The 72,089-nt window shown below is 48.7% G+C and overlaps 1 protein-coding gene across 3 annotated transcripts; it reads left to right on the forward strand.

The window, feature by feature from the left end:
- The first annotated feature begins 27,721 nt into the window (after window positions 1-27,721).
- On the forward strand, window positions 27,722-60,477 carry SLC6A13 (solute carrier family 6 member 13). 3 transcript variants are annotated; one of them, XM_083180986.1, is made up of 15 exons: window positions 27,722-27,971; window positions 37,410-37,628; window positions 44,838-44,972; window positions 46,702-46,842; window positions 47,933-48,017; window positions 48,206-48,338; window positions 49,198-49,332; window positions 52,494-52,597; window positions 53,547-53,671; window positions 54,222-54,334; window positions 54,496-54,633; window positions 57,403-57,505; window positions 58,317-58,417; window positions 58,533-58,703; window positions 59,861-60,476. In XM_083180986.1, exons 2-15 carry the CDS (start codon window positions 37,415-37,417, stop codon window positions 59,966-59,968), a joined length of 1,806 nt encoding a protein of 601 aa, XP_083037112.1. In that variant the 5' UTR covers window positions 27,722-27,971; window positions 37,410-37,414; the 3' UTR covers window positions 59,969-60,476. The 3 variants fall into 3 exon arrangements, with proteins under 3 accessions (XP_083037112.1, XP_083037113.1, XP_083037110.1); XM_083180987.1 differs by lacking the exon at window positions 27,722-27,971 and adding an exon at window positions 28,535-28,782 and having other exon boundaries at window positions 59,861-60,477; XM_083180984.1 differs by lacking the exon at window positions 27,722-27,971 and adding an exon at window positions 28,535-28,762 and having other exon boundaries at window positions 59,861-60,439.
- The last annotated feature ends 11,612 nt before the right edge of the window (window positions 60,478-72,089 follow it).

Consider the following 72,089-nt stretch of genomic DNA (forward strand, 5'->3'; position numbering starts at 1 on the left):
CTCTTCAACGCCTCATACTGCAGTAATGAGATGGACAACATCACCACATCAGATCCACATTTCTCACATTGACACAGGAGGTTCAAGTCTCCCTTCATTGGTGGCTTCAAACAGATCACCTAACCCAGGGTCACTCATTCTGGTTCACAGAATGAACTATCCTCACTACCGACGCCAGCCTTTGAGGCTGGTGGGGTGGTAGTAGAATCCCGGTCCTTGCAAGGCGTGTTGGCCATCCTGGAATCTCGACTGTCCGTCAATGTACTGGAGCTTTGTGCAGTTTACAATGCCATCATCCGCTCAAAGAACCTCCTTCAAGGAAAGGCCGTCCAAATCAGATCGGACAATGCCACAGCAGTGGTGTACATAAACCGTCAGGGGGTACAAGCAGCTCGGCAGCCCTGCTGGAAGTGTCCAAGATCTTGACCTGGGCAGAGCAGCACCTTCTGGCACTGTCGGCAGTCTTCATCCCAGGTGTACGAAATTGGGAGGCAGACTTCCTAAGTCACCAGGATATTCATCCGGGAGAGTGGTCACTTCACCCCGAAGTCTTTTCCCTTCTGGTGGACCGTTGGGGCCTTCCGGACGCCAATCTATGTGTCAATGTTCGGGTCGAGGTCCAGGGATCCCCATAGTTCTCAGGAAATTCAAACAAGAAGCCGGGTACCTCATTCTGATAGCCCCGGCCTGGCCGTGTCGGCATTGGTATATGGATCTGCAACCGGTGTCATTCCAGCCACCATACCAATTGCCTCTCCGGCTGAATTTGCTCAGTCAGGGGCTTTGCACCTCGACCTTCAGTGCCTGTCTTTGACGGCATGGCACTTGAGACTTCCTTACTAAAAAACAAGGGTTTTTCTGCAGAGGTTGTCAGGACTATGATTCAGGCATGCAAACCCGCGTCTGCCAGAATTTACCACTTTGTCTGGCACACTTATTTTTCATGGTGTGCATCCCATAAGTACGATCCAAAGGTCTTTAGGGTTGCCAGAATCCCGGGAATCCTTTAAAGGGGACTAAACATTGGTCTAAGACTAGCCTCTCTTAAAGTACATATTACGGCTTTGTCAATTTGGTTTCAAAGAAAAATAGCATTCCTTCCGGATGTACGTACATTCTTCCAGGGTGTTATACGGATTCATCCGCCATATGTCCCTCCTACAACACCATGGGACTTGTCCCTGGTATTGCAGGCTCTGGTTAAGTCTCCTTTCGAACCTCTACAGTCAGTGGATTACAAGTGGCTCACTGCTAAAACGGTGTTTCTCTTGGCAATTGCAACCACCAGGCGGATGTCGGATTTATTGTCTTGTAGAACGCCGTTCCTTATATTTCACCCAGATAGGGTGGTGTTACGGACCAGGCCATCTCACCTTCCAAAGGTAGTCTCCAAATTCCACATTAATCAGGAGATAGTGGTCCCAGCATTCAACTCAGATGATCTCCCTGCGGATGACTGCCTACTGGATGTATCTGGATTGGGTAGCGTCTGCCGAACAACGGTGCAAGGCTCCAACTTGGCTGTCTGTCCATACGTTCATAAAGTTCTATGCATTCGACACGTTCTCCTCACATGATGCTTCCTTTGGTTGTCGGGTACTTCTGACAAATCCCCTCCCTTAAACAAGGCTTTGAGACATCCCTGTGGGAGCCATGTAACCCGAAGAAGAAAACAAAAGTTATGGTAGACCTACCTTAGGTTAACTCTGCTTCTTCGAGGTCCATGGTAACCACAGGGTGCCCACCCTAAATTTAGACCTGCGGTATTCCTGTGTGGTATACCACACTGTGACCTTCCACGACCTTAGTCATGTCTTTGTGCTATAGAAGTTTGTATGAGTACTTGGGCATGTGTTCTATCTGTCCTTTTCCTTCTCCGCTTCCTGCTAATGGCTGGTTAACAAAGCTGAAGAGCTGAGCATGGAGGCGGGGTTATGGGGGAGAGGGACCGGGCATCCTGGGAAACTTTTAAGCTTCGCTGTTTGGACCTCAGATGATGTTGATCAGAAATTGATGCATAAATTAGCTGATAACAAATGGGAAATTCGGAATCAATAAAATATCCATAAGGACAGCACAGTCGATCAATGTAATCTGCTACGTGTAGATTTTGCTGTCCGTGGCACAAATTGGTCACCTTTCGCTCTGGTCTAATAAGCTTCTGGATCCTACACTTCGATCAGGGGTGCAGGAACTCATTTGGTACAGCCTATCTGCAGAGAGCTCAACCGCAGAGAGAACCTAGATCCAAATCTGGTGATTGGGCATGTGTTGGCTGTATTTCCCAGATATTTAATAAAATCAGGCGTAAAAGAAAAATAATACAATTCTCCATTTTTGTGTGACCCTGCAGCAAGGGAACGGAAGCCAAGGCCTTGTTATATACAGCCACGGCAGGTCCGAAGGCCAGGAAGTTCGTGCCATAGACCTGCCGGACGTCCCGGGCCCTTGTTGTGAAAACAGAAGCTTATGTCGTCTCTAATCACGTCAAGCCATTTAATAATTGGTTTCCTGTGCTGAAGCCAAACTGCTTTGCCCGGAACCTGCAGGGAATGATTGCCTCAGTTCACATTAACCAGAGATTCACAGTGATCAACAGCAAATTTACATAGTTAAGACTTTAGATACATCGTTCGTTTTTCATGCAGGACACTGGGTTCAAGGGAATCGGTCATCGGCGTCTTTCAGTGTACACACAAAGATGTTTTGACCAATATCGTTCAGAAGGGCCACAATGAATGAAATTGGTCAAAAAAAATTGGACAGTGTGTATGCACCATAAAGGTTGCATGCCTCCATCACAAAGATCACATTCTAATGTCACAGGACACCTTAGGCCAGGGCTGGGCAGTTGCGGCCCTCCAGATGTTGATGAACTACACATCCCAGGATGCTTTGCATTAGTTTTGCTATGTGGCCATGCTGAAACTGATGCAAGGCATGCTGGGATGTGTAGTTCATCAACATCTGGAGGGCCGCAATTGCCCAGCCCTGCCTTAGGCAATGATCCATGCTGTCAGGTAGAGATTTATTATAAGTAACGCCTGTAGCGTGTGTTTCCCCTATATGCAGTAGTTTCCTGTACAGGGAAATCCAGTGACCGGCACGCAGGACCAGGCGTCTCTGTCAAAGATTCACCTTTTATGAGTCAGTAAAGGGAGAGGAAGTGATCGGACTACTCCGGCAGGCAGGACATTCTGACAAAGGCAACGGGGAGATTTGCTTCAAACTGGGCTCTGGGGCTGACTCCTTGTCTTATCGGCAGATGAAAGGTAAGGAAGTGCAGCGCTAGATGTGAATCAGGCCCCTATAATCGGTAAAGTGGGATTTTTATACTTCCCAGATAAATCCTTACCTCTGATCCCATGAGGGCATTGGGGGGGGGGGGGGGGGTGTAGATGGCACTTGCGAGGCATGGGCACTTAAGGGTTAATTCTTATAGTGCAGGCTCCTCTCTATACCCCGCCTGGGATGCGGTCATTTGGTCGACAGTCATTAGGTCGACACCATTAGGTCGACATGGGAAAATGTTGACATGGGTCTTGGTCGACATGTGAAAGGTTGACATGGTTCTAGGTCGAAAGGTCATTAGTTCGACGGGTCACTAGTTCGACAATGTCTAAGTCGACAGTCAAAAGGTCGACATGGGGTTTTTCACTGTTTTTTGAGCCGACATGTGCCGACAGGTGGTATTTACTGTCCTACCATCCACTAGGGCATGGTGAGAGAATAAAATAGTGTGCCGAGCGCAGCGTGCCCGACGCATAGTGAGCGATGCAAGGGGATGCGGTGCACTTGAAACTGTGTCCATGTCGACTGTGTTGACATTCCGGTACAAAAACAGTGAAAAACCCCATGTCGACCTTTTGACTGTCGACCTAGACATTGTCGAACTAACGACCTTTCGACCTAGAACCATGTCGACCTAGAACCATGTCAACCTAGACCCCTGTCGACCTAATGGTGTCGACCTAATGACTGTCGACCATTATGCTGTAGACCAAATGATCCCAACCCCCACACACCATGAGACACAACCTTCGGGAAGAAGGTCATCTGGATCAGATCGTGATGGAAAAGGAGACTTATGGGACAACGCATCAAGCTCTACGATTTGACACATTTCAGGGTCCGATACACTGGTCTACTTCAGGGGTTCTCAAACTCGGTCATCGGGATCCCACGCAGTTCACGTTTCCCAGGTCACCCGGCAGATGCACAGGTGCATTCGTGACTCATTGACACATTTTACAGGATCAACAGGTGGAGCTAATTATTTCTCTGGCGATTCTGTGAGGAGACCTGCAGAACGTGTGGGGTCCTGGGGACCGGGTTCCTACATTCTGCTACGCCTCGGCCATCCGTTCTTCCCACATATTATGTAGTGATGCGGTCTCCGGCCTGATTCAGCTTTGCCAGCAAATCAAAAAAGCACACAACTTGGAAAAACCATGCTGCGCGGCAGGTGGGGCAGATGTAACAGGTGCAGAGAAGGTTAGATTTGGGTGGGGTGTGTTCAAACTGAACTCTAAATTGTAAAGTGTAAGAATAATGCAGCCAGTATTTACCCTTCACAGAAACATGTTACATCTGCCCCACCTGCAGCGCAGCATGGTTTTGCCCAGTTGTGTGACTTTTTCTTTGCTATCCAAGCTGGATCAGATCCTATGTCTGTATGGGGCATAGCAGTATCTCTTGCAGGGCCTGTGATCCTCAGAACTTCTTCCCCGTTTGGGTGACAGGGTCGTTCATCGCGGTCCTCTGCATATCCGCTGCCTTGAACTGGGGCATCACCAAGACTAGTCCTGTTTACGGCTCCTACACCTTCCTCCCATTGTGCACCATCGGATTCAGCAATCTCTGGAAATACGATATGATTGTTCATCTGAGTAGCAGTGTAGTGCACCATACAACTCAGCCCAATACGTCTACTTTCAGGATAGTATGTGACCATCAGCCCAGTCTATCAGGTGATGGAGGGCATCGAACCCATGACCTCAGTGCTGTGAGGCAGTAATGCTAACCATTACACCGTCCGTACTGCCCCGTATATATAACACATGGTGGGGATAGAACCCATGACCTCAGTGCTGTGAGGCAGTAATGTAACCATTACACCATCTGTACTGCCCTGTATATATAACACATGGTGGGGATAGAACCCATGATCTCAGTGCTGTGAGGCAGTAATGTAACCATTACACCATCCGTACTGCCCCGTATATATAACACATGGTGGGAATAGAACCCATGACCTCAGCGCTGTGAGGCAGTAATGCTAACCATTACACCGTCCGTACTGCCCCGTATATATATAACACATGGTGGGAATAGAACCCATGACCTCAGCGCTGTGAGGCAGTAATACTATAACCATTAAACCATCCGTACTGCCCCGTATATATAACACATGGTGGGGATAGAACCCATGATCTCAGCGCTGTGAGGCAGTAATGCTAACCATTACACCATCCGTACTGCCCCGTATATATAACACATGGTGGGAATAGAACCCATGACCTCAGCGCTGTGAGGCAGTAATGCTAACCATTACACCGTCCGTACTGCCCCGTATATATATAACACATGGTGGGAATAGAACCCATGACCTCAGCGCTGTGAGGCAGTAATACTATAACCATTAAACCATCCGTACTGCCCCGTATATATAACACATGGTGGGGATAGAACCCATGACCTCAGTGCTGTGAGGCAGTTATGTAACCATTACACCATCCGTACTGCCCCGTATATATAACACATGGTGGGGATAGAACCCATGACCTCAGTGCTGTGAGGCAGTAATGCTAACCATTACACCATCCGTACTGCCCCGTATATATAACACATGGTGGGGATAGAACCCATGACCTCAGTGCTGTGAGGCAGTAATGCTATAACCATTACACCGTCCGTACTGCCCCGTATATATAACACATGGTGGGAATAGAACCCATGACCTCAGCACTGTGAGGCAGTAATGCTAACCATTACACCATCCGTACTGCCCCGTTTATATAACACATGGTGGGGATAGAACCCATGACCTCAGCGCTGTGAGGCAGTAATGTAACCATTACACCATCCGTACTGCCCCGTATATATAACACATGGTGGGGATAGAACCCATAACCTCAGTGATGTGAGGCAGTAATGTAACCATTACACCGTCCGTACTGCCCCGTATATATAACACATGGTGGGGATAGAACCCATGACCTCAGCGCTGTGAGGCAGTAATGTAACCATTACACCATCCGTACTGCCCCGTATATATAACATGGTGGGGATGGAACCCATGACCTCAGTGCTGTGAGGCAGTAATGTAACCATTACACCATCCGTACTGCCCCGTATATATAACACATGGTGGGAATAGACCCCATGACCTCAGCACTGTGAGGCAGTAATGCTAACCATTACACCATCCGTACTGCCCCGTATATATAACACATGGTGGGGATAGAACCCATGACCTCAGTGCTGTGAGGCAGTAATGCTGACCATTACACCATCCGTACTGCCCTGTATATATAACACATGGTGGGGATAGAACCCATGACCTCAGTGCTGTGAGGCAGTAATGTAACCATTACACCATCCGTACTGCCCCGTATATATAACACATGGTGGGGATAGAACCCATGACCTCAGTGCTGTGAGGCAGTAATGCTAACCATTACACCGTCCGTAATGCCCCGTATATATATAACACATGGTGGGAATAGAACCCATGACCTCAGCGCTGTGAGGCAGTAATACTATAACCATTAAACCATCCGTACTGCCCCGTATATATAACACATGGTGGGGATAGAACCCATGATCTCAGCGCTGTGAGGCAGTAATGTAACCATTACACCATCCGTACTGCCCCGTATATATAACACATGGTGGGGATAGAACCCATGACCTCAGTGCTGTGAGGCAGTTATGTAACCATTACACCATCCGTACTGCCCCGTATATATAACACATGGTGGGGATAGAACCCATGACCTCAGTGCTGTGAGGCAGTAATGCTATAACCATTACACCGTCCGTACTGCCCCGTATATATAACACATGGTGGGAATAGAACCCATGACCTCAGCACTGTGAGGCAGTAATGCTAACCATTACACCATCCGTACTGCCCCGTTTATATAACACATGGTGGGGATAGAACCCATGACCTCAGCGCTGTGAGGCAGTAATGTAACCATTACACCATCCGTACTGCCCCGTATATATAACACATGGTGGGGATAGAACCCATAACCTCAGTGATGTGAGGCAGTAATGTAACCATTACACCATCCGTACTGCCCCGTATATATAACACATGGTGGGGATAGAACCCATGACCTCAGCGCTGTGAGGCAGTAATGTAACCATTACACCGTCCGTACTGCCCTGTATATATAACACATGGTGGGAATAGAACCCATGACCTCAGCGCTGTGAGGCAGTAATGTAACCATTACACCGTCCGTACTGCCCTGTATATATAACACATGGTGGGAATAGAACCCATGACCTCAGTGCTGTGAGGCAGTAATACTAACCATTACACCATCCGTACTGCCCCGTATATATATAACACATGGTGGGGATAGAACCCGTGATCTCAGTGCTGTGAGGCAGTAATGCTAACCATTACACCATCCGTACTGCCCCGTATATATAACACATGGTGGGGATAGAACCCATAACCTCAGTGATGTGAGGCAGTAATGTAACCATTACACCATCCGTACTGCCCCGTATATATAACACATGGTGGGAATAGAACCCATGACCTCAGCGCTGTGAGGCAGTAATGTAACCATTACACCGTCCGTACTGCCCCGTATATATAACACATGGTGGGAATAGAACCCATGACCTCAGTGCTGTGAGGCAGTAATGTAACCATTACACCGTCTGTACTGCCCCGTATATATAACACATGGTGGGGATAGAACCCATGACCTCAGCGCTGTGAGGCAGTAATGTAACCATTACACCATCCGTACTGCCCCGTATATATAACACATGGTGGGGATAGAACCCATGATCTCAGTGCTGTGAGGCAGTAATGTAACCATTACACCATCCGTACTGCCCCGTATATATAACACATGGTGGGAATAGAACCCATGACCTCAGCGCTGTGAGGCAGTAATGCTAACCATTACACCGTCCGTACTGCCCCGTATATATATAACACATGGTGGGAATAGAACCCATGACCTCAGCGCTGTGAGGCAGTAATACTATAACCATTAAACCATCCGTACTGCCCCGTATATATAACACATGGTGGGGATAGAACCCATGATCTCAGCGCTGTGAGGCAGTAATGTAACCATTACACCATCCGTACTGCCCCGTATATATAACACAAGGTGGGGATAGAACCCATGACCTCAGTGCTGTGAGGCAGTTATGTAACCATTACACCATCCGTACTGCCCCGTATATATAACACATGGTGGGGATAGAACCCATGACCTCAGTGCTGTGAGGCAGTAATGCTAACCATTACACCATCCGTACTGCCCCGTATATATAACACATGGTGGGGATAGAACCCATGACCTCAGTGCTGTGAGGCAGTAATGCTATAACCATTACACCGTCCGTACTGCCCCGTATATATAACACATGGTGGGAATAGAACCCATGACCTCAGCACTGTGAGGCAGTAATGCTAACCATTACACCATCCGTACTGCCCCGTTTATATAACACATGGTGGGGATAGAACCCATGACCTCAGCGCTGTGAGGCAGTAATGTAACCATTACACCATCCGTACTGCCCCGTATATATAACACATGGTGGGGATAGAACCCATAACCTCAGTGATGTGAGGCAGTAATGTAACCATTACACCGTCCGTACTGCCCCGTATATATAACACATGGTGGGGATAGAACCCATGACCTCAGCGCTGTGAGGCAGTAATGTAACCATTACACCATCCGTACTGCCCCGTATATATAACATGGTGGGGATGGAACCCATGACCTCAGTGCTGTGAGGCAGTAATGTAACCATTACACCATCCGTACTGCCCCGTATATATAACACATGGTGGGAATAGACCCCATGACCTCAGCACTGTGAGGCAGTAATGCTAACCATTACACCATCCGTACTGCCCCGTATATATAACACATGGTGGGGATAGAACCCATGACCTCAGTGCTGTGAGGCAGTAATGCTGACCATTACACCATCCGTACTGCCCTGTATATATAACACATGGTGGGGATAGAACCCATGACCTCAGTGCTGTGAGGCAGTAATGTAACCATTACACCATCCGTACTGCCCCGTATATATAACACATGGTGGGGATAGAACCCATGACCTCAGTGCTGTGAGGCAGTAATGCTAACCATTACACCGTCCGTACTGCCCCGTATATATATAACACATGGTGGGAATAGAACCCATGACCTCAGCGCTGTGAGGCAGTAATACTATAACCATTAAACCATCCGTACTGCCCCGTGTATATAACACATGGTGGGGATAGAACCCATGATCTCAGCGCTGTGAGGCAGTAATGTAACCATTACACCATCCGTACTGCCCCGTATATATAACACATGGTGGGGATAGAACCCATGACCTCAGTGCTGTGAGGCAGTTATGTAACCATTACACCATCCGTACTGCCCCGTATATATAACACATGGTGGGTATAGAACCCATGACCTCAGTGCTGTGAGGCAGTAATGCTAACCATTACACCATCCGTACTGCCCCGTATATATAACACATGGTGGGGATAGAACCCATGACCTCAGTGCTGTGAGGCAGTAATGCTATAACCATTACACCGTCCGTACTGCCCCGTATATATAACACATGGTGGGAATAGAACCCATGACCTCAGCACTGTGAGGCAGTAATGCTAACCATTACACCATCCGTACTGCCCCGTTTATATAACACATGGTGGGGATAGAACCCATGACCTCAACGCTGTGAGGCAGTAATGTAACCATTACACCATCCGTACTGCCCCGTATATATAACACATGGTGGGGATAGAACCCATAACCTCAGTGATGTGAGGCAGTAATGTAACCATTACACCGTCCGTACTGCCCCGTATATATAACACATGGTGGGGATAGAACCCATGACCTCAGCGCTGTGAGGCAGTAATGTAACCATTACACCGTCCGTACTGCCCTGTATATATAACACATGGTGGGAATAGAACCCATGACCTCAGCGCTGTGAGGCAGTAATGTAACCATTACACCGTCCGTACTGCCCTGTATATATAACACATGGTGGGAATAGAACCCATGACCTCAGTGCTGTGAGGCAGTAATACTAACCATTACACCATCCGTACTGCCCCGTATATATATAACACATGGTGGGGATAGAACCCGTGATCTCAGTGCTGTGAGGCAGTAATGCTAACCATTACACCATCCGTACTGCCCCGTATATATAACACATGGTGGGGATAGAACCCATAACCTCAGTGATGTGAGGCAGTAATGTAACCATTACACCATCCGTACTGCCCCGTATATATAACACATGGTGGGAATAGAACCCATGACCTCAGCGCTGTGAGGCAGTAATGTAACCATTACACCGTCCGTACTGCCCCGTATATATAACACATGGTGGGAATAGAACCCATGACCTCAGTGCTGTGAGGCAGTAATGTAACCATTACACCGTCTGTACTGCCCCGTATATATAACACATGGTGGGGATAGAACCCATGACCTCAGCGCTGTGAGGCAGTAATGTAACCATTACACCGTCTGTACTGCCCCGTATATATAACACATGGTGGGGATAGAACCCATGACCTCAGCGCTGTGATGCAGTAATATAACCATTACACCATCCGTACTGCCCTGTATATATAACACATGGTGGGAATAGAACCCATGACCTCAGCGCTGTGAGGCAGTAATGTAACCATTACACCACCTGTACTGCCCCGTTTATATAACACATGGTGGGGATAGAGTCCATGACCTCAGTGCTGTGAGGCAGTAATGTAACCATTACACCATCCGTACTGCCTGTATATATAACACATGGTGGGGATAGAACCCATGACCTCAGCGCTGTGAGGCAGTAATGCTAACCATTACACCGTCCGTACTGCCTCATATATATAACACATGGTGGGAATAGAACCCATGACCTCGGTGCTGTTAGGCAGTAATGCTGGTACTTGTTTCCTAGCACGGCCACAATCGCGGGCATCGCGTCGGTCGCGTCGTATGCGGCTAAAAAAGGCTTAAATGGTTCAGACGCGATGCCCACGATTTCCCCATAGGAAACAATGTTAAATGGCTCAATGTACCCGCGATGCCCCCGATTTCTCATAGGAAACAATGTTAAATACCTCAATTTCACCAAATCATCATAGGGAACAATGGCAAATGGGCCAGAAAGCCCCAAAAACACCCAGAACAGTGAAATGTCCCCCCAAAAGTACTTTACGCCACCCCACGATCAACGCGAACCCGAAGCGTGGCGAGCGCAGCGAGCCGGCGAGGGGCGGCGGTACGCGTCCTCCGACCTTTTCATACCCCCACTATCCACGTCGGCGTGGAGTTGAGAATAGAATAGTGTGGCGAGCGTAGCGAGCCACCGAGCCCGAAGCGTGGCGAGCGCAGCGAGCCCCGCGAGGGGACGCGGATACCTTCACAGGTAAACGCGTCCCTTCGCGGGCTTCACAGGTATCCGCGTCCCCTCGCGGGGCTCGCTGCGCTCGCCACGCTTCGGGCTCGGTGGCTCGCTGCGCTCGCCACACTATTCTATTCTCAACTCCACGCCGACGTGGATAGTGGGGGTATGAAAAGGTCGGAGGACGCGTACCGCCGCCCCTCGCAGCCTCGCTGCGCTCACCACGCTTCGAGTTCGCGTTGATAGTGGGGTGGCGTAAAATACTTTTGGGGGGACATTTCACTGTTCAGGGGTGTTTTGGGGGGTTTATGGCCCATTTAACATTGTTCCCTATGATGATTTGGGTAAATTGACCCATTTAACATTGTTTCCTATGGGAAATCGGGGGCATCGCGGCTAAATTGAGGCATTTAACATTGTTCCCTATGGGGAAATCGCGATTTTTCCTCACGATGCCCACGATCATGATCGTTGTGGCCGTGCTAGGAAACAAGTACCGAAATGCTAACCATTACACCGTCCGTACTGCCCCGTATGTATAACACATGGTGGGGATAGAACCCATGACCTCAGTGCTGTGAGGCAGTAATGCTATAACCATTACACCATCCGTACTGCCCGTATATATAACACATGGTGGGGATAGAACCCATGACCTCAGCGCTGTGAGGCAGTAATGCTAATCGTTACACTATCCGTACTGCCCCGTATATATATAACACATGGTGGGGATAGAACCCATGACCTCAGTGCTGTGAGGCAGTAATGTAACCATTACATCGTCCGTACTGCCCCGTATATATAACACATGGTGGGGATAGAACCCATGACCTCAGAGCTGTGAGGCAGTAATACTAACCATTACACCGTCCGTACTGCCACGTATATATACCACATGGTGGAGATAGAACTCATGACCTCAGTGCTGTGAGGCAGTAATGTAACCATTACACCGTCCGTACTGCCCCATATATATAACACATATAACACATGGTGGGGATAGAACACATGACCTCAGCGCTGTGAGGCAGTAATGCTAACCGTTACACCATCTGTACTGCCCCGTATATATAACACATGGTGGGGATAGAACCCATGACCTCAGCGCTGTGAGGCAGTAATGCTAATCGTTACACTGTCCGTACTGCCCCGTATATATAACACATGGTGGGGATAGATCCCATGACCTCAGTGCTGTGAGGCAGTAATGTCACCATTACACCGTCCATACTGCCCCGTATATATAACACATGGTGGGAATAGAACCCATGACCTCAGTGCTGTGAGGCAGTAATGTAACCATTACACCATCCGTACTGCCCTGTATATATAACACATGGTGGGAATAGAACCCATGACCTCAGTGCTGTGAGGCAGTAATGCTATAACCATTACACTGTCCGTACTGCCCTGTATATATAACACATGGTGGGGATAGAACCTATGACCTCAGTGCTGTGAGGCAGTAATGTAACCATTACACCGTCCGTACTGCACGGTATATATATTACATGGTGGGAATAGAACCCATGACCTCAGTGCTGTGAGGCAGTAATGCTAACCATTACACCGTCCGTGCTGCCCCGTATATATAACACATGGTGGGGATAGAACCCATGACCTCAGTGCTGTGAGGCAGTAATGCTAACCATTACACCATCCGTACTGCCCTGTATATATAACACATGGTGGGAATAGAACCCATGACCTCAGCGCTGTGAGGCAGTAATGTAACCATTACACCATCCGTACTGCCCCGTATATATAACACATGGTGGGAATAGAACCCATGACCTCAGTGCTGTAAGGCAGTAATGTAACCATTACACCGTCCGTGCTGCCCCGTATATATAACACATGGTGGGGATAGAACCCATGACCTCAGTGCTGTGAGGCAGTAATGCTAACCATTACACTATCCTTGCTGGCCGCAGAATCATGAAGTTGTATATGTAATTAATGATATCGTGCATGTTGTATCCGCTATATCGTTAAAGGAACGAGCTCCCAAGGGTCTTTAGTGGTCCCCCTGTCAACTTAACATGCAGTGAAATCTGACTATCATCGAAGACGGAATGTTCGATGGGTGGCCAGGTGACGTCGCTGACCGATATCGTGTTTTATCGCTATAATGTTCTCCCGGGAGTTGAATCGATAGTGTTTGCTTGCTATAGCGCACAGGTTCTCAAAGTCGGTCCTCGGGACCCCAAACAGTGCATGTTTCCTCACAGAATCATGTGAAATAATTAGCTCCACCTGTGGATCTCTTAACATGTGCCAGTCAGTAATGAGCGCACTTGTCGGGTGACCTTGAAAACGTGAACTGTGTGGGGTGCTGAGGACCAAGTTTGAGAACCACTGCTATAGCGTATAGTGGGGCAGATGTATTAAGCCTTAACAAGAGATAAATGCAAGGGTGATAAAGAGAGAGAAACGTCCAGCCAATCACCTGCTAACTGCCATGTTACAGCCTGTGTTTGAAAAAAGTCAGTATGGAGCTGATTGGCTGGACGTTTATCTCTCCTTATCACCCTTGCATTTATCTCTTGTTGAGGCTTAGTACATCTGCCCATGTGCACACAGCTTTAGCAATACAGGTGTAGAGTACTTTTCATTTCTCCCGGCTACCGTTCCCTAGAACAGAAGCACATCTCTCATTCCAGCAGCGTTCTGGTGACTCATCTCTGGTTTCCGTTCAAAACTTTTGCTTTCACTTTTGGGGCATGAATTAACTTCAGTGAGGGCGAATCCTTTCATTGTTCTTTTTCCCCTGCTGCCGCCCCGCCAGGGAATATATACACTGCCTGGACCAGATTCTCTCCATGGACTCAGGCAAATGCCAGGATTCTGCATTACATCCAGAGTGAGTGGGGGAGTAGCAGCCAGGTACTGCTGCAGGTGGTTGCTCTCTTATATTCTGGGCTACTGATGGTGTGTGTGTGTGTTTGGGGGAGGGGGGTTATCTCTGCTTTGAACACTACTATCAGGTTCCTCATTCGCATTTTGTAGTACAAGTGTCTGTCATCTTGCTGTGTAGTACAGGTGCCAGTCATCCTGCGGGGGACTATGGGCACTAGTCATCCTGCTGTGTAGTATGGGTGTCAGTCATCCTGCTGTGTAGTACGGGTGCCAGTCATCCTGCTGTGTAGTATGGGCGCCAGTCATCTTGATGTGTAGTATGGGCACCAGTCATCTTGCTGTGTAGTATGGGCGTTAGTCATCCTGCTGTGTAGTATGGGTGCCAGTCATCCTGCTGTATAGTATGGGTGTCAGTCATCCTGCTGTGTAGTATGGGCATCAGTCATTCTTCTGTGTAGTACGGATGCCAGTCATCCTGCGGTGCAGTAAGGGTGCAGGTCATCTTGCTGTATAGTACAGATGTCGGTCATTCTGCGGTGTAGTACGGGTGTCGGTCATCCTGCTGTATAGTACAGGTGCCAGTCACCCTGCTGTGTAGTACATATACCAGCCATCCTGCGGTGCACTACGGGTGCCAGTCATCCTGCTGTGTAGTACAGGTGTCAGTCATCCTACTGTGTAGTATGGGTGCCAGTCACCCTTGAGTGTAGTACGAGCGTCAGTCATCCTGCGGCGTAGTACGGGCACCAGTCATTCTTCACCCTGCATTGTAGTACGGGCACCCATCACCCTGCTGTGTAGTACAGGCGTCAGTCATCCTGCTGTGAAGTACAGGCATCAGTCATCTTGCTGTCTAGTACAGGTGTCAGTCATCCTGCTGTATAGTAAAGGTCTCTAGCTTTGGTCTCTGAAATCCTGTTTGTGACGCCAAAAGCAGTGTGGTCAGTCCAGGGCTGGGTCTAGACCAAATGCAGGACCATGTGAGTGTGCAGATGCCAGGGGTTACTCTGTACATACATTATGCTTCTCAATAAACTTTCAGTCTTACTCTCCTGGAAGTTGCAGGAGACTGACAATTTTGTGGGTAGAGTGGCCGAATGTCCCGGATTTCACTTTTACTAGTGAAGTGGGCACGATGTGACAGAACACACGGCGAACACCGGCTCTGTTGGCACTTGACACTACGTCAACACCGTCACTTACACAATCTATCTCCTCAGACCTGCGGCACCTCACTCTGCTTTCCTGCTCCATAGCTCAGCAACTCTGCTGCATGTGTGAAACCACTCCTTTTGGCTGCCAACTAGTCCCTTTTTGGCATGTTGTGGCTTCATCTAATGGCAGCCTCCTAGACTATGATGTCCATTGATTCCTATAGAGACAAGGATATTGCACCAGTGTGCTGTCAGTCTTTTAAGCCTTTAATTTAATCTCTAGCGCCATCTACACCCCCAATGTCTTTGTTACACCCCAAATGTTTTTTTCTGCCTTACATCGCCGATTTATGTTCTCTGAAATAAACTCTGGTGTTGTTCACAGCCTGCTGCCATATTCATGAATGTTCTTAGTCAGTGGCTTAGTTGGGAAAGTAACAGCTGTGTGTATGTTATATATATAATATATATATATATATATTCCTGAGAGAACAGGTCGGCTATAATGAGGCCCAAGGACCTTATTCTGGTTGACATGCAGCTCTGCGTATCTGTTTAAGCACACCCGTCGCTCGCATTGGCTGCAAATGAATGTTTTGCATCCATTTGTCAGCCGAGTGGGCGAGACCCACATCATTCGATGACCATGATGACCTTTTGACTATTGACCTTCCCACCGTCACCCTAATGCATGTGTCGATATTATGGCCATGTCGACATTAGACTTTTTGTTTATGTCGACCTTCCTGGTGTCGACCTAGTAACCGTATTCATTTTTAAAGGGGCAATCTCCCCCCACAATTCTGTGCGTTGCGGGACCGTCTGGTGGTTCCTGCACCTGTTGCCTGGTTACTGCTGCTACTTGTTGCTGTGTTCTGGGATGCCGCATAATATATGAAAGGAGCGTTGGACAACGGACGTGCACGCAGGGCGGTTATAGCGCACTGTTGAATTAGAAGATCGTAAAAACGTGTTTCCAGCGGCGCAACCGACTTCTGTTCTAGAGACGGAATTGCGGCTGTAGAAACGCCGTTTATACTGTGCTATGGATTTATGCGGCAAATTACATTCCGCTAAACCGAGCAACATTTAAGATCGGCAGATATATATATATATATTTTTTGTCAAAAGAAAACAATGTGATTATTTTATAGCGACGTGATCCTGCGTAATACGCTGCTTCCAGGCGTCGCGCTAGACTGGCTGTTTTATTAGTTTAAGTTGTGTGCATACTGATGTATGAAAAGCTACACAAGAGACATCAATGTATTCAAAAAGGTTCTGTGTAGGGTCCAAAGTTCAGAATACCCCACCCCAGCCTTAAGTCTTTGTGTCAATAAGCTCCCAGGGAGGCCTAAGTCTCCTCACCTCGGAGCTGGAGTGGGATATAAAAGAGAGGATTTCAGCTGGGTACACACTGTTGCTTCAGATGCAATGGAGTCGCAATTTGTCCTGGCAAGGAAGACCACGAACACGCTTTACAAGTGTTTCTTCCTATAGTACTAATTGTTTATACTAAGGGGCCTAATTCTTAGTACGCAATGGTCCATATTCTCACAATGCAGCTCTTATCGCAATGGGCGTGCACCAAGGTTGGGGGGGGGGGTGGTAGGTAGTGGGTAGTTGGGAAAACACAATCGTGCCGTGGAGTATCTGCTGTCATCTGCGAGCTTGTTCATTCAGGATATCATCCAAATTTTTCTCGCTGACATGAGCAGCTCCGTAACTTAGAGAATCGCAGTTGCAGATGCAAACATGAATTAGGCCCAGCTGACAACTGTACAGTGTGCAACGCCAACTTATAAAGGGGGGAGAATATAGAGGGTTAACAGGTAAGTTCACATTTTGGGAGACCGGTATAGTCAGAAACGCGTTGGTGGTGAAGGGGAACTCTCTATGAATGCGGACTTACTTGTTTCCATCTGGTTACGGCATTTGCAAATACAGTTCTGTTTGTGGATTATTGTTATATTTTTCACTTCGGAATGTATGTTTGGGCTAAACACTATTTCTGGAGGAAATCATCTCTGGGGATGTAACTTATGTACATACACTGCGGTGGGGACGTAGCAGGCGTGGAAGTTTGAGAGTGTTAAAGATACCTGTAGGGGAACAACTACTCCTGTGCCAGGTGAGTGTATTTCTAAGGGCGGAGCTTTACCATATAGAACGGATTCCAACCTGGTTGGCAGAAGTTAGAGTAACTAAGGATTTAAAAGCCACTTTCATGTGACTGCGCCTCACCTTCATGCGACTGCGTCTCACCTTCATGTGACTGCGCCTCACCTTCATGTGTATGCGCCTCTCCTTCATGTGACTGCGCCTCTCCTTCATGTGACTGCGCCTCACCTTCATGTGACTGCGCCTCTCCTTCATGTGACTGCACCTCACCTTCATGTGACTGCACCTCACCTTCATGTGACTGCGCCTCTCCTTCATGTGACTGCGCCTCACCTTCATGTGACTGCACCTCACCTTCATGTGACTGCACCTCTCCTTCATGTGACTGCGCCTCACCTTCATGTGACTGCGCCTCTCCTTCATGTGACTGCGCCTCTCCTTCATGTGACTGCGCCTCTCCTTCATGTGACTGCGCCTCTCCTTCATGTGACTGCGCCTCTCCTTCATATGACTGCGCCTCTCCCTCATGTGACTGCTCCTCTCCTTCATGTGACTGCGCCTCTCCTTCATGTGACTGCATCTCCCCTTCATGTGACTGCGCCTCTCCTTCATGTGACTGCGCCTCACCTTCATGTGACTGCGCCTCTCCTTCATGTGACTGCGCCTCTCCTTCATGTGACTGCGCCTCTCCTTCATGTGACTGCGCCTCACCTTCATGTGACTGCGCCTCACCTTCATGTGACTGTGCCTCCCCTTCATGTGACTGCGCCTCTCCTTCATGTGACTGCGCCTCACCTTCATGTGACTGCGCCTCTCCTTCATGTGACTGCGCCTCTCCTTCATGTGACTGCGCCTCTCCTTCATGTGACTGCGCCTCACCTTCATGTGACTGCGCCTCTCCTTCATGTGACTGCGCCTCACCTTCATGTGACTGCGACTCACCTTCATGTGACTGCGCCTCTCCTTCATGTGACTGCGCCTCTCCTTCATGTGACTGCGCCTCTCCTTCATGTGACTGCGCCTCTCCTTCATGTGACTGCGCCTCTCCTTCATGTGTCTGCGCCTCTCCTTCATGTGACTGCGCCTCTCCTTCATGTGACTGCGCCTCTCCTTCATGTGACTGCGCCTCTCCTTCATGTGACTGCGCCTCTCCTTCATGTGACTGCGCCTCACCTTCATGTGACTGCGCCTCTCCTTCATGTGACTGCGCCTCTCCTTCATGTGACTGCGCCTCACCTTCATGTGACTGCGCCTCTCCTTCATGTGACTGCGCCTCTCCTTCATGTGACTGCGCCTCACCTTCATGTGACTGCGCCTCACCTTCATGTGACTGCGCCTCTCCCTCATGTGACTGCGCCTCTCCTTCATGTGACTGCGCCTAACCTTCATGTGACTGCGCCTCTCCTTCATGTGACTGCGCCTCTCCTTCATGTGACTGCGCCTCTCCTTCATGTGACTGCGCCTCTCCTTCATGTGACTGCGCCTCACCTTCATGTGACTGCGCCTCTCCTTCATGTGACTGCGCCTCTCCTTCATGTGACTGCGCCTCACCTTCATGTGACTGCGCCTCTCCTTCATGTGACTGCGCCTCTCCTTCATGTGACTGCGCCTCACCTTCATGTGACTGCGCCTCACCTTCATGTGACTGCGCCTCTCCCTTATGTGACTGCGCCTCTCCTTCATGTGACTGCGCCTAACCTTCATGTGACTGCGCCTCGCCCTCATGTGACTGCGCCTCTCCTTCATGTGACTGCGCCTCTCCTTCATGTGACTGCGCCTCGCCTTCATGTGACTGCGCCTCTCCTTCATGTGACTGCGCCTCTCCTTCATGTGATTGCGCCTCACCTTCATGTGACTGCGCCTCTCCTTCATGTGACTGCGCCTCTCCTTCATGTGATTGCGCCTCACCTTCATGTGACTGCGCCTCACCTTCATGTGACTGCGCCTCTCCTTCATGTGACTGCGCCTCTCCTTCATGTGATTGCGCCTCACCTTCATGTGACTGCGCCTCACCTTCATGTGACTGCGCCTCACCTTCATGTGACTGCGCCTCACCTTCATGTGACTGCGCCTCACCTTCATGTGACTGCGCCTCTCCTTCATGTGACTGCGCCTCACCTTCATGTGACTGCGCCTCACCTTCATGTGACTGCGCCTCTCCTTCATGTGACTGCGCCTCTCCTTCATGTGACTGCGCCTCACCTTCATGTGACTGCGCCTCTCCTTCATGTGACTGCGCCTCACCTTCATGTGACTGCGCCTCTCCTTCATGTGACTGCGCCTCACCTTCATGTGACTGCGCCTCACCTTAATGTGACTGCGCCTCTCCCTCATGTGACTGCGCCTCTCCTTCATGTGACTGCGCCTCTCCTTCATGTGACTGCGCCTCACCTTCATGTGACTGCGCCTCTCCCTCATGTGATTGCGCCTCTCCTTCATGTGACTGCGCCTCTTCTTGGTGTGACTGCGCCTCTCCCTCATGTGACTGCGCCTCTCCCTCATGTGACTGCACCTCTCCTACATGTGACTGCGCCTCTCCTTCATGTGACTGCATCTCGCCTTCATGTGACTGCGCCTCACCTTCATATGACTGCGCCTCTCCTTCATGTGACTGCGCCTCTCCTTCATGTGACTGCGCCTCTACTTCATGTGACTGCGCCTCTCCTTCATATGACTGCGCCTCACCTTCATGTGACTGCGCCTCTCCTTCATGTGACTGCGCCCCACCTTCACACGACTGCAAATTAACTTTGTGTGCATACTCCTTACCTTCACGCGACTGCACCTTACCTTACACGTGACTGCGCCTCACCTTCATGTGACTACGCTTCTCCTTTATGTGACTGCATCTCACCTTCACTTGACTGCACCTCTCCGTCACATGACTTTGTCTCACCTTCACTTGACTGCGCCTCACCTTCACACGACTGCACCTTACCTTCATGTGACTGCGCCTCTCCTTCATGTGACTGCGCCTCACCTTCATGTGACTGCGCCTCTCCTTCATGTGACTGCGCCTCTCCTTCATGTGACTGCGCCTCACCTTCACACGACTGCAACTTACCTTTGTGTGCATACTCCTTACCTTCACGCGACTGCACCTTACCTTACACGTGACTGCACCTTACCTTCACGCGACTGCACCTTACCTTCACGTGACTGCACCTTACCTTTACGCGACTGCGCATTACCTTCATGTGACTGCGTCTCACCTTCATTAGAGGAGTTCCCTTAAGGGATGCTACCCAGGGCCGGTGCAAGGCACCGGAGCGCCCCAGGCGATTCGGGGTGGGTGCTCCCCGGTGCCGGGGGGGGGGGGGGGTGTACCTGTCCTGCGGCTGTGTATATAAAGCTTGCGGCGGCAGCGGGGGGTCCCTGCAGTCAAGAAATAACGAGCGCTATCCGCCTGGCTACGCGGAAGCGCTTCTGTTGTGAAAACACTGGCCGCACGGCGCACGTTGATTGGCTGAATCTCAGCCAATCAGCGTGCGGCCAGTGTTTCCACAACAGAAGCGCTTCCGCGTAGCCAGGCGGATAGCGCTCGTTGTTTCTTGACTGCAGGGACCCCCCGCTGCCGCCGCCGCAAGCTTTATATACACAGCCGCAGGACAGGTACCCCCGCGGCACGGGGGGGGGGGCGAAATGCCGCCCTCCAGTGGCCGGCGCCCTAGGCAAATGCCTAGATTTGAATAGTGGTGGCGCCGGCCCTGATGCTATCACACCGTCAGCTGAATGTGTGCACATGAAATAACAGACTGTTCTGGTCTTTGGTTCCCTGTAAGCGACAAATTCCTATCAAGGTGAATGCTGTCAGTGGAGATACCATCACCACTCATAATGTCAATTCCGTAATCCCAACTGTTGGCTTACTGAACGTAAATACACCGGGGAGGGTTAGGATGAGGCACTATGGGGAGAGTCAGGGTTACGCTGGATTTAGGGAAGTAGAGAGAGAGGGTCAGTATTTAATACCCACCGGAAGTCAGGATTCTGACCATCGCCATGCCACTGTGGGTCTTCTGACCACTGGCGCGGTGAGTGCCAGGATCCCAAACCCAACCTCTAATAGGATAGATACCAGAATTATAGAAGTTTAACAATCTTTTTAGGGACTTCGCTTTTTTCGACCACCCATTTATTGCGTGTATAATGTGGGGACGGACGGCGGCCTCAGGGTTCAGGTTGCCCTATATTTGATGCTCACATTTGGTGAGGGACCAGCTCATCCAAGCAGCACCCACGGTAGTAGTAGGTGGTTTCGCTTTTCGATGCACTTTATCACTGAGTTGGACGATGTTTTTTTTATCGTCGAGAGGTTTCTTTGATATAAAGAAAATTCATAGGAGCGATGTCATAATAAACTGAATGACTGATGGGGTCATGGCCTGTAAGCTACCATAAGAGACCGCTGTGAGAGTTACCGATACAATACAAGCTTTCTTCCAGCGCCTAGGGGAGGCATGGCTTCTGTATGGGAAAAAAACATGTGGCCCAACAGTTGCAATCGTGTCCCTCAGACATAACTGTAATCAGCGTTCTTGCTATAGATGAGCGGGTATGGATGCTGGAATCAGAACATCGCTGTTCACCCCTGACTCGAGCACTGCTCGGGTATTCCCGTCCAGACTCGGAGCTCAGAACAAGGCAAAACGCCATCATCCCGTGTCGGATCTCGCGAGATCCGGACAGAGTTTTCTAAAGTCTGGGCTGTTCCCTGCCATCTTCACTCCAGCATTTTAGAGGGAACTGGGAGAAAGGGTCCGTGGTACTGGTGGTCTGGTGTTGAGCGCGTGGGGTGGTGACCTGGTGGTGTCCTGTGCTGCTGTGCTGCCTAGTGCTGGTGTCCTGCCACTGTGCTGCCAATAGTCCAGTCCTGTGCTGCATAGTGCTGGTGTCCTGTGGTGCTGTGCTGCATAGTGCTGGTGTCCTGTCACTGTGCTGCCATAAGTCCAGTCCTGTGGTGCTGCTCTATAAGTCCAGTCCATTGGTACTGCTGCATAAATCCAGTCCAGGGATACTACTGCATAAGTCCAGTCCATTGGTACTGCTGCATAGGTCCAGTCCAGTGATACTGTTCTATAAGTCCAGTCCATTGGTACTGCTGCACAAGTCCAGTTCAGTGATACTGCTGCATAAGTCCAGTCCATTTGTACTGCTGCATAAGTCCAGTCCAGTGATACTGCTGCATAAGTCCAGTCCAGTGATACTGCTGCATAGGTCCAGTCCATTGGTACTGCTGCATAAGTCCAGTTCAGTGATACTGCTGCATAAGTCCAGTCCAGTGATACTGCTCCATAAGTCCAGTCCATTGGTACTACTGCATAAGTCCAGTCCAGGGATACTACTGCATAAGTCCAGTCCATTGGTACTGCTGCACAAGTCCAGTCCAGTGATACTGCTGTATAAGTCCAGTGATACTGCTGTGTAAGTCCACTTGTGTCGCTTTCCTGATCTTTTATTATTTGTCTTCCATTTGCTTCAATACAAAGCACCCCTGGGCTTATGCGCCAGATTTAGCAGCACCCCAGGGCTTATACAACAGACTTAGCAGCACCCCATGGACCAAACAAACCAATTAATTCAGCCACGGTTATGGTAGACCCTGTCCCTGAAATGGTTTGTTAAATTGTGCATGTCCTGTTTATGTAGGACTGTTCCATCTTGCACCTCTTTTTTAGGTGGGGGTCCAAGCAAACCAATTATATCAGCCACAGTTGTGGCAGAGCCTGTGACTGAAATGATTGGTTTGTTAAACTGTGCATGTCCTGTGAATACAACATAAGGGTAGGTCCAGCTTGCACCTATTTTCTTTGCATTATGTGGTCTTTGGAGCATTTTATGGCACAATTTTTAAAACTGACATCCTGTCTGTCGCTGCAATGGGCCACGTGTTTGTGCCACCCACTTGTGTCGCTTATCATAGTAATCCAGCTACCTTGCTGCAACCGTTTGGCCTAAAAACAAAATTGTGGGTTGTGAGGTGTTCAGGATAGACTGGAAACGAGTGGAAATGAATGTTATTGAGGTTAATAATGGCGTAGGAGCAAAAAAACAAAAAACAAAGATTCTGCGATTTTATACAGAAGGGCGGTGGTTCAAAACAGATCCAGATCAAAAACATGGTAGGAGATCCAGACCCAAAACCCAAAACACAAAAAGTGTCCAGGGCACATGTCTAGTTCTTCCTGAATGATTTGGCAATGACTATATTACAATGCCGTATGCTATGTATAGTGTGCGGCTCCATACCGATGCATAATTCCGCTTTCTCGGACGCTATGCCTACACATCACTCCGCCCACTGCTTTCCTGATCACCGTCCCTACACATAACTCTGCCCACTGCTTTCCTGACCACCGTCCCTACACATTACTCTGCCCACTGCTTTCTTAGCCACCGTCCATGCACATCACTCCTCCCACTGCTTTCCTGACCACCGTCCCTACACATCACTCCGCCCACTGCTCTCCTGACCACGTCCCTACACATCACTCCACCCACTGCTTTCCTGGCCGCCATCCCTGCACATCACTCCGCCCACTGCTTTCCTGACCACCGTCCCTACACATCGCTCTGCCCACTGCTTTCCTGACCACCATCCCTACACATCACTCCACCCACTGCTTTCCTGACCACCGTCCCTACACATGACTCCGCCCACTGCTTTCCTGGCTACCATGACTACACACCACTCCACCCACTGCTTTCCTGACCACCGTCCCTACACATCGCTCTGCCCACTGCTTTCCTGACCACCATCCCTACACATCACTCCACCCACTGCTTTCCTGACCACCGTCCCTACACATCACTCCGCCCACTGCTTTCCCGGCCACTGTCCCTACACATCGCTCTGCCCACTGCTTTCCTGGCCGCCATGCCTACACATTACTCCACCCACTGCTTTCCTGACCACCATCCCTACACATCACTCCGCCCACTGCTTTCCTGACCACCGTCCCTACACATCACTCCGCCCACTGCTTTCCTGACCACCATCCCTACACATCACTCCGCCCTCTGATTTCCTGACCACCGTCCCTACACATCACTTCTCCCACTGCTTTCCTGACCACCGTCCCTACACATGACTCCGCCCACTGCTTTCCTGACCACCGTCCCTACGCATCACTCCACCCACTGCTTTCCTGGCCGCCGTGCCTACACATCACTCCACCCACTGCTTTCCCGGCCACCGTCCCTACACATCACTCCACCCACTGCTTTCCTGGCCGCCATCCCTACACATCACTCCGCCCACTGCTTTCCTGGCTACCATGACTACACACCACTCCACCCACTGCTTTCCTGACCACCGTCCCTACACATCGCTCCGCCCACTGCTTTCCTGGCCGCCATGCCTACACATCACTCCACCCACTGCTTTCCTGACCACCATCCCTACACATCACTCCGCCCACTGCTTTCCTGACCACCGTCCCTACACATCACTCCGCCCACTGCTTTCCTGACCACCGTCCCTACACATGACTCCGCCCACTGCTTTCCTGACCACCGTCCCTACACATCACTCCACCCACTGCTTTCCTGGCCGCCATGCCTACACATTACTCCGACCAATGTATGCTTGGTGCAAAAGATCCATCTGCAGAAATGAGTCCTATTTCCGTACGCACGTCTGAAACCAGCATGGTAGCCGCATAGAAATATTACGGTCAGAGAGATCCAGCCATGAGTGTAGGGAACCATACTCTATCGTATCCTCTACAGAACGCACTTATGCATCGTGTGGCGAATGTGCTGGTAACATATGTCAGTAATTTTCCCTTTGCTGGAACTCCCAGGACGCGAGAGGGTTAGGAGCAGGGTGCTCCTGAGGGAGATGGAATTTTTAGAGGCGCAGTTTTCATCCGCCCCTCGGGCAGTGGTTGTGTAGGCTGGGCCACATGCTGGGACAGCAGCTGGCTGATCAGACGTTCAGAGGAAGCAGCAGGGCGGCGACACACTGAGAGGGGAAGAGTTCACCTGCAGACAGCTGGGTAAATGTGCAGCATAAGCAGGACTCGTTCTTCTGCGCTGTACATTAACAAGAAGAGTGCCCGAGAATATACTGACTGCACTACCGCCATAGGTATATCTGAGGCATCTATATCAACCGCACTACCTCCATAGTTGTGTCTGAGACACCTCTACTAACCGCACTACCTCCATAAGTGTGCATGAGGCACCTATACTAACTGCACTACCTCCATAGGGGTGTATGAGGCACCTATACTAACCTCCCTACCTCCATAGGTGTGTCTGAGTTACTTATACTAACCGCACTACCTCCATAGGTGTGCATGAGGCATTTATACTAATCGCACTACCTCCATAAGTGTGTCCGAGGCACCTATACTAACCACACTAGCTCCATAGGTGTGTCTGAGACACCTTTACTAACCACACTACCTCCATAGGTATGTCTGAGACACCTATACTAACCGCACTACCTCTATATGTGTGCCTGGGGCATTTATACTAACCGCACTACCTCCATCCATTGGTGTGCAGGAGGCATTTATACTAATCTCACTACCTCCATAGATATATCTGAGACAAATTTACTTACCGCACTACCTCCACAAGTGTGTCTGAGACACCTATACTAATCGAACTACCTCCATAAATGTGTCTGAGGCACCTATACTAACTGCACTACCTCCATAGGTGTGTCTGAGGCACCTATACTAACTGCACTCCCTCTATAGGTGTATCTGAGGCATCTATACTTACCGCACTACCTCCATAGGTATGTCTGAGGCACCTATACTAACCGTACTACCTCCATAGGTATGTTCGAGGCACCTATACTAACCGCACTACCTCCATAGGTGTGTCTTAGGCATCTATACTAACTGCACTACCTCTATAGGTGTGTCTGAGGCACCTATACTAACCACCCTACCTCCATAGGTGTATCTGAGGCACCTATACTGACTGCACTACCTCCATAGGTGTGTCTGAGGCATCTATACTAACTGCATTACCTCCATAGGTATGTCTGAGGCATCTATACTAACTGCACTACCTCTATAGGTGTGTCTGAAACACCTATACTAACCGCAATACCTCCATAGGTGTGTCTGAGACATCTATACTAACCGCACTACCTCCATAGGTGTGTCTGAGACACCTATACCTACCTCATTACCTCCATATGTGTGCCTGAGGGATTTATACTAACCACCCAACCTCCATAGGTGTGTCTGAGGCACCTATACTAACCGCATTACCTACATAGGTGTGTCTTAGACACCTATATTTGTCCTGAATTTCAACACAGTCGACATGGACACTGAATCATAGAACCGCACCCCCTCGCATGACTCGCTGCGCAAGCCATGCTTCGGGCACACTATTTTATTGTGGCATCTAGTGGATGGTAGGGCATGAAATACCGCCTGTCGGCACATGTCGGCTCAAAAAGAGAGTGAAAAACCCTATGTCGACCTTACCCATAAATATATAAATATATGTAAATATAGTTAGTCGCTGGTCAGGGCCAGTGTTCTCACCGGCCCTGACAGATCGCTCAGCACACATCGCTGACGCATCGCTGTATGCTGAGCGATCTTGCTGAGGGTTCTGAGTGATCTAACATTGCTCAGCAAATCCCCCTGTGTGTAGGCCCCATAAGTTCTGTAGCCCATAAGTTCTGTAGCAGTAGAACATTTGAACCCCAGCCTACTATTCCACCCCCCATTGTACTATAACATATTACATAGAATTGTTGGAGATGATTTACATCTGTGTACTACAAGTGTCCTCAGCAAGGGGCGTATCGCCTCGCTTCTGAAACTTTTCCATTACAAATAGCGTCCCGTCCCCCCCTTAGAGCATAGACCCTCTTCTGTGTCAGGTATGTTTGCCTGGAACCTCACAAGCCTTCTTTTATTATCATCCATAACACTCGTCACACAGTTCACTTTACACGTTGAGAGGGGCCTGAGGAATCACAAGTCGCCTCTCTGTGAGCGCGGAATATTTTCAGACCTCTGAGTCTGGAACATACTGTCTATATAGAGACGTCCCCAAGGCCTGTGCGGCATGTTCCTATGTGCGGTACTAATGCGGCCCACAGACTTACAGGACTCGAGGAAACACAGTTACCTCGCTACAGGGAAGGCCGCTGTGTTCCATGGCTGTTACTGAGGACATGAGTGACTGAGAGGCCTGCGTTGCTGGGTACAGGAATTGCTGTGCATTCATTAGAAATTGCTGTGCATTATACCGTAATTGCATTGGATGATGCAGAAATTGCATTTTATAGTTATTGCATTGAATTATACAGAAATTGCATTGCATTATACAATAATAGCATTATATAGTTATGCAGTAATTACATTACACAGTATTTGCATTGCATTATACAGTCATTGAATTGTACGAAAATTGCATCGCATTGGAAAATAATTGTAACACAGTATTTGCTTTGAATTGTACAGAAATTGCATTACATAGTCTATGCATTGCATTGTACAGTAGTTGCATTATACAACAATTGGATTGCATTATACAGTAATTGCATTAGTATTTGCATTGGATTATACAGCAATTGCATTGCATTATACTGTTATTGGTAAATTCCCAATCAAGGCTGCCTATAGGGTTAAACAACCATTAAATGGCCCTTATAGGTCACTGTCTGCTCCTCCACATGCCCTGTGACCCTCCTGCACTCACTGCTGGACCCTGGAATGTGGGGGCGGAGGAGTGTAGAATTACTTCCTTTATCCTTTAAATATCCTGAGCCCAGGGATTTGTAGACCAGTGTTTGGGGAGGGAGCGTACGGGGTTGTGGCACAGTGTCCCTGCTGCAGTAATGGCATGGTCTCCCCTAATGCCCCAGCTCACTCCATGCTAACATCAGAACTGCCTCCTGACCCTACCTCCAGCACTGGCGGCTGACCCCAGACCTCACTGGTCAGTTTTGGATTAATCATTGGACCCCCAACTAGCTCCTGGTACCCCAAAAGGTATTTATTTATTTTTTGAGGTACGGATGGAATACGGCAATTTTTTTTTTTTACATTTACTGATATATTCTTGATACTGTATCTGGATAGACGGTGAAATAATTTTACACAAAGGTTTATTCCCTACAGAAGGGAATCTCCTGGTTTGGGTTCATTGAATGCCACAAAGTATTTGCATGTCTTCATTGTGTTCTCTGACAAATTGGGAAACACGGTGCGGAGAGCGTTCCGTGACAGCGCTACACAGCGAGTGCCCGCCATAGGACTAAATAAATGCTGCGATTCCTAATTATTCTCTATTGGTGCCCAGAAGTAACAAGGTAATATAATGATTGTAAATCAGAACACAAAGATCATTATTTGTGTGTGTAGTGTCCTATGTCTGTATAAGGTGTAATAGATGTATTATGGTCAGCGGTCAGGACATGTTGGGGGTGTAGTGTCCTATGTCTGTATAGGTGTAATAAATGTATTATGGCCAGTGGTCAGGACATGTTGGGGTATAGTGTCCTATGTCTGTATAAGGTGTAATAGATGTATGATGGCCAGTGGTCAGGTCATGTTGGGGTGTAGTGTCCTATGTCTGTATAGGGTGTAATAGATGTATGATGGCCAGTGGTCAGGTCATGTTGGGGTGTAGCGTCCTATGTCTGTATAGGGTGTAATAGATGTATTATGGCCAGTGGTCAGGACATGTTGGGGTGTAGTGTCCTATGTCTGTATGATGTGTAATAGATGTATTATGGCCAGTGGTCAGGTCATGTTGGGGTGTAGCGTCCTATGTCTGTATAGGGTGTAATAGATGTATTATGGTCAGCGGTCAGGACATGTTGGGGTGTAGTGTCCTATGTCTGTATAGGGTGTAATAGATGTATTATGGTCAGCGGTCAGGACATGTTGGGGTGTAGTGTCCTATGTCTGTATAGGGTGTAATAGATGTATTATGGCCAGTGGTCAGGTCATGTTGGGGTGTAGTGTCCTATGTCTGTATAGGGTGTAATAGATGTATGATGGCCAGTGGTCAGGTCATGTTGGGGTGTAGCGTCCTATGTCTGTATAGGGTGTAATAGATGTATTATGGCCGGCGGTCAGGACATGTTGGGGTGTAGTGTCCTATGTCTGTATAGGGTGTAATAGATGTATTATGGCCAGCGGTCAGGACATGTTGGCGGTGTAGTGTCCTATGTCTGTATTGGGTGTAATAGATGTATTATGGCCAGTGGTCAGGACATGTTGGGGTGTAGTGTCCTATGTCTGTATGATGTGTAATAGATGTATTATGGCCAGTGGTCAGGTCATGTTGGGGTGTAGCGTCCTATGTCTGTATAGGGTGTAATAGATGTATTATGGTCAGCGGTCAGGACATGTTGGGGTGTAGTGTCCTATGTCTGTATAGGGTGTAATAGATGTATTATGGTCAGCGGTCAGGACATGTTGGGGTGTAGTGTCCTATGTCTGTATAGGGTGTAATAGATGTATTATGGCCAGTGGTCAGGTCATGTTGGGGTGTAGTGTCCTATGTCTGTATAGGGTGTAATAGATGTATGATGGCCAGTGGTCAGGTCATGTTGGGGTGTAGCGTCCTATGTCTGTATAGGGTGTAATAGATGTATTATGGCCGGCGGTCAGGACATGTTGGGGTGTAGTGTCCTATGTCTGTATAGGGTGTAATAGATGTATTATGGCCAGCGGTCAGGACATGTTGGCGGTGTAGTGTCCTATGTCTGTATAGGGTGTAATAGATGTATTATGGCCAGCGGTCAGGACACCCTATGTCTGTATAGGGTGTAATAGATGTATTATGGCCAGCAGTCAGGACATGTTGGGGTGTAGTGTCCTATGTCTGTATAGGGTGTAATAGATGTATTATGGCCGGCGGTCAGGACATGTTGGGGTGTAGTGTCCTATGTCTGTATAGGGTGTAATAGATGTATTATGGCCAGCGGTCAGGACATGTTGGGGTGTAGTGTCCTATGTCTGTATAGGGTGTAATAGATGTATTATGGCCAGTGGTCAGGACATGTTGGGGGTGTAGTGTCCTGTGTCTGTATAGGGTGTAATAGATGTATTATGGCCAGCGGTCAGGACATGTTGGGGTATAGTGTCCTATGTCTGTATAGGGTGTAATAGATGTATTATGGCCGGCGGTCAGGACATGTTGGGGTGTAGTGTCCTATGTCTGTATAGGGTGTAATAGATGTATTATGGCCGGTGGTCAGGACATGTTGGAGTGTAATGACCTATGTCTGTATAGGGTGTAATAGATGTATTATGGCCAGCGGTAAGGACATGTTGGGGGTGTAGTGTCCTGTGTCTGTATAGGGTGTAATAGATGTATTATGGCCAGCGGTCAGGACATGTTGGGGTATAGTGTCCTATGTCTGTATAGGGTGTAATAGATGTATTATGGCCGGCGGTCAGGACATGTTGGGGTGTAGTGTCCTATGTCTGTATAGGGTGTAATAGATGTATTATGGCCGGTGGTCAGGACATGTTGGAGTGTAATGAACTATGTCTGTATAGGGTGTAATAGATGTATTATGGCCGGCGGTCAGGACATGTTGGGGTGTAGTGTCCTATGTCTGTATAGGGTGTAATAGATGTATTATGGCCAGCGGTCAGGACATGTTGGGGGTGTAGTGTCCTATGTCTGTATAGGTGTAATAAATGTATTATGGCCAGTGGTCAGGACATGTTGGGGGTGTAGTGTCCTATGTCTGTATAGGGTGTAATAGATGTATTATGGCCAGCGGTCAGGACATGTTGGGGTGTATTGTCCTAAGTCTGTATAGGGTGTAATAGATGTATTATGGCCAGCGGTCAGGACATGTTGGGGTGTAGTGTCCTAAGTCTGTATAGGGTGTAATAGATGTATTATGGCAGGCGGTCAGGACATGTTGGGGTGTAGTGTCCTATGTCTGTATAGGGTGTAATAGATGTATTATGGTCGGCGGTCAGGACATGTTGGTGTGTAGTGTCCTATGTCTGTATAGGGTGTAATAGATGTATTATGGCCGGTGGTCAGGACATGTTGGGGGTGTAGTGTCCTATGTCTGTATAGGGTGTAATAGATGTATTATGGCCAGCGGTCAGGACATGTTGGGGTGTAGTGTCCTATGTCTGTATAGGGTGTAATAGATGTATTATGGGCAGTGGTCAGGACATGTTGGGGGTGTAGTGTTCTACGTCTGTATAGGGTGTAATAGATGTATAATGGCCAGTGGTCAGGACATGTTGGGGTGTAGTGCCCTATGTCTGTATAGGGTGTAATAGATGTATTATGGCCAGCGGTCAGGACATGTTGGGGTGTAGTGTCCTATGTCTGTATAGGGTGTAATAGATGTATTATGGCCAGTGGTCAGGACATGTTGGGGGTGTAGTGTCCTATGTATGTATACGGTGTAATAGATGTATTATGACAGGCGGTCAGGACATGTTGGGGTGTAGTGCCCTATGTCTGTATAGGGTGTAATAGATGTATGATGGCCAGTGGTCAGGTCATGTTGGGGTGTAGCGTCCTATGTCTGTATAGGGTGTAATAGATGTATTATGGCCGGCGGTCAGGACATGTTGGGGTGTAGTGTCCTATGTCTGTATAGGGTGTAATAGATGTATTATGGTCAGCGGTCAGGACATGTTGGGGTGTAGTGTCCTATGTCTGTATAGGGTGTAATAGATGTATTATGGCCAGTGGTCAGGTCATGTTGGGGTGTAGTGTCCTATGTCTGTATAGGGTGTAATAGATGTATTATGGTCAGCGGTCAGGACATGTTGGGGTGTAGTGTCCTATGTCTGTATAGGGTGTAATAGATGTATTATGGTCAGCGGTCAGGACATGTTGGGGGTGTAGTGTCCTATGTCTGTATAGGGTGTAATAGGTGTATTATGGCCAGCGGTCAGGACATGTTGGGGTGTAGTGTCCTATGTCTGTATAGGGTGTAATAGATGTATTATGGTCGGTGGTCAGGACACGTTGGGGTGTAGTGTCCTATGTCTGTATAGGGTGTAATAGATGTATGATGGCCAGTGGTCAGGTCATGTTGGGGTGTAGCGTCCTATGTCTGTATAGGGTGTAATAGATGTATTATGGCCGGCGGTCAGGACATGTTGGGGTGTAGTGTCCTATGTCTGTATAGGGTGTAATAGATGTATTATGGCCAGCGGTCAGGACATGTTGGCGGTGTAGTGTCCTATGTCTGTATAGGGTGTAATAGATGTATTATGGCCAGCGGTCAGGACACCCTATGTCTGTATAGGGTGTAATAGATGTATTATGGCCAGCAGTCAGGACATGTTGGGGTGTAGTGTCCTATGTCTGTATAGGGTGTAGTAGATGTATTATGGTCAGCGGTCAGGACATGTTGGGGAGTAGTGTCCTATGTCTGTATAGGGTGTAATAGATGTATTATGGCCAGCGGTCAGGACATGTTGGGGTGTAGTGTCCTATGTCTGTATAGGGTGTAATAGATGTATTATGGCCAGTGGTCAGGACATGTTGGGGGTGTAGTGTCCTGTGTCTGTATAGGGTGTAATAGATGTATTATGGCCAGCGGTCAGGACATGTTGGGGTATAGTGTCCTATGTCTGTATAGGGTGTAATAGATGTATTATGGCCGGCGGTCAGGACATGTTGGGGTGTAGTGTCCTATGTCTGTATAGGGTGTAATAGATGTATTATGGCCGGTGGTCAGGACATGTTGGAGTGTAATGACCTATGTCTGTATAGGGTGTAATAGATGTATTATGGCCAGCGGTAAGGACATGTTGGGGGTGTAGTGTCCTGTGTCTGTATAGGGTGTAATAGATGTATTATGGCCAGCGGTCAGGACATGTTGGGGTATAGTGTCCTATGTCTGTATAGGGTGTAATAGATGTATTATGGCCGGCGGTCAGGACATGTTGGGGTGTAGTGTCCTATGTCTGTATAGGGTGTAATAGATGTATTATGGCCGGTGGTCAGGACATGTTGGAGTGTAATGAACTATGTCTGTATAGGGTGTAATAGATGTATTATGGCCGGCGGTCAGGACATGTTGGGGTGTAGTGTCCTATGTCTGTATAGGGTGTAATAGATGTATTATGGCCAGCGGTCAGGACATGTTGGGGGTGTAGTGTCCTATGTCTGTATAGGTGTAATAAATGTATTATGGCCAGTGGTCAGGACATGTTGGGGGTGTAGTGTCCTATGTCTGTATAGGGTGTAATAGATGTATTATGGCTAGCGGTCAGGACATGTTGGGGTGTATTGTCCTAAGTCTGTATAGGGTGTAATAGATGTATTATGGCCAGCGGTCAGGACATGTTGGGGTGTAGTGTCCTAAGTCTGTATAGGGTGTAATAGATGTATTATGGCAGGCGGTCAGGACATGTTGGGGTGTAGTGTCCTATGTCTGTATAGGGTGTAATAGATGTATTATGGCCAGCGGTCAGGACATGTTGGGGTGTAGTGTCCTATGTCTGTATAGGGTGTAATAGATGTATTATGGCCAGTGGTCAGGACATGTTGGGGGTGTAGTGTCCTGTGTCTGTATAGGGTGTAATAGATGTATTATGGCCGGCGGTCAGGACATGTTGGTGTGTAGTGTCCTATGTCTGTATAGGGTGTAATAGATGTATTATGGCCGGTGGTCAGGACATGTTGGGGGTGTAGTGTTCTACGTCTCTATAGGGTGTAATAGATGTATAATGGCCAGTGGTCAGGACATGTTGGGGTGTAGTGCCCTATGTCTGTATAGGGTGTAATAGATGTATTATGGCCAGCGGTCAGGACATGTTGGGGTGTAGTGTCCTATGTCTGTATAGGGTGTAATAGATGTATTATGGCCAGTGGTCAGGACATGTTGGGGGTGTAGTGTCCTATGTATGTATACGGTGTAATAGATGTATTATGACCGGCGGTCAGGACATGTTGGGGTGTAGTGCCCTATGTCTGTATGGGGTGTAATAGATGTATTATGGCCAGTGGTCAGGACATGTTGGGGGTGTAGTGCCCTATGTCTGTATGGGGTGTAATAGATGTATTATGGCCAGCGGTCAGGACATGTTGGGGGTGTAGTGTCCTATGTCTGTATAGGGTGTAATAGATGTATTATGGCCAGTGGTCAGAACATGTTGGGGGTGTAGTGCCCTATGTCTGTATGGGGTGTAATAGATGTATTATGGCCAGTGGTCAGGACATGTTGGGGTGTAGTGTCCTATGTCTGTATAGGGTGTAATAGATGTATTATGGTCAGCGGTCAGGACATGTTGGGGGTGTAGTGTCCTATGTCTGTATAGGGTGTAATAGATGTATTATGGCCAGTGGTCAGAACATGTTGGGGGTGTAGTGCCCTATGTCTGTATGGGGTGTAATAGATGTATTATGGCCTGTGGTCAGGACATGTTGGGGTGTGGTGTAAGAGGGATAACAGGACATACATACATTGCATCAGTTGCGCATACAAATGACAATTCACATGTTATGATTTGCAAGGTCAGACAGAGCAGTCAGGTGTTAGATTAGCAGTATCTTACAGTACATTGTTCAATAGCTGAATAGCTGTCGGGAAGAAGCTTTTTGCGGCTCTTGACGACTTGGCAGGGATGGACCTGAAGCATCTATCTGATGGGAGAATATCAAACAAACTATGTAGTTTGTCCGCAACGATCTCCCCAGCTCGCTTCTTGACCATACTTAAGTATTGTTCCCTTACAGGGGGAGGTCCGTCCCAATAATCCTCTCTGCTGTCCTCACCACTCTTTGCAGTCTTCGTTTGTCAGATTTATTTGCCCCCTCCACACCAGATTGTAATAGAGGAGCATAGAACGGACTCCAGAATTGCAGTGTAAAAGAGCCGCAATGTTGAATTTTTTCAGTTGCCTCAGGAAGAACAGCCGCTGTTGGGCCTTTTTAACAGTGGAAGTTATGTTGGGCTCCCATCTGAGGTTGTGAGAGATTTTCGTCCCAAGGAATTTGAAGGTCTCTACCCATGACACCACTCTGTTGGAAATTGGAAAGTCTACTACCATCTCCACTGTTTTGATGGGGTTTAGGTCCAGGTTGTTTCTGCCGCACCACTGTGAAAGCCTGTCCACTTCCCGTCTGTATGCAGACTCATCGGCCTCCTTGATTAGGCCGATGGTAGTGGTGTCATCAGCAAATGTTATGATTTTTTACTGACTGGTCACTCGAGATGCAGTCGTTAGTGTAGAGGGAGAAGAGCAGGGGGGAAAGGACACATCCCTGGGAAGCACCAGTGCTGATCGTACGTATGAGAAGAAAAAAATCAACCGAAGTTTATTAGGAGCGCTTAACACCAGCTGTTCCCCCAATATCTAAGCAGCTGCTGAAAAGGGAGTAGTCAGCTCCCTCACAAAAATACACAAGAAAAACAAGAAAGCAGCGCTGTACAGTTATACCTTTTAATGACAAGTGAATCCAATTTTGCTAAAAAACTGTAACAATTTTAATGGCACATAAAGTATTAACAATTAATCCGGATAGGAATAAAAAAACAATATAAAATGGGGTATTAAGATCAGAAATGTAGTGGAATATCAACACATCATATGACCTGCACTGGAACGGGCGTGAGTCCTTTAAGGAAAAGTCCTTGGGTGAACCGGTTGGGGTTTCTTTGGAAGCCGCTGGAGGTTTGAGAGTCCTTTTTCGAATTAGGCTGAATGTACTTCCACACAGCACCTACGCGTTTCGCTGACCCCTGTCAGCTTTATCAAGCTGACAGGGGTCAGCGAAATGCGTAGGTGCTGTGTGGAATTACGTTCTTCAAACTTGTCCATTGGACCTTGTTACCTGCTTATTTCTCTGGACCTGAGTACCAAAGCCTGGGAGAACCTATTACAACCGGGATGTTTCTCCGCAAACATCGTTGAGGTGACTCCATGTGTGGGTATTCCTTACCCTAATTCGAAAAAGGACTCTCAAACCTCCAGCGGCTTCCAAAGAAACCCCAACCGGTTCACCCAAGGACTTTTCCTTAAAGGACTCACGCCCGTTCCAGTGCAGGTCATATGATGTGTTGATATTCCACTACATTTCTGATCTTAATACCCCATTTTATATTGTTTTTTTATTCCTATCCGGATTAATTGTTAATACTTTATGTGCCATTAAAATTTTTACAGTTTTTTTTAGCAAAATTGGATTCACTTGTCATTAACAGGTATAACTGTACAGCGCTGCTTTCTTGTTTTTCCTGATCGTACGTATGGCAGATGTGAAGGAACCTTAACTTGTGTTTTACATTGTCAGCTATTTGGGAGTGTGGTTGAACACTCCAGGGGTACCCCTCCTAGCTGCATCAGTTGTGCAAGAAGTAAATACCCATTTGCCAAATCAGTTTGTTATTATTTTCGTCGCCCTAGAAGTCCTATATATTTAAAGGATGATGCTGCTCCTTACCTCTATGGGGGGGGGGGATTAAATAGTTGCGCTGTCCCATTCCATGACTTTTATGTTGCTGGTAACTAGTAAACAGTAATGATGATCACATTTGGGGAACAGGAATCTCTAATGATCGCGGCTGGGCCTGTGACACATGTCAGCGTTCTCTTGGCTCCTTGCGTCACCCACCCTGTATACACCTGTCTAATATACAGCCTATATACTCCACAATATAATGCATGTGTCTCTCTCCTTCTCTGGCAGGTACCATGGACAACAAGGTCCCGGGGGTATTTGGGAACGGGGAGTCATTTCCAGCCCAACCTCTGATGCAAAAAGAACCTCAGGATGGGGGCAATAAACACCTGACGGAGAGGGGACAGTGGAACAACAAGATGGAGTTTGTGCTGTCGGTGGCGGGCGAGATCATCGGACTGGGCAACGTGTGGAGGTTCCCGTACCTATGCTACAAAAACGGCGGAGGTATGGGCTACGGGCAGCAAGTACAACACTCCTATTAGGCTACGTAACATGCAATCTATGCTGGAATTGCAAATTTACCGGAGAGATTCAGGAAAACATTTCTTCTCTGCAGAAGATTATCTCCCCCGGAATTTTCTCCAGCTTATTTTTTCACGGGATTTGGGCTTTCTCTTCACAGCGGATTTGCATTGATTACTATGCAACTAATATATCCTGCAGTGAGCAGATCCTGTAGCTGCACACAGTGGCGTAACTATTATATATGCAACCTCTGCTGTAAATTTTGGCAGCCCCCCCCCCCAGTAGGGTTAACAAACCCCCCCCCCCCCCAGTAGGATAAAACAAACCCCCTTACCCCTCCGCTTCATGCCGATACCTCCTGCGGCGTCTGTCTGCGGTCCCGGCTCCTGCTGATAATGAAAAGTGACACTCAGAAAATGGCTGCCCCCATACAGCAGACCATTATTAAGGATGTTAGAGGAGGCCGCCGCCTCCTCCTCTAGCATCCTCAAAAACTGTCTGCAGTATGGGGGCAGCCATTTTCTGAGTGTCACATTTTTTTATTAGCAGCAGGAGCCAGGAGAGCCGTGACCGCAGAGACAGGTGCGCCGGCGGCAGGGGCAGACGACAGTGGGTAACAATAGACCCCACAGACCCCCCGGTGCCCCCACGCTTTCTCAGCATCTCCCCACCACCGTGGAGGCTGCGGGGCTATAGTTACGCCACTGGCTTCACATTGTGCTGTAGATGTGCGCAAATCAGGTGCAGACATGGCGCCCCTCCTGTCATTAGTACACGATATGTGTTTTGGGAGGGCTATTACAGGGGCTGATTTAGAATCGCTCGGCGCGATCCAGCCCCCGATAGTCTGGATTTGCGCATGTGCTTCTGCGAGTTACACACTTGCCAGGCCGTCGGCTGCGAGGAAAGAGGGCAGGGGGCGCCAGGCATGGCGATGCTTGCTTGGGGCGGGCGGCAGATGGGGTGGGTGTTTCTTGCGGTGATTGTGAGTGAACCTGAATCATGCCCTTAATTTAATATTTCATTCAACATTTGAATATCGAAACATATATATTAATGCAATCTGTGATTGGCTTTAAGTGACCTCTACTGGCCAAATGTAATACTGCACCCTAATTTCTAAACGCTAGGATGAGTAATTTATGCACGGTTGTTCTTCCTACCCCTGCTGCAATGATTTGCCGCATGCAGTTGTTATTATATGCTAATACTGGCAGCAGCTAATCCATGCGATAGAACGCCCACTGCGAATGCATCGTTTGCGTACAGCGCACTTTCAGAAGCATCGCTCATATTGATGCACATCGTGCCACCGCACACAGCCTGAGTGCCTCTGTAGATGCTCTGGCTGGGCTGGTCTTCCAGGACGCACAGGCCTCTCCAGTAACAATATTTGCAAAAGAAAAAAGAATGTCCTTGATAAGGTGCACCTCAGAGAAATTATTAAAAATTAACCTTTACATACATGGGTAGGGTTCACACAATTTAAAAACTGTGGTGGCAGGCAGATATGGCTGTAAGAATATGTGTATTTCACTGGTTGTATTGTGTGTAGGCTACCTAGATCCGTGCAGACCTTGCGAGTTAGGATAAATCGCAACGGCTGCCTTCAGATCTTCATATATAAGGTGCCAGGTAGGAGTGGGTTAATTAACCTCTCCAGCAACTCCTGCTATTTAGATATAGTGTATGGGCTAACCCGTTCTATACAGTTTACTACGGGTCTCTAACATTTCGCCCGAATAACTGTTATATCTCATGGATTGGGAGCCTCAATAGGAGTGGGTATAGCAACCTCTTATGACTCCTTTGTATCCACACAACTAATTGGACGTCTGTGTATGTGTCAGGGTCCTATTTGTGGCATGCTGGTGAGAGACGCACCAGTGCACTAACAGATCCTCCTGCGTACTTCTGGGTATCCCACCGTGTCAATACACCAGGGGATCTCGACCCAGGGAGGGACTGGACTCCTTCGAGTTTAGGAGCCAGTATATCTCACTCTCAGTAGGCGTACTGACACATAGACACAGGCGTGTTGGAGCCTTTACAGCGGCTTCAGGGATATTTACACTAATCTAAACACACAATCAAAATACATCATAAGAAAAATATCAAATGTTAAGCCATCTGCCTGCGCACCGCTAGCCGGCAAGCGCTTCGCAGAGTAGCTTCCTCAGGGCTCCCAGAATGCCTCTGACTGCCTATAATACTCCAGGTTCCCCTGCTCCCAGAATGCCTCTGACTGCCTATAATACTCCAGGTTCCCCAGCTCCCAGAATGCCTCTGATTGCCTATAATACTCCAGGTTCCCCTGCTCCTACAGTTCTTCTGATTGCCTATAATACTCCTGGTTCACCTGCTCCTACAATGCCTATGACTGCCTATAATACTCCTGGTTCCCCTGCTCCTGCAATGCCTCTGATTGCCTATAATACTCCAGGTTCCCATGCTCCTACAATGCCTCTGATTGCCTATAATACTCCTGGTTCACCTGCTCCTAAAATGCCTCTGATTGCCTATAATACTCCAGGTTCCCCTGCTCCCACAATGCCTCTGATTGCCTATAATTCTCCAGGTTCTCCTGCTCCCACAATGCCTCTGATTGCCTATAATTCTCCAGGTTCCCCTGCTCCCACAATGCCTCTGATTGCCTATAATACTCCAGGTTCCCCTGCTCCCACAACGCCTCTGACTGCCTACAATACTCCAGGTTCCCCTGCTACTACAATGCCTCTGATTGCCTATAATACTCCATGTTCCCCTGCTCCCACAATGCCTCTGACTGCCTATAATACTCCAGGTTCCCCTGCTCCCGCAATGCCTCTGACTGCCTATAATACTCCAGGTTCCCCTGCTCCCACAATGCCTCCGATTGCATATAATACTCCAGGTTCCCCTGCTCCTACAATGCCTCTGACTGACTATAATACTCCAGGTTCGGTTCCCCTGCTCCCACAATGCCTCTGATTGCCTATAATACTCCAGGTTCCCCTGCTCCTACAATGCCTCTGATTGCCTATAATACTCCAGGTTCCCCTGCTCCTACAGTTCTTCTGATTGCCTATAATACTCCTGGTTCCCCTGCACCTACAATGCCTCTGACTGCCTATAATACTCCAGGTTCCCCCCCACAATGCCTCCGATTGCATATAATATTCCAGGTTCCCCTGCTCCTACAATGCCTCTGATTGCCTATAATACTCCAGGTTCCCCTGCTCCCACAATGCCTCTGACTGCCTATAATACTCCAGGTTCCCCTGCTCCCACAACGCCTCTGACTGCCTACAATACTCCAGGTTCCCCTGCTACTACAATGCCTCTGACTGCCTATAATACTCCAGGTTCCCCTGCTCCCGCAATGCCTCTGACTGCCTATAATACTCCAGGTTCCCCTGCTCCCACAATGCCTCCGATTGCATATAATACTCCAGGTTCCCCTGCTCCTACAATGCCTCTGACTGCCTATAATACTCCAGGTTCGGTTCCCCTGCTCCCACAATGCCTCTGACCGCAGTATCACTTATATGCGGATGATACTCAAATCTATCTATCAACCCCAGAGTTGTCACCAGTGGTTTTGGGCCGAGTCTCTGAATGTCTCTCTGCCATCTCACTTTGGATGTCTTCTCGCCAACTCAAACTCAATATTTCCAAAACTGAATTACTTATATTCCCGCCAACTAAGAACAGTTACCATCCTGATATCTCCATCACTGTTGACAACTCGACAATCTACCCTACCCAACAAGCTCGTTGCTTAGGGGTCACCCTCGACTCTGACCTGTCCTTTGTTCCCCACATTCAATCTGTCTCCAAATCATGTTACATGCATCTAAAAAACATATCCAAAATACGACCGTATCTCACACAAGACACTACTAAATCTCTTATCCATGCACTCATTATATCCCGCATTGATTATTGCAATAGTCTCCTAACTGGACTTCCCAAGAACAGACTCTCACCACTGCAATCCATTTTAAATGCTGCTGCTAGGCTGATCTTCCTTGCAAGACGCTCATCGTCTGCTGATCCGCTCTGCCAGTCCCTCCATTGGTTGCCTGTATATTACCGTATTCAATATAAAACACTTCTACTTGCATATAAAGCTATTAACCATACTGCACCAGCATATATCTCTGCACTTATCACACAATATCTCCCATCTCGACCACTCCGCTCTGCACAAGATTTGCGTCTCTCATCTGAGCGGATCACTAGCTCCCATTCACTATTACAGGACTTTCATCGGACTGCTCCCATCCTATGGAATGCCCTTCCATGCACAATTAGACTCTCCGCTAGCCTCCAAACTTTCAAGCGTTCCCTGAAAACTCACCTCTTCAGGCAAGCCTATCATATTTAAGTTCTACACGCATAACCCTCTGAGGCACTTATGTATTATATAGCTTCCCTTCTGGACTTGTAACTTGTTGGGACTGCTATGCTATTACTGGTGCCTGTCCTTGTGTTTCCCTCCTATATCCCTATAGATTGTAAGCTTGCAGCAGGGCCCTCCTACCTCCATGTCTGTCTGTTGTTACCCAGTTTGTTTTATCACTGTTTACTATTGTAAAGCGCAACGGAATCTGCTGCGCTATATAAGAAACTGCAAATAAATAAATAAATAAATAATATAATACTCCAGGTTCCCTGCTCCCACAATGCCTCTGATTGCCTATAATACTCCAGGTTACCCTGCTCCTACAATGCCTCTGACTGCCTATAATACTCCAGGTTCCCCTGCTCCTACAATGCCTCTGACTGCCTATAGTACTCCAGGTTCCCCTGCTCCTACAGTTCTTCTGATTGCCTATAATACTCCTGGTTCCCCTGCACCTACAATGCCTCCGATTGCCTATAATACTCCAGGTTCCCCTGCTCCCACAATGCCTCTGATTGCCTATAATACTCCATGTTCCCCTGCTCCTACAATGCCTCTGATTGCCTACAATACTCCTGGTTCCCCTGCTCCTACAATGCCTCTGACTGCCTATAATACTCCAGGTTCCCCCCCACAATGCCTCCGATTGCATATAATATTCCAGGTTCCCCTGCTCCTACAATGCCTCTGATTGCCTATAATACTCCAGGTTCCCCTGCTCCCACAATGCCTCTGACTGCCTATAATACTCCAGGTTTGGTTCCCCTGCTCCTACAATGCCTCTGATTGCCTATAATACTCCAGGTTCCCCTGCTCCTACAATGCCTCTGACTGCCTATAATACTCCAGGTTCCCCTGCTCCTACAGTTCTTCTGATTGCCTATAATACTCCTGGTTCCCCTGCACCTACAATGCCTCCGATTGCCTATAATACTCCAGGTTCCCCTGCTCCCACAATGCCTCTGATTGCCTATAATACTCCATGTTCCCCTGCTCCTACAATGCCTCTGATTGCCTACAATACTCCTGGTTCCCCTGCTCCTACAATGCCTCTGACTGCCTATAATACTCCAGGTTCCCCCCCACAATGCCTCCGATTGCATATAATATTCCAGGTTCCCCTGCTACTACAATGCCTCTGATTGCCTATAATACTCCAGGTTCCCCTGCTCCTGCAATGCCTCTGATTGCCTATAATACTCCAGGTTCCCATGCTCCTACAATGCTTCTGATTGCCTATAATACTCCTGGTTCCCCTGCACCTACAATGCCTCTGACTGCCTATAATACTCCAGGTTCCCTGCTCCCACAATGCCTCCGATTGCATATAATACTCCAGGTTCACCTGCTCCTACAATGCCTCTGATTGCCTATAATACTACTGATTCCCCTGCACCTACAATGCCTCTGACTGCCTATAATACTCCAGGTTCCCCTGCTCCCAGAATGCCTCTGACTGCCTATAATACTCCAGGTTCCCCTGCTCCCAGAATGCCTCTGACTGCCTATAATACTCCAGGTTCCCCTGCTCCCAGAATGCCTCTGATTGCCTATAATACTCCAGGTTCCCATGCTCCTAAAATGCCTCTGACTGCCTATAATACTCCAGGTTCCCTGCTCCCACAATGCCTCTGACTGCCTATAATACTCCAGGTTCCCCTGCACCTACAATGCCTCTGATTGCCTATAATACTCCTGGCTCCCCTGCTCCTGCAATGCCTCTGATTGCCTATAATACTCCTGGTTCCCCTGCACCTACAATTCCTCTGACTGCCTATAATACTCCAGGTTACCCTGCTCCTACAATGCCTCTGATTGCCTATAATACTCCAGGTTCCCCTGCTCCTACAATGCATCTGATTGCCTATAATACTCCAGGTTCCCCTGCTCCCAGAATGCCTCTGATTGCCTATAATACTCCTGGTTCCCCTGCTCCTACAATGCCTCTGATTGCTTATAATACTCCATGTTCCCCTGCTCCTACAGTTCTTCTGATTGCCTATAATACTCCAGGTTCCCCTGCTCCCAGAATGCCTCTGACTGCCTATAATACTCCAGGTTCCCCTGCTCCCACAATGCCTCTGACTGCCTATAATACTCCAGTTTCCCCTGCTCCCACAATGCCTCTGATTGCATATAATACTCCAGGTTCCCCTGCCTTTACAATGCCTCTGATTGCCTATAATACTCCAGGTTACCCTGCTCCTACAATGCCTCTGATTGTTTATAATACTCCATGTTCCCCTGCTCCTACAGTTCTTCTGATTGCCTATAATACTCCAGGTTCCCCTGCTCCCACAATGCCTCTGACTACCTATAATACTCCAGGTTCCCCTGCTCCCACAATGCCTCTGACTGCCTATAATACTCCAGGTTCCCCTGCTCCCACAATGCCTCTGACTGCCTATAATACTCCAGGTTCCCCTGCTCCCACAATGCCTCTGATTGCATATAATACTCCAGGTTCCCCTGCCTTTACAATGCCTCTGATTGCCTATAATACTCCAGGTTCCCCACCTCCTACAATGCCTCTGATTGCCTATAGTACTCCAGGTTCCCCTCCTCCTACAATGCCTCTGACTGCCTATAATACTCCAGGTTCCCCTGCTCCCACAATGCCTCTGACTGCCTATAATACTCCAGGTTCCCCTGCTCCCACAATGCCTCTGACTGCCTATAATACTCCAGGTTCCTCTGCTCCTGCACTCCCTGTTATACTCCAGGTTCTCCTGCTCATACAGTGCCTCTGTTGACCTATATTACTCAAATATTAATTGTCTTACTTATCTAACTCAATGCAGGAGCCTTCTTCATCCCATATCTCATCTTCCTCTTCACCTGCGGGATTCCAGTCTTTTTCCTGGAGACGGCACTGGGTCAGTACACCAGCCAGGGAGGCGTCACCGCGTGGAGGAAAATTTGCCCCCTCTTTGAAGGTTTGTTGGGACAACAGACCGCAAAGTGATATTGTCATATTACATATCATCCTTTATCTATCCGCTCTTTCTCTGCCTCTCATCTCTTCCTCTGTCTCCTGTCTTCCTCTGTCTCTCTTCTCGCTTTCTCTGTATCATCGCTCTTCCCGTTTCTACTTTCTTCCTTTGTCTATCTTATCTTCATCTATTCCTCCTTTCTTCTCTGTATCTCCTCTTTTTCCCTGTTTCTCCTCACTTTGGGGCAGATTTATTAAGCTTGGAGAAGAGATAAACTGGGGATAAAGCGGAGAAAAGGTAAAAGGAGATAAAGCACCAGCCAATCAACTCCCAACTGTCTTTTTCAAACTCAGCTGATTGGCTGGTGCTTTATCTCCTTTTACCTTTTCTCCGCTTTATCTCCAGTTTATCTCTTCTCCAAGCTTAATAAATCTGCCCCTTTATCTATTTCTTTTCTCTTCCTCTGTTTCTCCTCTCTTCCACTGTTTCTTTTCTCTTCCTCTCTCTCCACTCTTCCTCAGTCTCTCCTCTCTTCCTCTGTCTCTCCTCTGTTTATCCTCTCTTCTCTGTCTATCCTCCCTTTTTCTGTCTTTCTTATATTCCTCTGTCTCTCCTCTCTTTCGCTCTCTCCTCTATCCTTCCTCTGTCTCCCTTCTCTTTCTCTGTTTCATCTCTCTTCCTCTGTCTCTCCTTTCTTCCCCTGGTTCTACTCTCTTCTTTTGTCTATCTTATATTCATCTGTGTCTCCTCTCTTCTCTGTATCACCTATTTTCCTCTCTTTTTCTGTCTCTCCTATCTTCCTATGTCTCTCCTCTCTTCCTCTGTCTTTCTTATTTTCACCGTCTCTCCTCTCTTCCTCTGTCTCTCCTCCCTAACTTTGTCTATCCTCTTTTCCTCTGTCTCTCCTCTCTTCCTCTGTCTTTCTTATTTTCACTGTCTCTTCTGTCTCTCATCCCTAACTCTGTCTATCCTCTTTTCCTCTGTCTCTCCTCTCTTCCTCTGTATCTCCTCTATTCATCATTTTCTCCTGTTTTCCTGTCTCTCTTCTCTTCCCCTACCTCTCCTCTGTACCTCCTCTCTTCCTTTGTCTCTCCTCTCTTCCTCTTGCTCTCCTTTCTTCCTATGTCTTTCCTCTCTTCCTATGTCTCTCCTCTGTACCTCTCTCTTCATCTGTCTCTTCTCTCTTCCTCCAGCGCTGTTGGTGGGAGGTAATGGGAACTGTTGGCAAAAATGCAGGAGTGTTGTGAATCTGGGCATGTTTAAAGCTGCGACTGTAGCTTTAAACAACAACCAAAAAACAATTAAAATTCATTGTATATTTGGTTTGGCAGCTGGGGGCCTACTTATAAAATACATTTTTTGGGTTTATTTATCAATAATCACATACTGGGTGTGATAGTAGCGATAACTCTGGGCAAATGTAACAATGAACATTTGCAGGGACTCTGAAAGGAGCCCGACCCTGTCATGTGTTCAGATTGGTAGCAGGCCGCCTGCACATGTGCCGCCATTGGTTCCGGGGGAATCGTCTGCCGGCTATCTGCTGTAGTCCCTCTGTGCTGCATGGGGGTGATACCAAATATTTGAAGCTCATTGAGTTTCAAATATTTAATGACAAATAGGCCTCTCTTGTCCGTCTTCTGCACCATATACATTTTCTATATACCTGGCACTATTTTAGCCAACTCAGAATAAATGTCCTTCTGATGCCATAACCTCTCTGTATTGCCAGGAATCGGCTACTCGTCTCAAGTGATCGTCATCCTGCTCAACTTCTATTACATCATAGTCCTGGCCTGGGCTTTCTTCTATCTCTTCAATTCCTTCACATCTGATCTTCCCTGGGCCTCCTGTAACCACACATGGAACACAGGTAACTTCCCTTACGGCATCAGCCCACTTACAGCATAGTGCATAGGCATATTGCTCCATAGGCTTAGCACATGTAGTGGGTTGAGGGCCACGGTTGAGATGAGTAAATGTACCACCTTGGGGTAGAATTGAGTGCTAGGACTTTAGGATCCCGAGTTTGGCTTCTCAAGAGACCTTGTGCAATATTTTGCTTGGTCATGTTGAGCTTAGGTTGAAGCCCATATGTAATACCCGGGCAGTGCCGGGTGTGGGAGCAAGGAACACCAGGACATCTCATCCCAAACCACAAGCAGTTTATTTACAGTTCAGACAGGGTTGCCATGGCAATCACATTTAATTTCTTGCTCTTCTCTCAATATTCGTTTGGATTATATCAATACGCATCAGTTCAGCATTTCCCTTCACCATCGTATTCCCTTCATATTATTATGAACCATTATGGGACAACAATACACTACCAGGGTATCCTGGGACCAGTAGTGCCACAGCAGCCTACTAGGACTCTCCTTTTTGCTGTGTTCTTCCATTATTCGCTGGGGGCTCTCTGCAGTCTATCTAAATGGGATCTTCTCTCATGTACTGGTCACTGGGCGCCTTTCACCTCATGTGACCAGCGACATGGACCTTAACCTTCCAGATAATGGTTTAGACCTAAAAGTATAAAAACTGAGATATAACCCTAGTGCCCGGCCAGTTGCCAGCCTGCACAGCCCCAAATATAGCGAGGCGGAGATGGGACATTACATTATGTGTCTTCTGCACCTACTATCGGGTAGGTTCAAGTGCACACTGATAATGATTATGGGGGACCCTGGCTAATATGTGCTAAGCCTTGGAGAGTGATAAAGTGGAGATAGAGATAAAGTAACAGCCAAACAGCTCCTTACTGCCATGTTACCAGCTGTGTTTGCAAAATTACAGTTAGGGGCTGTTTGGTTGGTACTTTCTCTCTTAGAACATCTGCCTCAGGGTATAAGAACTGGGAATCAGATGACACATTGTTATATTTGTCATTCTCTGATGGAGATGAGCTAGATTATAATATGGACATCTCACTAACTCTCTCCCCATTTCTGACTTTGTTTCTGCAGACAACTGCCTGGTTTTTCACAGCAGCAGTAACACCACTCAGAACATGACGGTGAACGGCACCTCCAGCGTCATCGAGTTCTGGGAGTAAGTTATAAGACAACGTCCCCCCCCCCCTCTTCCCCCGCAATCACATGCATTACACATATGCCACCTTTTACTGACGGTCAGTAATGTTACTGACAGGGGCGTAACTCCCAGTGGCAATGGAGGCTCCAGCCTTAGGTTATCCCCCAATTGCAGGCAATCTTACTAACCCGGTGTTCCCTCTCCAGGAGGCGAGTGCTGAGTATATCAGGGGGTATTGATAACATCGGCAGCCTACGCTGGGAGCTCGCTCTGTGTCTGATGCTGGCCTGGATCATCTGTTACTTCTGTATATGGAAAGGGGTCAAGTCAACTGGAAAGGTGAGAACAAATGCCAGGGCCTATTCTGATGCCCCGTCCATCCCTGTTACTGGCCCACCCTGTTAAGGGGTTATCCAACATTACTATTTATTATTATTAATGCACAATGCGTTGTATAATCTGATGGGCGAGATTAGGGAGGATATATGCTGGTAATGGGGAGACGGGGATGGTTCATAAGAAGTCCTGTTGAGGCGGACGCATCCGTCAGAGACCGGCGTCCCATCTCCGTCCGCACGCTACAAATCGCCAACAGCGCTGAAGTCTCTTGCAGCAATAAACGTTTACAGATTGCAGGGATCTCTTACCCCTCTGTATGTTAACCCTTTGAGCACCAAGTCAATTTGTCAAAATTGGCAAGCCAGCATTTGTATTCCTCATAGTGACCGGTAATGTCGCCTTACGAAGGAAATATCATCTTTTTTTGTAAACAACATTTTTTTATTTGAATTTAAATAACAAATGTGAGCGACGCCGGGCATTTTTAGCAGCTATTTGGCACATCTCTCACTGGGATGTTGGCACCCAAAGGGTTAATACCCAGTATCATCATATTACTGGGCATGTTCCCAACAGAATATCCGGTTGCTATATATATAAATATATCGATACTTAGGGACTTATTAATAAATTAATGCATTTAACGCCCTTATAAAAGGAAACTGGTTTCCAAGCAGCGACTGAAGGGTTAGATCCCACTTGTAGGGGCTCTCTGTATGGAATAATGTGCAGTAAAGCGTCTGAGAACTTTGGAATGCCGTGGCGTGAGCTGTACCCGTGACAGTATTGCCTTATAACCTGTACCAGCCCTCCTGGCATTATGTGCCCTGTCCTAAGCTTTCCACTTCTATTTCCGCAGGTTGTGTACTTCACGGCGACCTTTCCCTACCTCATGCTGGTGGTCTTACTCATCCGAGGGGTGTCCCTGCCGGGGGCACTACAAGGCATCAAATTCTACCTGTACCCAGACCTCAGCAGGCTGCAGGACCCCCAGGTGACTACAGGGTGTGGCAGCTTATAGTGGGGCTGTTTGCTCCTTAAATTCTCTGGGAATGGTTATTTAACTGGGGGGGGGGGGGGGGTCTTAGCTGAACTGTGCATCACAATAGGGGAGGTAAAGCTGCTTAGTACATGCAGGATGCTTCCCATACATGTGCCCCTCTTGCTTCCCAACATGCAGGGCGCGATTCCAGCAAGCCGATAAAGTGGCTCGATGTGTCCAGGTGCAAATTTGCCCCCTATATAGGAGTCTGCCCCTAAATGTTCAAGAAGCCCACTGCGCAGAGATGTCATTAGGGCATGTGCTTTTGCATTGCTTACCGAGCCCGCCCCCGGCACCCCTTGTAACGCTGGCATTTACATGGGAACGCCCATGAAATGCTGGGTGATACCATGGCCCATCACCGCTTCCCCCCCCCGCCCTGTGCGAGCGTCAAGCCAGCGAGGGCGCTCGTACAAAAACCCTGCACATATGCTATGACCATATGCGCCTGTGCTCGGGGGACCTTCGGTAATCAGAATGAGGGCCCATATGAAGTCTGATATATAAATGGTATAGCTGGAGACCAACAGGTTGTGCGTGTAACCCGCAAGGGAGAATGGGCCAGGCAGGAGCTGTAAGTGACTTTGGGCCAGTGGACGCCGGACGTGGCAGCACAATTGTATTAGTAACAGCAAAACAACGGTATATCCGCACGTGACAGGGACACAGCCAACCGACTGCAGTCCTGGGGTGAGCAATCATCCATCTACAAAGCTACACACAGGTGCCCCAGCGTGTTGTCACAATGATTGAGCTGAAGGCTTGCATCCTCCTTATTAGTCAGTCACTGGGGTTCCAGAACCCCAGCAGAAGACATGAAGCGGAATGTGGCCAATGTGACTGCACAGCGTAGTAGGACAGCGGGAGATCTGTCCCCTGTGAACCCACAAGGCAGCTGATCCCACTGGGTTTCCGCCTACAGATATTTACACCCGGCTGGGCCTGGTTGGGGGCAGATCATTACATGAAAACGTTGTCCTTGCCAGGAGTAACGAGGCAGCTGGGGCTGTCAGGAGGCAGCGAGACTGGAATGTTATTTGTTCTTTGTAGTTTTGTTTTGGATATTTGGTTTTGTTCTATCGGAGCGGCAATGTGCGTTTCTGTTTATACAGTAACATGGAGGATATGCCGTTATTTCTGGAGCCTGGTGGTGGCCACACGTGGGGTGTAGCCTCATATATTGGGATGTTTTATCTACAGTGACATTTATATATTGCATCATAGTACTCTTCCAGAATGAAGGGGGAGATGTATCAATCATTGGAGATATATAAGGACCAGTCAATCGGCTCCTATATTGTGAAACACAGCCTGTAACATGGCAGTTAGGAGTTGATTGGCATCAGGTCATCAGGCCCGGACCAGTTCTGGGAGATAGACCAGTTCTGGGAGATAGACCAGTTCTGGGAGATAGACCAGCCACCTTGAAGCATCTAGCCTAGGTTTCCTAACCGGCCATCAGACCCAGGCCAGTTCTGGGGTAAAGACCAGCCACCTTGAAGCATCTAGCCTAGGTTTCCTAATTGTTCATCAGACCCGGACCAGTTCTGGGGTAAAGACCAGCCACCTTGAAGAATCTAGCCTAAGTTTCCTAACCGGCCATCAGACCCAGACCAATTCTGGGAGATAGACCAGCCACCATGAAGCATTTAGCCTAGGTTTCCTAACCGGCCATAAGACCCAGACCAGTTCTGGGATATAGACCAGCCACCTTGAAGCATCTAGCCTAGGTTTCCTGATCCGTCATCAGACCCGGACCAGTTCTGGGAGATAGACCAGCCACCTTGAAGCATCTAGTTTAGGTTTCCTAACAATCCAACAGACCCAGACCAGTTCTGGGGTAAAGACCAGCCACCTTGAAGAATCTAGCCTAGGTTTCCTAACCGACCATCAGACCCAGACCCGTTCCGGGGGATATACCAGCCACCTTGAAGCATTTAGCCTAGGTTTCCTAACCGGCCATAAGACCCAGATCAGTTCTGGGAGATAGACTAGCCACCTTGAAGCATCTAGCACAGGTTTCCTAACCGGCCATCAGACCCAGACCAGTTCCGGGGGACAGACCAGTCACCTTGGAGCATCTAGCCTAGGTTTCCTAACCAACCATCAGACCCAGACCAGTTCTGGGATATAGACCAGCCACCTTGAAGCATCTAGCCTAGGTTTCCTGATCCGTCATCAGACCCGGACCAGTTCTGGGAGATAGACCAGCCACCTTGAAGCATCTAGTTTAGGTTTCCTAACAAGCCAACAGACCCAGACCAGTTCTGGGAGATAGACCAGCCACCTTGAAGAATCTAGCCTAGGTTTCCTAACCGACCATCAAACCCAGACCCGTTCCGGGGGATATACCAGCCACCTTGAAGCATCTAGCATAGGTTTCCTAACCGGCCATCAGACCCAGACCAGTTCCGGGGGACAGACCAGTCACCTTGGAGCATCTAGCCTAGGTTTCCTAACCAACCATCAGACCCAGACCAGTTCTGGGATATAGACCAGTCACCTTGAAGCATCTAGCCTAGGTTTCCTGATCCGTCATCAGACCCGGACCAGTTCTGGGAGATAGACCAGCCACCTTGAAGCATCTAGTTTAGGTTTCCTAACAAGCCAACAGACCCAGACCAGTTCTGGGAGATAGACCAGCCACCTTGAAGAATCTAGCCTAGGTTTCCTAACCGACCATCAGACCCAGACCCTTTCCGGGGGATATACCAGCCACCTTGAAGCATCTAGCATAGGTTTCCTAACCAACCATCAGACCCAGACCAGTTCCGGGAGATAAACCAGCCTCCTTGAAGCATCTAGCCTATATTATCCAATAGGTCCTCAGACTCAGACCAGTTCCGGGGGACAGACCAGCCACCTTGAAGCATTAAGGCTCACCTTTTCTATATTGCTCCTAGCATAGAACCCTCGGGCCACATAGAGGCCTCAATGAAGAGCGATAGAAAGATATTGGCACCATTAGCAGCATGATTCTATGGCAGCGTTCCTGGGGCGTTGTTCTTAGCCTGTATGTGTGCATGATTGATGTAGGTTTTGGGCATAAGGATGAGACCGGCTCTGTTACCAACTGATCTCATATTTGCCATTCATCAGACTCTCCTCGGCAGGTCTGGATGGATGCTGGGACGCAGATCTTCTTCTCTTACGCCATTTGCCTGGGGTGTTTGACCGCTTTGGGGAGCTACAACAAGTACAACAACAACTGCTACAGGTACACATTTGGTGATACAACATGTATACGGCTATTTTATAGGAGGCTGGAGTCAGCATTGCCAAGTGGAGTGGTCAGCAATGTTGGGTGAAATGGTCATAAGTGTCATGTGGTGGGGATATCAGTGTAGGTGGAGTGACAGAAGGAGGAGTCAACAGTGACAGAGGAATTGGCCAGAGAATAACATTTTATTCCTTATTCCTGTAATGGTTCCCATTCCATTAATGGTTTGTTGTCCAAGCAAAGCACCCAGTGTAGACGGCCAACGTCTCCCCCTGAAACATATTTTTATTGTTTTTTATTTTCTTATTACTATTTGTCTGGCTAGCCTAGAAGTTCACCACTATCGGCATATGGTCATTAGCAGTACTATTTTTCTGAAAAATAGGTCCAGGAACTCCGGTTCTGCGGGTGGGTCAATGAAATAAAGAGAGAGAAAGAGATGCATATATTGTATTTGGGAACGTAGGCACTCAAAGGTGACTTTAAAATAAAACTTATCTTATGGAAAGTCAATTTTGGCCCAGAACAGGTTCAGGAACCTAGTTCCTGATATTGTCATATTTAATAAGAGGATCGGGAACTGAGATCCTCCTGAAAAATAGCCCTGGTCATTAGAAATGAATTGATTGTCATCAAAACAATACTTTGCTTCAATCACAATCCAGAAATAAAAAATGGCCACCCAACTGACCCCCTCCCGCACCCATCCAATATCCATTTGGCATAGGCTGTCCAGCTATGGTAAATTTAGCCTGTTAAGGGCAAATCCCATAATAAAAGACATGGGCTTATGATTACAATAATTTAAGGATGTAGACTGGTAGCTGTATACAGTATATATATTATACATATATAGATCATACACAAATAGGTGGAAAGGAATAAGATAATACTCGCCGCATGCCACGGACTAATCTGGTGCCATCTTATTTCCCCCTCTTGGCAGAGACTGCATCGCTCTATGCTTCCTCAATAGTGGCACCAGTTTTGTGGCTGGTTTCGCCATCTTCTCCATCCTGGGATTTATGGCAGAAGAACAAGGGGTGCTGATCTCTGAAGTGGCAGAATCGGGTGAGTATTAGCCCAACATACTTGCCACTTATTCCTCAATAAATACGTGTACGGCTTGCACCCCCTCCCGATCCTGTACATTGTAGTAGATCATCTTCCTTCTCCTTAGAATACACTTCTAGATTTTCAAGGTAGAAGATGAATGTCTCTCCAAGCCCTATAGTCCATTACTCTAAACTGTTCTAGAACTTGTGTACTCCTGCAACTGAATATAGTATATGTAATAATATATCAAACCGATCAATACCATTCTATTTCTATACATTATACTCCAAGCAAACTGGCTTCAGTCTATGATCTTGTCTACACTCCCATTGTCCACCCAAAGACATTTTGTAATGAGCCACTTCAGCTTAGGTTGCTAGTTCTAGCATGAAGTTCTCCTAGCTTGGAACAGATCATCCAGCTGGTCCAGAGAAGCTCTGTTTATATCTTGCCAAGGCAGTGATCCTGGGAAGGTCTCCATGTATGAAAGGCAGAACAATAGGCAGATGCCTTCATGATGGGTCTAATGATAAGATGCTCTTCTAAGATGATTGTTGGTCTCCAGGTCCAGGACTGGCCTTCATCGCATACCCCAGAGCTGTGTCCATGATGCCGTTCTCACCGCTCTGGGCCTGTTTCTTCTTCATCATGGTGATTCTCCTGGGTCTGGACAGTCAGGTATTATATATGTCATTTCATGGCTACATATTTTTTTTTTATAAAAGAACATTGCATACTCTTGTATATAGTTACTGGAGCATAAATGCAATCACTTCATCAGGTACATGCTTCGTTCACACTCAATTCTTATTTGTCCTCTCTCTGTGATGCGGCCTTAGTTTGTCTGCGTGGAGAGCCTGGTCACCTCCCTGGTGGACATGTATCCGAGCACCTTCCGCAAGAAGAATCGCAGAGAGCTGCTAATCCTGGTGGTCTGTATCTTCTCCTTCCTCATCGGGCTTGTCATGCTAACCGAGGTAGGTGAAGGTGGACAGCTTCATGCACTAGGCCTAGGTTGTGTGCAGGTAGTCCATTTTAAAAGATAATCCAGTTAGTGCACCCTCTGAAAACAATGATATTACCTCTATCTACGTTAGTCCAGTAACACACCAGCTGGCTAGTCCTGTAACACACCTGCACGCTAGTCCTGTAACACACCTGCACACTAGTCCTGTAACACACCTGCATGCTAGCCCTGTAACACACCTGCACGCTAGTCCTGTAACACACCTGCACGCTAGTCCTGTAACACACCTGCACACTAGTCCTGTAACACACCTGCACGCTAGTCCTGTAACACACCTGCACCCTAGTCCTGTAACACACCTGCACGCTAGTCCTGTAACACACCTGCACACTAGCCCTGTAACACACCGTTTTGCTAGCCCTGTAACACACCTGCACGCTAGCCCTGTAACACACCTGTACGCTAGTCCTGTAACACACCTGCACGCTAGTCCTGTAACACACCTGCACGCTATTCCTGTAACACACCTGCACGCTATTCCTGTAACACACCTGCACGCTAGTCCTGTAACACACCTGCACGCTAGCCCTGTAACACACCTGCACGCTAGTCATGTAACACACCTGCAGGCTAGACCTGTAACACACCTGCACGCTAGTCCTGTAACACACCTACCTGCTAGTGATGCAACACACCGGCTCGCTACCCCTGTAACACACCAACGTGCTATCCTTGTAATTCACCTGCACTCTAGTCCTGTAACACACCTGTGCGCAAGTCCTGTAACACACCTGCACGCTAGTCCTGTAACACACCTGCACGCTAGTCCTGTAATACACCTGCACGCTAGTCCTGTAACACACCTGCACGCTAGTCCTGTAACACACCTGCACGCTAGTCCTGTAACACACCTGCACGCTATCCCTGTAACACACCTGCACGCTATCCCTGTAACACACCAGCACGCTAGTCCTGTAACACACCTACACTCTAGTCCTGTAACACACCTGCGCGCTAGTCCTGTAACACACCTGCGCGCTAGCCCTGTAACACACCTGCACGCTAGCCCTGTAACACACCTGCACGCTATCCCTGTAACACACCAGCACGCTAGTCCTGTAACACACCTGCACTCTAGTCCTGTAACACACCTGCGCGCTAGTCCTGTAACACACCTGCGCGCTAGCCCTGTAACACACCTGCACGCTAGTCCTGTAACACACCTGCACGCTAGTCCTGTAACACACCTGCACGCTAGTCCTGTAACACACCTGCGCGCTAGCCCTGTAACACACCTGCACGCTAGTCCTGTAACACACCTGCACGCTAGTCCTGTAACACACCTGCACGCTAGTCCTGTAACACACCTGCACGCTAACCCTGTAACACACCTGTACGCTAGTCCTGTAACACACCTGCACGCTAGTCCTGTAACACACCTGCACGCTATTCCTGTAACACACCTGCACGCTATTCCTGTAACACACCTGCACGCTAGTCCTGTAACACACCTGCACGCTAGCCCTGTAACACACCTGCACGCTAGTCATGTAACACACCTGCAGGCTAGACCTGTAACACACCTGCACGCTAGTCCTGTAACACACCTACCTGCTAGTGATGCAACACACCGGCTCGCTACCCCTGTAACACACCAACGTGCTATCCTTGTAATTCACCTGCACTCTAGTCCTGTAACACACCTGTGCGCAAGTCCTGTAACACACCTGCACGCTAGTCCTGTAACACACCTGCACGCTAGTCCTGTAATACACCTGCACGCTAGTCCTGTAATACACCTGCACGCTAGTCCTGTAACACACCTGTGCGCAAGTCCTGTAACACACCTGCACGCTAGTCCTGTAACACACCTGCACGCTAGTCCTGTAACACACCTGCACGCTAGTCCTGTAATACACCTGCACGCTAGTCCTGTAACACACCTGCACGCTAGTCCTGTAACACACCTGCACGCTAGTCCTGTAACACACCTGCACGCTATCCCTGTAACACACCTGCACGCTATCCCTGTAACACACCAGCACGCTAGTCCTGTAACACACCTACACTCTAGTCCTGTAACACACCTGCGCGCTAGTCCTGTAACACACCTGCGCGCTAGCCCTGTAACACACCTGCACGCTAGCCCTGTAACACACCTGCACGCTATCCCTGTAACACACCAGCACGCTAGTCCTGTAACACACCTGCACTCTAGTCCTGTAACACACCTGCGCGCTAGTCCTGTAACACACCTGCGCGCTAGCCCTGTAACACACCTGCACGCTAGTCCTGTAACACACCTGCACGCTAGTCCTGTAACACACCTGCACGCTAGTCCTGTAACACACCTGCGCGCTAGCCCTGTAACACACCTGCACGCTAGTCCTGTAACACACCTGCACGCTAGTCCTGTAACACACCTGCACGCTAGTCCTGTAACACACCTGCACGCTAACCCTGTAACACACCATCACGCTAGTCCTGTAACACACCAGCATGCTATCCCTGTAACACACCAGCACGCTAGTCCTGTAACACACCTGCACTCTATCCCTGTAACACACCTGCGCGCTATCCCTGTAACACACCAGCACGCTAGTCCTGTAACACACCTGCACGCTATCCCTGTAACTCACCTGCGCGCTATCCCTGTAACACAAAATGATTATAATAATAAATCCTGCAGCATATAGTCATGTTCCCCAGTGCGTGGCGCTGTGAATCCCTTGGGGCTCTTGGCAAATAAAATATAATAACAATGTTCTCCCCTGCGCAGGGCGGCATGTACGTGTTCCAGCTGTTTGACTATTATGCTGCTAGTGGGATGTGTCTGCTGTTTGTCGCCATCTTTGAGACGCTCTGCATCGGTTGGGTATACGGTGAGTATTTTGCCCATTCCCCCCCCTCTGTCCAGCGAACTGTCTGTTCGCCCTGGGTATGCACATGTGCTGAAATGCACATGCGCACAGCGACACCATCGGTCCCTTTGCGACGCCATCGGTCAGGGCTGGTCGCAGGTGCACGCTCCCGTCGCCCCGTACACATGGGGATATAGTCGCTCAGTGACCATATCACCAGCGATTCATGCTGAAATCGCCCCTTGTGTATGGGGCTTGATTCGTGACTCCTTCTGCTCATGCATCGCATGACCCCACAGGGGTCATTGGGAGGGGTCCAATTGGATCCTGCTAAAAGGAAAATGCTGAAAGAAGCCCTTAGTATCGATTGCCATCGGTACCTTCTTTATCAATGTTAAACCCAATTTGTCTGGGGAGTTTGACTGGGGTGGTACACCTGTCATACTGTAACGCAGGTGTCCTCAGGCGAGCTCAGGGAGGACAGAAACTTCCCGTGGAGCAGAAGGGCAAACTTCATTCCAAACTATGGAATGGAGGACCATCAATGGTTTCACCCACCAGTAGTCATGCCTAATCCTTCACAGACTGGCCAATCAGAACAAGACTTGGTAGGTGCAATGTGTACAATTGCATACCAGAGTTTGGTGTGTCCAAAAGTGTCCAGACCTCAGAAAACGGCATTTTCGGGGGTTTGACCACAAAATACCATTTGATGCATCCGCCCCGGAGCCGCACCCTGTATGACCCCCTAAATCTACCTGTGTTTTCACCTAAAATACAGTCCTGAATGTGGTTTGAGGACAGAGATAATGACACCTTTTTCCATCCACAGGTGCAGATAACTTCTATGACAATGTGGAACATATGATCGGATACAGACCTCTGCCCATCATCAAGTATTGCTGGCTGTTTGTCACGCCTGCCGTGTGCCTGGTGAGAGGGGGGTATTAGCAATCATATGGGGGGGGACGTAGCGGCTGAAGGCTTCATAGGGGTACTGGAAGTCTGGAAGTCTGAGATGGAAGCCTCACCACCTCCTTTCTTGCAGGCCACCTTCATCTTCTCGCTGGTGAAGTACACTCCTCTTCAGTATAACAAGCGCTATACTTACCCATGGTGGGGGGATGCTGTCGGCTGGCTACTGGCGCTGTCTTCCATGGTGTGCACCCCCCTTTGGGTGTGGTACAAGGTGTCAACAATTAAAGGACCAATCACTGAGGTAACGTTACCACAGGCCTCAGAGAACCCACTGATGACGGCTATCACAAACCAGACTTGGTTGGCTTTGTCGTACCATTGGTTTCCTGCAATTGCTTGGGTACAAGTTACGGGGTATCTTGGAGAATGGTGGAAATGGGGGGGGGGGGGCAGTTAATAGCAATTTTCTTACACATATTAGGGCTGATTCTGGTTCACTCGAAGTGAACCGAGATTGGCCCCAGCCCTGATGGTCGGTGATTGCGCATTCCTGGCAGGCACTAACCCTGACTGTGAACGGACGCGGCAATTTGCAAAATTGCCGGGCCGTTCGCATGGAGCGGTGTGGGCTGGGGGCATGTGGCGGCAGGCTTGGGTGTCGCCCATGGGAACGGCCAATGTTTCATGGGCATCTTCCATGGAAACGCTGAACGTACACATGCTAATGCGTTTGTGACGCACATGCGGGGGGCGGACAGCTGACAAAACCGCATCTCAGCTGCTTGCCCAATTCCCTGAAATCTACACGCATATGTACGAGGGGTCTGGACAACCCTTACATATACGAGCGCCTTCACATCATTCGATGGTCGGATGGTCAAAAGATGAGGGAGGTTCACACTGGCATGCAAACACAGAAAGAACCAAGAACACTAGTGAGAAAGTTCCGTTGCCATAGGTTACGGACAGATAAATTAACCCTTTGATTGACAAGTGACTGTCAAAACAGGTGTGAAAATTGCCAAGCAAACATTTGTATCCATCAGAAGGACCTGTAATGTTACCTTATGTAGTAAATATAGGGCCAAATGTAATAATCTGTGAGAATCAGAAAGATTTTGGGAGAGTTTTACCATTTATTTTTTTTAAATGCCAATCATTTACACAGCAAATCCAGGTTCAAATAGCCATGTAATTGATATGGGAAAACTCTCCCAAAATCTCCTACTACCTGATTCTCTCACCCTATAACATTTGGCCCATAATCTTTTTTCACACAACATTTTTTATTTGAATCTATATAACAAATGTGAGCGGCGTTGGCAATTTTTAGCAGATATTTTGCTCATCTCTCACAGAGATTTTGGCACCCAAAGGGTTAAGAGTGTTGTCACTTAATGTGACTCCTGCCAGCCTCACATGCCCCCAAAATGTGACTACGATCTTTGTATTCTCCAGAGATTCCGTCAGCTGATCTGCCCGGACCCAGACCTGCCTCAGAAACCTTTACGAGACCAACAGATGCAGCCAACAGCCGTAACCCAGCTGGAGGAATCTCTGTGCTAGGACAATGCATGCTGTACCCATGCCCACAGTGTACTCCGCCTCTGGGCACAGTGACATACATACGGTGGGGTGCGGTGATGTGTGTCATGTTTACACGCGAACATGAGCTACGTGTGCTGGGTACATACACAGCTGTGCTTCTCTGGATACTGGTCACATCTCGAGGATATTTGCGCAGTCTGGGACTGACCGGCGAAACGCGCACAGTGTTGTAGGACTTTATACATTCTATTAATTACCTTTATTGCATTTCATGTTACAACCCATTCTATAGCGGAGGAACCATTCACCTGGACCTTTGTGGATCTGAGGGGCGACTGGAGTCTCAGTACCTGTAACATTCCTACCTGCGTATGTTGCTATATATATGATAAATAAAATGTATAATGTACAGAAAGTGGGGCCAGTTGTATTGTAAAAGCAGCACTGCCACTTACAGAAAAGATGTTATGAAATGTCTCTCCCCCTGGGGGACCAGCATATGCTGCTGCAATTCAGGGGGTCCTCTACTTGTAACCAAGGGAGGTGGGGCTTTGGGAAAGGACCTATCAGAAGCCACAACCCCTTGTCATTGGTCCTTCCAATCACACTCCCCCAACCTCGACAGCGAAGAAATACAATTGCCGGTTCTGTACCACAACTATGTTGGGTCTGTGACCATGGTTCTGCCGATTTTATTCAGTGCACTGTACATCATGACGATATATCTATGAGTGCACTGCAGAATAGGGTGTGGTCGTCAGGATGCCAGTGTTCAATATACCGACTCTGGCATCCCGTCTGTTGTCAGAAAACTGCATCGGAATCTCAAATAAAGATTGGGACGCCGGAACACAGACAGCTGTCATCCTGATCGGTTAGTGTGCAGGGTGGGCTAGCATGTGGCTCAAGAAGGGGGGGGGGGGTTAGGTGTATACACTTGTGAGATGACCTAAGGTTAGGCAGGGGAGGTTAGAGTTAGGCTGCAGTGAGAGGAAGGTTAGGCTGCGGGGAGGGGGAGGTTAGGGTTAGGATGCGGGGAGGGGAAGGTTTAGGTTTAGGATGCGGGGAGGGGAAGGTTAGGCTGCAGGGAGGGGAAGGTTAGGGTTAGGCTGCAGGGAAGGGAAGGTTAGGGTCAGGCTGCAGGGAGGTTAGGGTTAGGCTGCGGGGAGGTTAGGGATAGGCTGCAGGGAGGGGGAGGTTAGGGTTCGCTGCGGGGAGGGGAAGGTTAGGGTCAGGCTGCGGGTAGGGGAAGGTTAGGGTCAGGCTGCGGGTAGGGGAAGGTTAGGGTCAGGCTGCTGGAAGGGGGAGGTTAGGGTCAGGCTGTGGGGAGGGGGAGGTTAGGGTTAGGCTGCGGGGAGGGGAAGGTTAGGGTTAGGCAGTGGGGAGGGGGAGGTTAGGGTTAGGCTGCAGGAGGGGGAGGTTAGGGTCAGGCTGTGGGGAGGGGGAGGTTAGGGTTAGGCTGTGGGGAGGGGGAGGTTAGGGTTAGGCTGCAGGGAGGGGGAGGTTAGGGTCAGGCTGTGGGGAGGGGGAGGTTAGGGTTAGGCTGCAGGGAGGGGGAGGTTAGGGTTAGGCTGTAGGGAGGGGAAGGTTTGGGTTGGGCTGCAGGGAGGGGGAGGATAGGGTTAGGCTGCAGGAGGGGGAGGTTAGGCTGCAGGGAGGGGAGGTTAGGGTTAGGCTGCTGGAAGAGGAGGTTAGGGTTAGGCTGCAGGAGGGGAGGTTAGGGTTAGACTGCAGGGAGGGAAAGGTTAGGGTTAGGCTGCGGGGAGGGGGAAGGTTAGGCTGCATGGAGGGGAGGTTAGGGTTAGGCTGCAGGGAAGGTTAGGGCCAGGCTGCAGATGGGGAGGTTAGGGTTAGGCTGCAGGAGGGGAGGGGAAGGTTAGGGTTAGACTGCAGGGAGGGGAAGGTTAGGCTGCGTGGAGGCAGTGTACAGGCACACAGGGCTCCTCGTCCCCTCCTCTCATACACAACAGCAGGGATCGGGAGGCAGCAATCCCCAGCGCCAGCCCCTCAGATCCCCCCACACACGCTGCTCAGAAGGGGGCAGATCAAATGAGCGGCGGTCGCGTCATGACGTGGCCGCCCGGCAGGAGGTGGTGCTGTAAGGGAGGGGAGGTTAGGGTTAGGCAGTGGGGAGGGGGAGGTTAGGGTTAGGCTGCAGGAGGGGGAGGTTAGGGTCAGGCTGTGGGGAGGGGGGGTTAGGGTTAGGCTGTGGGGAGGGGGAGGTTATGGTTAGGCTGCAGGGAGGGGGAGGTTAGGGTCAGGCTGTGGGGAGGGGGAGGTTAGGGTTAGGCTGCAGGGAGGGGGAGGTTAGGGTTAGGCTGCAGGGAGGGGGAGGATAGGGTTAGGCTGCAGGAGGGGGAGGTTAGGGTTAGACTGCAGGGAGGGGAAGGTTAGGCTGCAGCGAGGGGGAGGTTAGGGTTAGGCTGCAGGGAGGGAAAGGTTAGGGTTAGGCTGCGGGGAGGGGGAAGGTTAGGCTGCATGGAGGGGAGGTTAGGGTTAGGCTGCAGGGAGGGGAGGTTAGGGTTAGGCTGCAGGAGGGGAGGTTAGGGTTAGACTGCAGGGAGGGGAAGGTTAGGCTGCAGCGAGGGGGAGGTTAGGGTTAGGCTGCAGGGAGGGAAAGGTTAGGGTTAGGCTGCGGGGAGGGGGAAGGTTAGGCTGCATGGAGGGGAGGTTAGGGTTAGGCTGCAGGGAGGGGAAGGTTAGGGTCAGGCTGCAGATGGGTAGGTTAGGGTTAGGCTGCAGGAGGGGAGGGGAAGGTTAGGGTTAGACTGCAGGGAGGGGAAGGTTAGGCTGCGTGGAGGGGAAGGTTAGGGTTAGGCTGCAGGGAGAGGATGGTTAGGGTTAGACTGCAGGGAGAGGAAGGTTAGGGTTAGGCTGCAGGAGGGGAAGGTTAGGGTTAGGCTGCAGGAAGGTGAAGGTTAGGCTGCAGGGAGGGGAAGGTTAGGGTTAGGCTGCTTGGAGGGGAAGGTTAGGGTTAGGCTTCACGGAGGGGAGGTTAGGGTTAGGCTGCAGGAGGGGAAGGTTAGGGTTAGGCTGCAGGGAGGGGAAGGTTAGGATTAGGCTGTAGGGAGGGGAAGGTTAGGGTCGGGTTGCAGGGAGGGGAAGGTTAGGGTTAGGCTGCGGGGAGGGGAAGGTTAGGGTTAGGCTGCAGGGAGGGGAAGGTTAGGGTTAGGCTGCAGGGAGGGGAAGGTTAGGGTTAGGCTGCGGGGAGGGGAAGGTTAGGGTTAGGCTGCAGGGAGGGGAAGGTTAGGGTTAGGCTGCAGGGAGGGGAAGGTTAGGGTTAGGCTGCAGGAGGGGAAGGTTAGGGTTAGGCTGCAGGGAGGGGACGGTTAGGGTTAGGCTGCAGGGAGGGGGAGGTTAGGATTAGGCTGCAGGGAGGGGAAGGTTAGGATTAGGCTGCAGGGAGGGGAAGGTTAGGGTCGGGTTGCAGGGAGGGGAAGGTTAGGGTTAGGCTGCGGGGAGGGGGAAGGTTAGGGTTAGGCTGCAGGAAGGGGAAGGTTAGGATTAGGCTGCAGGGAGGGGAAGGTTAGGATTAGGCTGCAGGGAGGGGAAGGTTAGGGTCGGGTTGCAGGGAGGGGAAGGTTAGGGTTAGGCTGCGGGGAGGGGGAAGGTTAGGGTTAGGCTGCAGGAAGGGGAAGGTTAGGGTTAGGCTGCAGGAGGGGAAGGTTAGGCTGTGGGGAGGGGAAAGTTACGGTTAGGCTGCGGGGAGGGCTGAGATGGCACACCCAGATGCCCCAAGCCAGGGCTGTACTGGGACCAGAAATCGGCCCTGGCATTTTGAGCACACAGGCCCACCTGCAGCAGGCGGGACCCATGCGCGGCAAAAATGGGGCATGTCCTCATGGAAAGGAGGTGTAACATCACAAAAAGCAGGCATTACACATTATGTGTCACACCGTAATGCCCATTACACATTATGCCACACAAGAAATGCCCATATTATGCCCCCAGTAATGTCCCTTACACATAATTCCATCAAGTAATGCACCTTAAACATTGCCCACATAACAGACCCCCAGTATTATTTATATTAACAGCCCCCCCCCCCTCTAATTTCTGCACCCCTTCTCTTATAATAATAAATACATATATGTAGATGGCAATAGTCAGGCGATGTCAGTACACAGCAGAGGCAGCCCGCCGGCTATCAGGGGCAGCACCCTGAGCCCCTGAAGCTGGAGGAGCAGGGAAAGGACACAGTCCGGGACCACAGAGCCATATGCCCGCCCACCGGCTCCAACTCCATCCTAACAGCAGCAGCCGCCGGCAGTGTACAGGCACACAGGGCTCCTCGTCCCCTCCTCTCATACACAACAGCAGGGATCGGGAGGCAGCAATCCCCAGCGCCAGCCCCTCAGATCCCCCCACACACGCTGCTCAGAAGGGGGCGGATCAAATGAGCGGCGGTCGCATCATGACGCTGCTGCTGCTGCGTCAATAAGCAAATGACGTGGCCGCCCGGCAGGAGGCGGTGCTGTAAACGCTAAAGCCTAAACATATGGCTATTCAAAATCCCCTAGCTCCCTGCCCATCTCCCTGAAGCAGAAATGGGCAGTCATTGTCGACATAATGACTGTACTCCAGGGGAACCCCAGCCTGGGCTGAAGCAGGGACTGTCCTCGCCACCACTGGGCTGAGGGTGGTGGTGGTGGTGGGGGGGGGGGCTGATGTTATAATAATAATAATAATAATAATAATAATAAAAACCATTGGTGGACAGTGGAAGCAGCAGCCTAAGATTTTCTCCTGTCAGAGGGTGCTGCTGCTGCACCGCTGGGTGGAAGGAGGGGTGCTGCTGCTGCCACCAGATGGGAGGAGGGAGAAGAGGCGAGCCCAGCGATGTCTCGCAGCGGAGTGCGCTCCTCCCGATGACCCGGATTTCTCCAGCAGCAGGTATGACCTAGGAGGTGCGATGAAATGCGCATGGGAACACGCATTACATCACACCTCCTGTCATGTACATGCAATCTGGGCACTGTACATGCGTTTTATTGCCGAAATCGCATATAAATTGCCCATATTGCATGTATATCGCCCTAGTGTATGGGCACCTTGAGAATGGCAGCTCGTAATAAATTCTGTAAAGTATATCTGTTATTTTCTCCAGTTACAGCCACTCCAGCCAGCCGGCTGACTATCTGACCAGCAAATAAAGTTAATTTAATGCTAACCATTACACCATCGGGCATCACGGACGGTGTAATGGTTATATTACTGCCTCACAGTGCTCAGGTCATGGGTTCTATCCCCACCATGTGTTATATATACGGGGCAGTACGGATGGTGTAATGGTTACATTACTGCCTCACAGCGCTGAGGTCATGGGTTCTATCCCCACCATGTGTTATATATACGGGGCAGTACGGATGTGTAATGGTTAGCATTACTGCCTCACAGCGCTGAGGTCATGGGTTCTATCCCCACCATGTGTTATATATACGGGGGCAGTACGGATGTGTAATGGTTATATTACTGCCTCACAGCGCTGAGGTCATGGATTCTATCCCCACCATGTGTTATATATACGGGGCAGTACGGATGGTGTAATGGTTATATTACTGCCTCACAGTGCTCAGGTCATGGGTTCTATCCCCACCATGTGTTATATATACGGGGCAGTACGGATGGTGTAATGGTTACATTACTGCCTCACAGCGCTGAGGTCATGGGTTCTATTCCCACCATGTGTTATATATACGGGCAGTACGGATGTGTAATGGTTATATTACTGCCTCACAGCACTGAGGTCATGGGTTCTATCCCCACCATGTGTTATATATACAGGGCAGTACGGATGGTGTAATGGTTACATTACTGCCTCACAGCGCTGAGGTCATGGGTTCTATCCCCACCATGTGTTATATATACGGGGCAGTACGGATGGTGTAATGGTTACATTACTGCCTCACACCGCTGAGGTCATGGGTTCTATCCCCACCATGTGTTATATATACGGGGCAGTATGGATGTGTAATGGTTAGCATTACTGCCTCACAGCGCTGAGGTCATGGGTTCTATTCCCACCATGTGTTATATATACGGGGCAGTACGGACGGTGTAATGGTTATATTACTGCCTCACACCACTGAGGTCATGGGTTCTATTCCCACCATGTGTTATATATATGGGGCAGTATGGACGGTGTAATGGTTACATTACTGCCTCACAGCGCTGAGGTCATGGGTTCTATCCCCACCATGTGTTATATATACGGGGCAGTACGGACGGTGTAATGGTTATATTACTGCCTCACACCACTGAGTTTTATAAATTCCCACTCCCAGGTTCTGTGGGTGCATCACCCTAAGCAAGTGTGACCATGACACACGGTCAAATGCCTTGTCCGCGTCGCAACTGATCAAGATCGATCTTCCCCCTGGATTGGCCTCTGCTTAAACCAAAGATGCTATTACCTGCCTTATATTATGTACTGATGATCGCCCACGTACAAATCCAGTCTGGGTAGCATGCAATAGTTTAGGTAACACTATTTGTAATCGCTCTGGTACAATAGATGTCAGGATTTTGAGATCCTGGTTTACTAAGGATATTGGGCGGTAAGAAGATATTAAGGTGGGGTCTTTCCCTACCTTAAATATTACTATAACTCTCGCCTTATTGAAGTCTGCATATGCTGGCTTTCCAGACAGTAAAGAATTAAATAATGCCTGGAGGTGAGGTAGTAAGTGTGGTGTAAGCATTTTGTAATATTCAGCGCTCAGCCCATCAGGGCCTGGCGCTTTACCTCTTGCCAACCTCCCTATCACCCCTCTTATTTCCTGATCTATAATGGGCCTCGTCAGGTCTGCGTTTTCTAACTGTGTCAATTCTGGTAAACCATCCCCCAAATTCCATCCCCAATGAAGGGTTGTCCTGGGGTGCTTCAAACAATTTAGTATAATAGTTTAAAAAAGAGTTAGCAATATCCGCGCCTGTATTTAACTGTTGTGTCTCTACACTTAACTTGGGTATATTTGTTATGGGACGTTTGCTTCTAATTAAAGATGCTAGCAATTTACCCGATTTGTTTCCCCCTCTGAAACACCGATTCTTTTGGCAATCTAAATTATATTGGGCCCTCTCTGTGCAGAGTGTATCATACATGTCTTTCATTTCTGTATAAATCTTCTGAGTTTCTGATGTTCTATTACCCAACATGTTAGAGTATGCTATTGATACTCCTCTACTGAGTTCATCATGCCTTCTATTCATTCGCTGTCTTTTTGCTGTTACATAGGCTATGATGTGACCGCGAATAACTGGTTTGGAGGCAGCCCAAAACAAGTTTATATCCTCGATATGCTGTTTATTATCCTCCATATAATTTAGAAATTGTCTTTCTAAGTAGTTTTTAAAATCCACAGATTCAGTCATGTATGATGGAAATCTCCAGTTATACGAGTACGTCTTGGGGAGTGGTAACATTAGGGAGCACCAGGTAGGGGCGTGATCTGTAATTAGAATGTCCTCTATTTTTGTACATTTTACCCTAACTAACAGTGTCGTTGGTACCAACCAGAAGTCTATCCTAGATGATGTATGATGAGGATGAGAATAAAATGTGAACTCTTTATCCACTGGATGTTGGAATCTCCAGGGGTCCGTCAGGTGTAAGGACTCCATTAGCAAGGACAAGGCTGGGGGGGTTTATCTCGTCTAGCATTATCTGATTTGTCTAATCTTTGATTTAAGGTTGTGTTGAAGTCCCCTCCAATTATAATGTGACCTTCCGCCCAATCCTGGAGTTGGACATAACTGTCCGTATAGAAGGCCGTGTTAGGGCCGACCGGGCCATATATTGAGGCTATTGTGTACATTTCCCCCTCCAGTCTTACTTTCACAAATAGATATCGGCCTTCTGGATCTTGTTTTTTATCCTGGATCTCATAGTAGGGCCTTATGAAATATAATCATTACGCCTCTTTGTTTGGCTGAATAAGACGCTTGTATAAATTCTATAAACCAATTATCTCTGAGTGTATTCAAGTCCTCATCCCTCCAGTGGGTCTCCTGGAGTTTCGCTATGTCAGGTTTCAGCCTTTTTAGATGTTGAAGTACTTTCTTTTTTTTTTAATGGTGAGTTAAGGCCTTCCACGTTCCAGGATAGGAACTTGGTACACTCACGAGTAGTCGTCCCCCTGTTGTCCCTGTTGTCTTGCTTGGGCCTATTGATTTCTCCTATCCCAATCAAGCAGATGGACCAGTATCTAGAACCTCCTAAAAACAAAAGAGAGTGAAGGGAGAGGGAGGGGAGTATCCACTCCTCCTGCCTATCTCTAACTACAGTGCCACTTCCGTTTTGTAAATATGGTCTCCTGGAACCCTGTGCCATTAGGAAGGTCCATACATGACACTCGGCCCTTAACCTTCCATATACAGTATATGTTAATATTACCTTTCTTTCGCTATCTCCCCTTTTACCAGCCCGGGGTGTCAGCCCAGTTGGCCGTTTATATCTTGGGGGAATTTTACATTGTGAAAGATAAATATGGTAAAAAGGATATTTACTATACCAAACCAATACATAAACTCCGTATTGTAAAAAATACCTTTCAGGGTCTCCTGCCAACAGGAGGGTCCATACCCCGAGTCCCGCAAGCTTTGATTTTCCAACTCCCAACTGTGGTAATGTGTCAAATTTGACCCGTTTGAGCCTTGGCCCCTTTGGCCAAGAATATCTGACAGAGACATGAAAAACATTGCCGTGCAATAATACAAAACATAGACGCAGAGTCCTTGCTGAGTGTCATGACTCTAAGATTGCGGGTCATCCAGGAGTGTTGAAAACCCTGGCTCTTCTCACCCGGGTTGTCTGGTGGCCGGGAATGTCTCGTGACACCAAAGATTTTGTCTTGTCCTGTCCGGACTGTGCCAGGCATAAAGTTCCGCAGGCACGCCCGGTAGGGGAATTGATGCCTTTATCTATTCCTGTTAGACCTTGGTCCCACTTGGCTATGGACTTCATCGTTGGACTACCAGTCTCATCCCATTGTCAGGTCATCTGGGTTGTCATCGATAGGTTCTCTAAGATGGCACACTTTGTGGCCCTAAGGCAGTTACCCTCAGCCAGGGAGCTGGTCACCTTGTTTTTGCAGCATATTTTTAGACTGCATGGTTTACCCAGCGATATTGTTTCAGATCGTGGTCCATAATTTGCGCCACAATTTTGGAGACTGTTTTGTTCTGCCCTGAAAGTAAAGACCAGTCTTACGTCTGCGTTTCATCCACAGGCCAATGGGCAAACTGAACGGTTGAACCAGTCTCTCAAGCAATATTTAAGGTGTTTTGTGTCCAAATTACAGGATGATTGGGTGAATTTTTTGCCGCTAGCCGAATTTGCGTATAACAATGCATATCATTCGGCTTCTAAGGCCTCTCCCTTTTTTGCTATCTATGGATTCCATCTGCGGGCCAACTCTTTGGGACCGAAAGCCCCCAGATCTAAGTCTTCTGCTGCCTCTCGACTCAGAGTCGTTTGGTGGAGTATCCACACGGCTTAAGGAAGCTTCTTTTAGAGAAAATGTATTTTCAGACAAATTCAAACGTCCTTGCCGTTTTAAAGGTGGGTGACTGGGTGTGGCTTTCTGCCCGGAATATCAAGCTTCACCAACCCTCGGCAAGATTAGGACCTTGGTTCATCGGTCCGTTTCGAATTGTCAAGAGGGTTAATCAGGTAGAATTTCGTGTCTCTCTACCTAAGTCCCTCAAGATTAATAATACCTTTCACGCTTCGCTTCTTCAGCCTGTGGTCTTTTCGCAGAAATTTCCTCGCAAGGTTAGGAGTGGCTCCGCTCCAGTGCAGTGGCAACAGGAATTCCGTGTGGAAAAGATTCTTGACTCCAAATTCGTGAGAGGGTCTCTGCAGTTCCTTGTGCATTGGAGGGGGTTTGGTCCCGAGGAGAGGTCTTGGGTTCCTGATAGGGACTTGCATTCGCCCAACCTCAAGAGGTTGTTTTTCCGACAGTTCATAGATAAACCCGGTGGTAAGGGGTTGTTAATCCTTCCTCAAGGGGGGGGGGTACTGTCACATGCCGCCGTCCGGGATCTACTGCACCCGGACGGACGGCGGTTGCGGCACAGAGGCTGGAGGCGGGGGACGTTGCCAGGCAACGCCCCAAGCCTTGCTCTGAGGACGGGCGTCGGGGCATTGCCAGGCAACGTCCCCGGACTTCCGCCCAGCAGCCGGGGAATACGTGCGCGCTTGATGTCACTCAGGCGGCGCGATCTTCAAATAAATAGCCGGCGTCTGCTGGGCACAGACGCCGGTTATAGCTCATTGCTCCCAAAAGCATCAGCTTTCATACACGGTCCCCGGAGCGTTTTTGTTCCTGCTGTTGGATATTCTTGTGCATTCCTGTTCTCCTGCTTCCCAGTCTGCTTGGTGTGTCATCCAATCCTGGGCCAGAGCCTGCGCCTGATCCATGTCCCTTCTCTGCCTGTGGGTCACGTAAGTGCTCCTTTGGAGCCCGGTGGTTCTATCTTTTACTATTATTTGCCCGCCATGGCTGTGCCCCTCCGTGGGTCCGTCATTATCCTGTGGTATCATTTTCCCAATTGTTCTTCCTGCTTTGTTATTTTCTGTCGCCCTAGCTTCCGTCAGGCAGGGGAATTTACCTTTCCATCTGCACCCAGCTTTGGGGAATCACTTGTCTCGGTGTGTCTCTGTTCCGAGATTCCCTATTGTATCATTTGTGTCTGTGACTGGGTAGCCACCCCCTGTTCTTGGCCAGGTTCCAGTAGTCAGGGGTCTTATTCCAGCTAGGCCCTTTAGCCAGACCATCCTTTTGAGATACCCCCTGGCGATTGCTCACTCCTTGTCATTGAATGTATACAGAAAAATAAAAGTCGATGTGTTTGTGCGCTAAAGCAGCCTATGGAGAGTTCAAACTAAAATGGTGACCCAAACACCATCAAATACGCAGAAAACAAGAATAGGCAGATTGTCCTCTCCACTGGCGCTCTGGTAGGATGGTACCTCCCTTAAATTTGAGGTACGGTCCTCTTCTCCCAATAAAAGTGATAGCAAGGTGTATTAATAAATACCATACATCCCTCAAAGTACAGTGACGCTCCTCTTCTCCGCCTCTGTAAATAGCAATCTGTGTCACCAAGATTTTGGTCCCCTTTGATAGATGGGTGGTCAATAACGCTTTCCCAAAAAGGAATACAGAAAATGGCAAAAATAGTGTAATACCATTTAATGTACAATAAAACAATACACAGGTGAGACAGATAAAATAAGACAAATGAATGGTAGGATGGCCTGTTACCCGATATAGTGGAGAACGTGGATAACGATCCAGTCCTCAAAGAAGGCAAGTATGGATGGCAGTGAACCCGGGATTTTCACTGTCAAACGACCACAACAGCAGGCACAGAATCCACCCAGTCCAGACAGGATGTCCACAACAATGAAGTCCCAGCTCCAAGCGCTTTCGACCTCCTCTGAGGCCTTTTTCAAGGAGAATGCTGGGAGTCACAAAAGTCCGGTTATTTATACGATGTTCCTCCAATCAGGACACAGTAGTATATTGAGTGACCATCTAGAGAGCCAATCGGAAGACAGTCCTCAGTCATGTGGCGGCGGGTGATGATTTGCATTTCAGACGCGAATCCGGAAATACACGGCAGAAGCCGCGACTTCCGGTCCGCGATGCCGCACTTCTGGTCCGGCATTTGGAGCACGCGGTCTGGCGTGTTACATCACATCCGGCCAGACGCATCTGATGTCCGGTCTCAAGTCCCGGCGGCCATGTTAGTACACCCTCATCTCCCGCATTTAGATAGGAGGATGGTCCATAATTATCAGATGTGATTTCTAATGGCAATAATCAGTGCGTTTTGGAATATTATGAGATCCGGGTTTTCTACAGAATATAAAAAGGTTTGAATAAGTAAAACCATAATAATACATAAAACATGGATAAAATTGATGACATACATGTTATTAGTAAAATATGGGATGGAGTATAAAACAACAGTAAAAATCGAGGCAATAAAAGAGGATAAGAGTGTACAATAAATAAAGGACAAAAAACTTGGTTAAGATTATAAAAACCATTTCACTTCAAAGTCCTGATTAAGACCCTTTGGTTTAAGAGTATTAAAATTATATATACACTTCATTTCCTCCTGTGCC

The sequence above is a fragment of the Crinia signifera genome, chromosome 4, assembly GCF_055691185.1.
Source record: "Crinia signifera chromosome 4, ASM5569118v1, whole genome shotgun sequence".
In the NCBI taxonomy this organism is placed as follows: Eukaryota; Metazoa; Chordata; class Amphibia; order Anura; family Myobatrachidae; genus Crinia; species Crinia signifera.

Bases quoted from the DNA above. Each gene is read 5' to 3' on its own strand.
- SLC6A13 (XM_083180986.1), top strand. From the start codon at position 37,415: ATGGACAACAAGGTCCCGGGGGTATTTGGGAACGGGGAGTCATTTCCA. The intron at 49,333-52,493 runs GTGACTACAGGG...TCTCCTCGGCAG, and splicing joins GCAGGCTGCAGGACCCCCAG to GTCTGGATGGATGCTGGGAC. The intron at 52,598-53,546 runs GTACACATTTGG...CCCTCTTGGCAG, and splicing joins TACAACAACAACTGCTACAG to AGACTGCATCGCTCTATGCT.